The sequence below is a fragment of the Phyllostomus discolor genome, chromosome 2, assembly GCF_004126475.2.
Source record: "Phyllostomus discolor isolate MPI-MPIP mPhyDis1 chromosome 2, mPhyDis1.pri.v3, whole genome shotgun sequence".
Classification (NCBI taxonomy): Eukaryota; Metazoa; Chordata; class Mammalia; order Chiroptera; family Phyllostomidae; genus Phyllostomus; species Phyllostomus discolor.
In genome coordinates, this window is record NC_040904.2 from 727133 (window position 1) to 796836 (window position 69704).

General features: G+C 53.8%; 6 protein-coding genes across 7 annotated transcripts; 1 reads left to right on the forward strand and 5 right to left on the reverse strand.

Annotated features, from left to right (window-relative positions):
• Window positions 1–6512: 6512 nt before the first annotated feature.
• On the reverse strand, window positions 6513–6725 carry LOC114490028 (keratin-associated protein 19-7-like). The gene has a single exon (XM_028503917.2). It carries the CDS (start codon window positions 6723–6725, stop codon window positions 6576–6578), a length of 150 nt encoding a protein of 49 aa, XP_028359718.1. The 3' UTR covers window positions 6513–6575.
• A 4878-nt stretch (window positions 6726–11603) lies between these two features.
• Window positions 11604–11783, reverse strand: LOC114490027 (keratin-associated protein 19-7-like). The gene has a single exon (XM_028503916.1). The coding sequence runs from the start codon at window positions 11781–11783 to the stop codon at window positions 11604–11606; it is 180 nt and encodes a 59-aa protein (XP_028359717.1).
• A 4903-nt stretch (window positions 11784–16686) lies between these two features.
• LOC114490026 (keratin-associated protein 19-7-like) lies at window positions 16687–16866 on the reverse strand. Its single transcript, XM_028503915.1, has one exon. It carries the CDS (start codon window positions 16864–16866, stop codon window positions 16687–16689), a length of 180 nt encoding a protein of 59 aa, XP_028359716.1.
• A 6101-nt stretch (window positions 16867–22967) lies between these two features.
• LOC114490025 (keratin-associated protein 19-7-like) lies at window positions 22968–23238 on the reverse strand. Its single transcript, XM_028503914.2, has one exon. The coding sequence runs from the start codon at window positions 23236–23238 to the stop codon at window positions 23059–23061; it is 180 nt and encodes a 59-aa protein (XP_028359715.1). The 3' UTR covers window positions 22968–23058.
• Window positions 23239–28075: 4837 nt separating this feature from the next.
• On the reverse strand, window positions 28076–28335 carry LOC114490029 (keratin-associated protein 19-7-like). Its single transcript, XM_028503918.2, has one exon. It carries the CDS (start codon window positions 28300–28302, stop codon window positions 28153–28155), a length of 150 nt encoding a protein of 49 aa, XP_028359719.1. The 5' UTR covers window positions 28303–28335; the 3' UTR covers window positions 28076–28152.
• Window positions 28336–65705: 37370 nt separating this feature from the next.
• LOC114490009 (keratin-associated protein 6-2-like) lies at window positions 65706–66196 on the forward strand. 2 transcript variants are annotated; one of them, XM_028503897.2, is made up of 2 exons: window positions 65706–65946; window positions 66004–66196. In XM_028503897.2, the coding sequence occupies exons 1-2, from the start codon at window positions 65847–65849 to the stop codon at window positions 66162–66164; spliced, it is 261 nt and encodes an 86-aa protein (XP_028359698.1). In that variant the 5' UTR covers window positions 65706–65846; the 3' UTR covers window positions 66165–66196. The 2 variants fall into 2 exon arrangements, with proteins under 2 accessions (XP_028359698.1, XP_035873258.1); XM_036017365.1 differs by having other exon boundaries at window positions 65706–66196.
• Window positions 66197–69704: the final 3508 nt, after the last annotated feature.

Here is a 69704-nt window from a genome sequence, read left to right on the forward strand (position 1 = left end):
GTGCAGGATCCTGACGCACCAGGGACACACCGCGGAACAGGCCGTCCTGGGACTGACCAGTCGGCGAGGCCCCCGGGGCGCCCCACCCACTGCGCGGTCCGAGTTCCAGTGGCAGCAGCTCCACGCAGCGACCCGGTGGGAGGCACCTGAATGCAAGTCCCTTTGGGCACATGACGGCTTTTCTGGGTGACCACGGACTCGGAAGGAAGGGGGCCAGGCTCAGGACCCCGACCAGGCCGGCGGCCGAGAGAGGCGTAACCGGTGGGGAGACATCTCGCGTGCTCACGAGGGGGTCACCCCATCTCGAGAGAGGGTGTGGAAGGACAGGGGGCCACCCCACTGCTGTTGTCCCCAGAGCCCCTCCCCCAGGCTCCCTAGCCAGGTGGCCGAGCTCCACCGACCAGCCTGGGGACCTCGCACACCCGACTATAGCGGGGTCGTCCCTGCCCAGGGAGTCAGCAGCGCGTCCTGGCCGCCCCTCCTCCTCTTCAGGACACGGGCTGTGAAGGAGCAAAGACCCCTGGGCAGGCCGGTCCGGCCAGACATTCAGCAGGGACGGGGGTAGGGGTGGGGGTGGGGGCCACACAGCAGGAGCACAGAGGCAGTGCACCACAGAGAAAACATGCTGTGTGTCACATGTGTGTCACAATGGTGGGTGTCCGTCGTCCCCTGCGTGTCCACACCCGCGGGCGCACCACCAAGAAGGAACCCACAGTGAACGAGTCACTCTGGGCTCATCCATCAGTCGGAGCACATGTGCCATCTGGTGGGAGACCTGAGTGATGGGGCAGGTGGCACCTGAGGGAGACAGGTGTGCAGGACACCCCTCACCTGCTCTGCAGGTCACTGGGGCCCTGAAACCGCCCTTCACACAGAGTCGTACAAAGGAGACATTTACTTTGTCACAAAGTGGCACAGAAGGATGTGATACGGTGACAACACACCCTCGGTGACTCCAAGGAACCCTGAGGGACATTTACAGAGGCTGATGCCCTGAGTGAGTGGACACGGCAAGTTATTTTCAATCAATCTTAACGCCACCCCGTGCGCTCTCACACTTGTGTAGCGCGGTGACTAGAAACATCTGCATTACACCGTGCCGAGTGATGAGAACAGACACATCACAATACGCCAGTTTACTCATATTCTACCAATTCATTAGACAAATACAAACACAGGTGCTCTCTGGCACCTGCCAAGGCAGATCAGATCGCTGTCGTGGTGCCGAGAAGCAGAAACCGAAATACGTTCAGACAGAATGGTTATTCGTGTGGAATGTGGAATGGCTTTCTGGGTGGAAGGCTCCAGGTGTCCACAGACCCAGACTGACGACAGGTACAGAGCTCCCAGCGGGAAGGGGGGTGAGCATTTCGGGAATGAAAGCCCAAGGTGGGACCAAACACTTTGGAGGTTCCCCACCTGTGTCTACTCTCAGCAATTTTTTAGTAGATACCAGAGACTCCATATCCCGCATAGAACCATGGACACCAGCAACCATGTCTGTAGCCCCCATAGCCACGGCCAGAGCCATAGCCCAGGCCACTGAGGCCACCATAGCCGTAGCCCAGGCCACCACAGCCACCACAACCGTAGCCCAAGCCACCGAAGCCACCACAACCGTAGCCCAAGCCACCAAAGCCACCATAGCCGTAGCCCAGGCCTCCGTAGTAGCTGCCGTAGTAGCTCATGGTGTCAGGAGAGAGAGTGTGTCTGCTGTTCAAGACAAGGTCCTGAGCGTGTCTGTGGGCGAGTGGGCAGGGGCGCTTATATACCCCTTGCAGAGCACGCCGTGGAACACGTGCCTCGTCGGCTGCGTCTCTGTGCGTCGCCCCGGCTGACGCAACCCCAGCATCTGAGGAAGAGGTCTCTATTCCCATGAAAGCCTTTCGGCTTGCACCGGTGCCTCAAACGTGTGGCATCTCTTTTATGAGAAGATACTGCAGCATCTTCAAAGCCCGGACATACCAGACTGCAGGAACCCTCCCTGGGCAAGCACATTGCGTAATGGGCTTGCACACTTGGTAGTGCTGCGTTTTAAAGCTACGTGTTGCTTCATCTGTGGCTTTCCTCGAGCTATTATGCCTCACTGACGGTGAAATGAAACAGATTGCCCAAACTGAGGCTACAATTAACCCTATGCTTCCAAAGGCACCTGATACTTCTTGCTGAGGCCAGTTTCAAGGCCAAGACACGTCACAGAGGCTGAAGGGATCCACCTGCTCCCTGTGAACCCTCAGATAGAACTTTGAATTGAAATGTGGAAATACAACTGTTTTTTTTCTGTTATTCTGTAACATTGGCCATCACTAACAATATCCTGTTTTTGGTTTTACAGACTAGTTTGGAGAATTAAAGGTACTTGGATCAGTAACATGGGGTGACCTTGTTCAAATATGAAAGGCAGGTTACAGTAATCAGTAATCAAACATTATGTTAAAGCTGCGTGAAAACGTTCAAAACCCTGTTTCCACATCCTGACTCCTGGCTGGCACATGCTCTGCTCACGGTGCCACCAAAAATGCAGGTCACACGGCTCCCTGTCGGGCCAAGGGCCACGTCCTGCCTTCCCCGGACCCGTAGGGAGACCAGCCCTCCCCTTAGTCTGTTTGCACACAGCACCGGGGCCACCTCCGCCCTCACAGGCCCAGGATCCAGCATTCCACAGAGGCCCCGGAAGCACTGATTTCTGACTCCGATGCCACAGTCACTCCGCTACGGAGCAGGAGTGCCGACGCCTCATCCAAGGAGCTGTGACCCTTGCTCTTCTTCCACAAAACCTTTCCTCTGCTCATGGAGACAGGCTGTCCACCATTAAAACACAGAACGGTTTTGGTGGGGATCTGTCAAACTAAAGTATAGAGGGGTGGGCAAAAGGAGGTCAACAGCAATGATAATCAAGAACGCAATAATTCATCAATAACAATACCAAAGTGAATGGTGTTTTCTACACTCGCAACTGAAGACCTAGTCTCGCCCTGGTAGTGGTTGTGCAGCAAAGTCTTATGCTTGTCGGGCCTGGGCAGCACAGAGCTGACCCGCAAGAGAGTGGGGAGGACCCCCAGGTGCAGCCCCTACCTCTCCCCCCCACTGGCTGAGCAAACCTATCCTTAGGTTTAGTGAACAAGTCTGAGTATTTAAAATCCATCCTAATGTTTTATGGCCATTGAACTCCACCGTGTTTACTAGTTTGTTTTTTTTTTTTAGGTCTAGCTAAACTAGAAATTCATAGATTAATGGTTCTAAATGAAAATGAGCACCGCTCTGCAAACGGGGCGATGAACCCGGAGGGCAGGCCAATCCTTGGCGCTCTGCCCTGAGGTCGCCCGGGTGGGGGACAGACGCACAAGCCCACTTTGTGCTGTCTGTCCCGGAGGAATCCGGGGGGACACACAGTGAACGGGGACACAATGTAGTTAAATAGATACACGACTGAAGCCACGGTGCCCCTTTGAAGAAGGGTAATTTGTCACAGAGGGAACAAAGAAGTGTCCCGTGATGACAGTGCAGGGCGAGGGCACCAGGGGACGCGCCAACCAAAGGACCATGAGATGGCAGATGGTCAGGAAATCTGAGAGGCTGAAGGGGTTTGATCCGGGCTGCGCCCCAGTGGCCTCGCCTCCTGCAAATTCTGGGTAATTTGATTGATCTTCTCTGAGCCTCAGCCCCGGGCTCCCAGGATGGGATTTCAGTGGGAGCTGGAGAATCCCCTCTCCACAGCGCTGCCCGGGGGGCTGACACCCACCCTCACACCGAAGGCAGGCGTCTGCCTGGGGGCCCAGCACCCAATCAAAACACGTCTGACTGTCAGCAGCAGCAAGAATGTAAATATTCGTGTTATTTATGAAATGCCAAAAGGGCAAGAAAAAACCCTCAGCCGTGAGTCACCAGAACCAGACTCAGATGGAACAAGGACTTTAGAGCCAACAGGCTGAGATAATCTACGGACAGAGTCTGTTTCGGGCATTTCCTCAACTAATATATTAACTTCTGTTTCTGATTTTATTTACTTACTTTTTTATTGATGTGCAATTACAGTTGTCCCTTTCCCCCCATTACTCTCCCTCCCCTCCCCACCCCCCACACCCCCCCACACTCACTCAATCCCCCGACACCTGTGGTCTTTGTCCCTGGGTCCCTCATACACGTTCCTTCCGGACCCTCCCCTTCTCTGCTCCACTGTCCCTTCCCGCCTCCCTTCTGTCTACTGTTAGATTGTTCTTAATTTCCACGTCTCTCGTTATATTTTACTCACTTGTTTTACTGGTTAGATTCCACTTATACATGAGATCGTGTGGTATTTGTCCCTCACCGCCTGGCCTGTTTCACTCATCACGATGCTCTCCAGCTCCGTCCACACTGTTGGGAAGGGTAGGAGCTCCTTCTTTCTCTCTGCTGCATAGAATTCCACTGTGTGAATGTACCACAGTTTTTGATCCACTCAGTTACTGATGGGCATCCAGGTTGCTTCCAGCACCTGCTATTGTAAATGGGGGTGCTATGAACATCGGGGTGCATAGGCTCTTTTGGATTGGTGTTTCAGGATTGTTAGGGTATAATCTCAGCAGTGGAACTGCTGGGTCAAAAGGCCATTTCATTCTTAGTTTTCTGAGGAAGTTCCATCCTGCTTCCCACAGTGACTACACCAGTCTGCAGTCCCACCCACAGTGCACTGGGGTCCCCTTTCTCCACGTCCTCTCCAACACCTGTTGTTTGTTGCTTTGTTCATGATGGCCACTCTCACCGGTATGAGGTGGTACCTCATTGTGCTTACCATTTGCATCTGTCTGATGGCTAGTGATGCTGAGCATCCTTTCATGTGTCTATGGGCCCTCTGTATGTTTTCCTTGGAGAAGTGTCTGTTCAGGTCCTTTGCCCCTTTTTAAATTGTATTGTTTGTCTTCCTGGGGTGGAGTCATGTGAGTTCTTCATATATTTGGAAACCAAACCCTTGTCTAAGGTATCATTGAAAAATATATTTTGCAGGTGGGGAGGGCTGGGTGGGTGGGCTGGGATCGGAGGAAAAGGTAGAAAATTGTACTTGAACAACAATTAAAATAAAATTTTAAAAAATATATATTTTCCTGTATGATTGGTTCTTTTGTCATTTTGTTGATGCTTCCTTATCCATGCAGAAGCTTTTGAACTTGATGAGATCCCATTTGATTACTCTTTCCTTTATGGCCCTTGCTCTAGAGCACATGTCAGTGAAGGTGTTGCTGCTGGGGATGTCTGAGATTTCCCTGCCTGTGTTCTCCTCTAGGACGGTTTTGGTGTCACGATTTATATATTTGCGTCTTCTATCCATCTTGAGCATTATCTGTGTGTATGGTGTACGTTGGTGTGATTTTCTAGTGGTGAGCTTTTCTTCCGTTCCTCACATGAAACTCACTTCTTCCTGATGTGTTTCCTATTTCATACTTTGCTACGTGCTGTTTGTCCATAAGTTCTGGGGGTTTTACACACGTCTTAATTTTGCATGTGTCTTAATGAGAATTGCTGGCTTGTGGTTCTCCCTGATGATGACATTATTTTTGTTTTGAGACATTGCAAAACAAATATCGGTATTTCTGTTATTCTCTGGAACAGAAAGAATTTACCAGTGAAACTGTCTGACCTTAAATAGGATTTCTGAGGAAATTTTTATCATGGGTCTAATTTCTACATGAGACATACAGCGATGGAGGCTGTTTTTCTTCTCCGGTCATTCTTCACAAATTTAAAATAACAATAAGTATTGGAGGCCAAGAAAAATGGTTTTTCTTTTATTTCAGATTTTTTATTTTATCAGATATTTTGAACATGCCCACAGGAAGGAAGACTTGACTGCACAGCAGATAGCACACACCCATGTCTGAGAGGTTATGGTTGTTAACATTTTCATATAGTTCTTGTATTTTATTTTCTCAAGGGTTCTAAAATAATTCACATGCCAACTACAGTTTCTCCTTATTGTTTTGCTTTGAAATTAACAATATAATTTCCAAGGAATCATGAATAAAAACATTAAACTAAAGTTTGAATATCATCACAGAGCCCTTTGACCTTTAGACACAAAATCCCATGCTAGGGTGGGAAGAAAGGAGAGATTTGGAGGAGGAGGAGGAGGAGGAGGGAGAGATACTGCAGAGGAACAGGAGTAGGAGGAAGGGGTGAGAGGAGGGAGAAGTAAGAAAAAAACGGAGAAGAGCACTCCACGGAAAAGATAAACGCCAACGACACAGGAAGAAACCAGCGCCCAAGGGGATGATGGTGTTGACACAGCCCAGAGATTTGTCATGAGAAACGGGACTAATGCCCCCCGTCAGACAAGTTCACTCCTGAGAGCTGGAGACACGCTGCTTGGCTGGAACGGGACGACCATGCCTCCTGCCAGAAGTGGACCCAAGGACCATGGCTGAGTGGTCACCAGCATCCAGTTCCCCAGCCTCCCTCCCTTGGTTGTCGGAAGCCCGGTGGTCAGATAGCAGTGGGGTGATCTGAGCAGGAGACACAGCCTGCAGGTGGTGGGCGCGGGTCCAGGTGCACCGGCGTCCCAGAAGTCCAGGTGTGCACACTGGAGGTGGTCACAGACTCATTCAGTAGAAGCCAGAAGACCAGTACCTTCCATAGCAGCACGGACGCCAGCAGCCGCACCCATAGCCTCTGTAGCCACAGCCATAACCCAGGCCACCAAAGCCGCCATAGCCGTAGCCCAGGCCTCCATAGTAGCTGCCGTAGTAGCTCATGCTGTCGGTAGAGAGAGTGTGTCTGCTGTTCAAGACAAGGTCCTGAGTGTGTCTGTCAGCGAGTGGGCAGGGACGCTTATATACCCGGTGCAGAGCACGCTGTGGATCACGTGCCTCCTCTGTTGTGTCTCTGTGTGTTACCCCGGGTGACGCAACCCCGGCATCTAAGGATGAGGTCTCTATTCCCATTAAAGCCTTTGGCTTGCAGCGGTGCCTCAAACGTGTGGCATCTTTTATGAGAAGATACTGCAGCATCTTCAAAGCCCCGACATACCAGACAGCAGGAATCCTCCCTGGGCGAGCACATTGCGTAATGGGATTGAACACTTGGTAGTGCTGTGTTTTAAAGCTACATGTTGCTTCATCTGTGGCTTTTCTGGAGCTATTGTGCCTCACCGAGGGTGAAATGAAACAGATTGCCCAAATCAAGGCTACAATTAGTCCTGTGCTTTCAAAGGCACCTGATACCTCTTGGTACAGCTGGTTTCAAGGCCAAGACACGTCACAGAGGCTGAAGGAATCCACCTGCCCCCTGTGAACCCTCAGATAGAACTTTGGGACAAAATGTGGAAATACAACCATCCTTTTTCTGGTATTCTGTAACATTGGCCATCACTAACAATATCCTGTTTTTGGTTTTACAGACTAGTTTGGAAAATAAAAGATATGTGCATCAGTAACATGGGGTGACCATGTTCAAATATGAAAGGCAGGTTACAGTAATCAGTAATCAAACATCTATTTTAAAGCTGCCCAAAATGTTCAAAACCTTGTTTCCACATCCTGACTCCTGGCTGGCACATGCTCTGCTCACCGTGCCACCAAAAATGCAGGTCACACAGCTCCCCATCCTCCCGAGCGCCGCGTCCTGCCTTCCCCGGACTCATAGGGACACCAGCCCTCCCATTAGTCTGTTTGCACACAGCACCAGGGCCCATCCCGCTGTCACAGGCTCAGGACCCAGCATTGGGCAGAGGCCCCAGAAGCACTGATTTCCGACTCCAAGGAGCTGTGACCCTTGTTCTCCTTCTACGAAGCCTTTCCTCCGCTCATGGAGACAGGCGGTGCACCGGTAGAACACAGAATGGTTTGGTGGGGTCTGTCAAACTAAGAAGTATCCAGGGGTGGGCAAAAGCAGGTCAACAACAATGATGATCAAGAACACAATAATTCATAAATAACAATACCAAAGTGAATGGTGTTTTCCACACTCACAACTGAAGACCTAGTCTCGCCCTGGCAGTGCGCCGTCCAGCAGAGTCTTGTGCTTGTGGGGCCTGGGCAGCACGGAGCTGACCCGCAGGAGAGTGGGGAGGACCCCCAGGTGCGGCCCCTACCTCTCCCCCCCACTGGCTGAGCAAATCTATCCTTAGGTTTAGTGAACAAGCCTGAGTCTTTAAAATCCATCCTAATGTTTTAAGGCAGTTGAACTCCACCGTGTTTACTAGTTCGTTTTTTCGAGTCTAGCTAAACTAGAAATTCATAGGTTAACGATTCTAAATGAAAACAAGTGCCAGTCTCCCAAACGGGGCAATGAACGCGGAGGGCGGGCCGATCCTTGGCGCTCTGAGCTGAGGTCACCCGGGTGGGGGACAGACGCACAACCCAACTGCCAGACTGTCAGTCCCGGAGGAATCCGGGGAGACACACAGTGAATGGGGCCACAATGTAGTTAAATAAATACACGACTGAAGCCACGGTGCCCCTTTGAAGAAGGGTAATTTGTCACAGAGGGAACAAAGAAGTGTCCCGTGATGACAGTGCAGGGCGAGGGCACCAGGGGACGCGCCAACCAAAGGACCATGAGATGGCAGATGGTCAGGAAATCTGAGAGGCTGAAGGGGTTTGATCCAGGCTGTGTCCCAGTGGCCTCGCCTCCTGCAAATTCTGGGTAATTTGATTGATCTTCTCTGAGCCTCAGCCCCGGGCTCCCAGGATGGGATTTCAGTGCGAGCTGGAGACTCCCCTCTCCACAGCGCTGCCCGGGGGGCTGACACCCACCCTCACACCGAAGGCAGGGGTCTGCCTGGGGGCCCGGCACCCAATCAAAACACGTCTGACTGTCAGCAGCAACAAGAATGTAAATATTCGTGTTATTTATGAAATGCCAAAAGGCAAGAAAAACTTGCCTTTTGAATCTGGTGATTCAGCCGTGAATCAGCAGAACCAGACTCAGATGGAACAAGGGCATTAGAGCCAACAGGCTGAGATAATCTACGGATAGAGTCTGTTTCGGGCATTTCCTCAACTAATATATTAACTTCTGTTTCTGATTTTATTTACTTACTTTTCTATTGTGCAATTACAGTTGTCCCTTTCCCCCATTACTCTCCCCTCCCCTACCCACCCCCACACCCCCCGCACACACTCAATCCCCCGACACCTGTGGTCTTTGTCCCTGGGACCTTCATACACGTTCCTTCCGGACCCCTCTCCTTCTTTGCTCCACTTTCCCTTCCCGCCTCCCTTCTGTCTATTGTTAGATTGTTCTTAATTTCCACGTCTCTCGTTATATTTTACTCACTTGTTTTACTGGTTAGGCTGCACTTATAACTGAGATCGTGTGGGATTTGCCCCTCACCGCCTGGCCTGTTTCCCTGAGCACAATGCTCTCCAGCTCCATCCACGCTGTTGGGAAGGGTAGGAGCTCCTTCTTTCCTTCTGCTGCACAGAATTCCATCGTGTAAATGTACCACAGTTTTTGATCCACTCAGTTACTGATGGGCATCTGGGTTGCTTCCAGCACCTGCTGTTGTAAATTGTGCTGCTATGAACATCGGGGTGCATGGGTTCTCTTGGGTTGGTGTTTCAGGGTTCTTAGGATAGAGTCCCAGCAGTGGGATTGCTGGGTCAAAAGGCCGTTTCATTTTTTGTTTTTTGAGGAAGTTCCATACTGCTTCCCACAGTTGCTGCACCAGTCTGCATTCCCACCCACAGTGCACTGGGGTCCCCTTTCTCCACATCCTCTCCAACACCTGTTGTTTGTTGATTTGTTTATGATGGGCCATTCTGACCGGTGTGAGGTGGTACCTCATTGTGGTTTTCATTTGCATCTCTCTGATAGCTAGTGATGCTGAGCATCCTTTCATGTGTCTATGGGCCCTCTGTGTGTTTTCCTTGGAGAAGTGTCTGTTCAGGGCCTTTGCCCCTTTTTAAATTGTATTGTTTGTCTTCCTGGGGTGGAGTCATGTGAGTTCTTCATATACTTTGGACATCAAACCCTTGTCTGAGGTATCATTGAGAAATATATTTTCCAGGTGTGGAGGGCTGGGTGGGTGGTCTGGGATGGGGGTAAAAGATATAAAATTGTACTTCAGCAACAATTACAGTGAAATTTTAACAAAATTTCATTTTAACAAAAAAAAAGAAAAGAAATATATTTTCCGGTACAATTTGTTCTTTTTCATTTTGTTAATGCTTCCTTATCCATGCAGAACTTTTGGATTTTAAGAGATGGCATTTGTTTATTCTTTCCTTTATGGCCCTTGCTCTAGGGCACATGGCAGTGAAGGTGTTGCTGCGGGGAATGTCCGAGATTTCCCTGCCTGTGTTCTCCTCTAGGATGTTTTTTAGTGTAGCAATTTATATTTAAGTCTATCCATCTTGAGTTTATCTGGGTGTATGGTATACATTGGTGTGATTTTCTAGTGGTGAGCTTTTCTTCCATTCCTCACATGAACTCACTTGTTCCTGACATATTTCCTACTTCATACATTGCTACATTCAATTTGTTCAAAAGTTCTGAGGAGTTTTACATGTTTTAATTTTGCACATGTCTTAATGAGAAATACTGGCCTGTAGTTTTCTCTGCTGATGACATTATAGTTTTGTTTTTAAATATTGCAAAAAAATATACAGGTGTTTCTATTATTCTCTGGATAGAAAGAGTTCACCAGTGAAATAATCTGACCTTAAACAGGATTTTTGAAGAGATTTTTGTCATGGATTTAATTTGTACATGAGATATACAACTATTCATATTTCTTTCCTTCTCAAGTCACTCTCAGAAATTTAAAATAACAATAAATATTGGAGGCCAAGAAAAATGATTTTTGCTTTTATTTCAAATTTTTATTTTATAAGATATTTTAAACATGCCAAAGATGAGGAAGACTAAATAGCACAGCAGACAGCACACACCCATTTCTGAGAGGTTACAGTTGTTAACATTTTCATATAAATTTTGTATTTTATTTTCTCAACGGTTCTAAAATAATTCACATGCAAACCACAGTTTCTCTTTATTGCTTTGCTGTGAAATTAACAATATAGTTTCCAAGGAATAATAAATAAAAATGTTAAACAGAAGTTTGATTATCATCACAGAGCCCTTTACCTTTAGACATAAAATCCCATGTTTGGGTCTGGAAGAAAGGAGAGAAGAGGAGGAGGATGAGGAGGGAAAGGAAGAAGAAGGGGAGGAGGAGGAAGGGCTGAGAGAAGGGAGGAGTAAAAAGAAAAGGAAGAAGTGCAGAGGACGTAAAATATACTGATAAACTCCGGTGACACAGGGAGAAATCACCCCCCAAGTGGATGACCGAGCTGACCGAGCCCAGAGGTTCCTCATGAGGACCGGGACTGAGGCTCAGAACGGGGTGCCCCCGTCAGACAAGTTCACTGTCAGAGCTCAGAGCTGGAGAGACGCTGCTTGGCTGGACCCTGAGGACCCTCCCTCCTGCTCAGAAGTGGACCCAAGGACCTTGGTTGAGCAGTCCCCAGCAACCAGTTCCCCCTCCGCTGGTTGTCAAAAGCCAGGTGGTCAGATAGCAATGGGGTGATCTGGGCAGAAGACACAGCCTGCAGGTGGGGGGCGTGGGTCCAGGTGCACCAGAGTCCCAGAAGTCCAGGTGCCCACACTGGAGGTGGTCCCAGACTCATTCAGTAGAAGCCAGAAGACCAGTATCTTCCATAGCAGCATGGACGCCAGCAGCCACACCCATAGCCTCTGTAGCCACAGCCATAGCCCAGGCCACCAAAGCCACCATAGCCATAACCCAGGCCACCGAAGCTGCCATAGCCGTAGCCCAGGCCTCCGTAGTAGCTGCCGTAGTAGCTCATGCTGTCGGTAGAGAGAGTGTGTCCACTGTTCAAGACAAGGTCCTGAGTGTGTCTGTCAGCGAGTGGGCTGGAACGCTTATATACCCCTTGCAGAGCACGCTGTGGAACACGTGCCTCGTCGGCTGCGTCTCTGTGCGTTGCCCCGGGTGACGCAACCCCAGCATCTGAGGATGAGGTCTCTATTCCCATGAAAGCCTTTCGGCTTGCACCGGTGCCTCAAACGTGTGGCATCTCTTTTATGAGAAGATATTGCAGCATCTTGAAAGCCCGGACATACCAGACTGCAGGAATCCTCCCTGGGCGAGCACATTGCGTAATGGGCTTGCAACTTGATAGGGCTACATTTTGAAGCTACGTGTTGCTTCATCTGTGGCTTTCCTCGAGCTATTATGCCTCACTGACGGTGAAATGAAACAGATTTCCCACATCGAGGCTACAATTAACCCTGTGCTTTCAAAGACACCTAATACCTCTTGGTGCAGCCGGTTTCAAGGCCAAGACACGTCACAGAGGCTGAAGGCGTCCACCCACCCCCTGAGAACCCTCAGATAGAACTTTGAGATGAAATGTGGAAATACAACTGTTTTTTCTGTTATTCCGTAACATTGGCAATTACTACCAATATCCTGATTTTGGTTTTACAGACTAGTTTGGAAAATAAAACATACTTGGATCAGTAACATGGGGTGACCATGATCAAATGGGAAAGTCAGGTTACAGTAATCAAACACTATGTTAAAGCTGCATAAAAACGTTCAAAACTCTCTTTCCACATCCTGACTCCTGGCTGGCACGTGCTCTGCTCACCGTGCCACCAAAAATGCAGGTCACACAGTTCCCCGTCCTCCCGAGCGCAGCGTCCTGCCTTCCCCAGACCCGTAGGTTGACCGGCCCTCCCCTTAGTCTGTTTGCACACAGCACGGGGCCCCTCCCGCCCTCACAGGCCCAGGACCCGGCATTGGGCAGAGGCCCCCAAAGCACTGATTTCCAACTCCGATGCCACAGTCACTCCGCTGCGGAGCAGGAGTGTCGACGCCTCATCCAAGGAGCTGTGACCCTTGTTCTTCTTCCACAAAACCTTTCCTCCGCTCATGGAGACAGGTGGTGCACCGTTAAAACACAGAACGGTTTTGGTGGGGATCTGTCAAACTAAGAAGTATCCAGGGGTGGGCCAAAGCAGGTCAACAGCAATGATAATCAAGAACACAATAATTCATGAATAACAATACCAAAGTGAACGGTGTTTTGCACACTCACAACTGAAGACCTAATCTCACCCTGGTAGTGAGTTGTCCGGCAGAGTCCAGAGCTTGTCGGGTCTGGGCAGCACAGAGCTGACCCACAGGAGAGTGGGGAGGACCCCCAGGTGCGGCCCCTACCTCTCTCCCCCCCAACACTGGCTGAGCAAACCTATCCTTAGGTTTAGTGAACAAGCCTGAGTCTTTAAAATCCATCCTAATGTTTTATGGCAGTGGAATTCCACCGTGTTTACTACTTCGTATTTTTCAGGTCTAGCTAAACTAGAAATTCATAGGTTAACAATTCTAAATGTAAATGAGCACCGCTCTGCAAAACGGAGCAATGAACCCGGAGGGCGGGCCAATCCTTGGCGCTCTGCCCTGAGGTCGCCCGGGTGGGGGACAGACGCACAAGCCCACTTTGTGCTGTCTGTCCGGGAGGAATCGGGGAGACACACAGTGAATGGGGGCACAATGTAGTTAAATAAATACACGACTGAAGCCACGGTGCCCCTTTGAAGAAGGGTAATTTCTTACAGAGGGAACAGAGAAGTGTCCCGTGATGACGGTACAGAGCGAGGGCACCAGGGCACCCAGCAGCCAAACAGCCGTGAGATGGCAGAAGGTCAGGAAATCTGAGAGGCTGAAGGGGTTTGATCCGGGCTGCGCCCCAGTGGCCTCGCCTCCTGCAAATTCTGGGTAATTTGATTGATCTTCTCTGAGCCTCAGCCCCGGGCTCCCAGGATGGGATTTCAGTGCGAGCTGGAGACTCCCCTCTCCACAGCGCTGCCCGGGGGGCTGACACCCACCCTCACACCGAAGGCAGGGGTCTGCCTGGGGGCCCGGCACCCAATCAAAACACGTCTGACTGTCAGCAGCAGCAAGAATGTAAATATTCTTGTTATTTATGTAATGCCAAAAGGGCAAGAAAAAACCCTCAGCCGTGAATCAGCAGAACCAGACTCAGATGGAACAAGGACATTAGAGCCAACAGGCTGAGATAATCTACGGATAGGTTCTGTTTTGGGCATTTCCTCAACTAATATATTAATTTATCTTGGTGATTTTATGTGCTTATTTTTTATTGTTGTGCAATTACAGTTGTTCCCATTTCCCCCCATTACTCTCCCTCCCCTCCCCACCCCCCACACCCCCACACACACTCAATCCCCCCGACACCTGTGGTCTTTGTCCCTCGGTCTTCATACACGTTCCTTCCAGACCCTCCCCCTTCTCTGCTCCATTAACCCCTCCTGTCTCCCCTGTGGCTACTGTTAGATTGTTCTTAATTTCCATGTCTCTGGTTATATTTTCCTTGCTTGTTTTGTTGGTTAGATTCCACTTACAGGTGAGATCATGTGGTATTTGCCCCTCACTGCCTGGCTAGTTTCACTGAGCACAATGCTCTCCAGCTCCATCCACGCTGTTGGGAAGGGCAGGAGCTCCTCCTTTCTCTCTGCTGCACAGAATCCCACTGTGTAAATGTACCACAGTTTTTGATCCACTCATTTAGTGATGGGCACCTAGGTTGCTTCCAGCACTTGGCTGTTGTGAATTGTGCTGCTATGAACATTGGGGTGCACAGGTTCTTTTGGATTGGTGTTTCAGGTTTAGGGTATAGTCCCAGCAGTGGAACTGCTGGATCAAAAGGCAGATACATTTTTAGTTTTCTGAGGAAGTTCCACACTGCTTCCCACAGCAGCTGCAACAGTCTGCATCCCCACCAGCAGTGCACTGGGGTCCCCTTTCTCCATGTCCTCTCCAACACCTGTTGTTTGTTGCTTTGTTCATGATGGCCATTCTGACCGGTGTGAAGTGGTGTCTCATTGTGGTTTTCATTTGCATCTGTGTGATGGTTGGTGATAATCTTTTCATATGTCCCTGGGCCCTCTGTGTGTCCTCCTTGGAGAAGTGTCTGTTCAGGTCCTTTGCCCCTTTTTAAATTGTATTGTTTGTCTTCCTGGGGTGGAGTCATGTGAGTTCTTCATATACTTTGGACATCAAACCCTTGTCTAAGGTATCATTGAGAAATATATTTTCCAGGTGGGGAGGGCTGGGTGCCTGGGCCGGGATTGGAGTAAAAGATATAAAATTGTACTTCAGCAACAATTAAAATGAAATTTTAACAAAATTTCATTTTAACAAAAAAAGAAAAGAAATATATTTTCTGGTACAATTTGTTCTTTTTTCATTTTGTTACTGCTTCCTTATCCATTCAGAACCTTTTGAATTTGATGAGATCCCATTTGTTAATTCTTTCCTTTATGGCCCTTGCTCTAGGGCACATGGCAGTGAAGGTGTTGCTGCAGGGAATGTCTGAGATTTTCCTGCCTGTGTTCTCCTCTAGGATGTTTTTTAGTGTAGCAATTTATATTTAAGTCTATCCATCTTGAGTCTACTTTTGTGTATAGTGTATGTTGGTGTGATTTGCTAGTGGTGAGCTTTTCTTCCATTCTGCACATGAAACTCACTTGGTCCTTACATATCTTCTATTTCATACATTGCTACTTTAAATTTGTTCATAAGTTCTAAGGAGTTTTACATATGTTTTAATTTGCACATATCTTAATGAGAAATACTGGCCTGCAGTTTTCTCTGCTGATGACATTATATCTTTGTTTTTAAATATTGCAAAAAATATATACAGGTGTTTCTATTATTCTCTGGAATAGAAAGAGTTCACCAGTGAAATAACCTGATCTTAAACAGGATTCTTGAAGAGATTTTTATGATGGATTTAATTTGTACATGAGATATACAAGTATTCATATTTCTTTCCTTCTCAAGTCACTCTCAGAAATTTAAAATAACAATAAATATTGGAGGCCAAGAAAAATGGGTTTTGCTTTTATTTCAAATTTTTATTTTATAAGATATTTTAAACATGCCAAAGATGAGGAAGACTAAATAGTACAGCAATTAGCACACACCCATTTCTGAGAAGTTACAATTGTTACCATTTTCATATAAATCTTGTGTTTTATTTTCTCAAGTGTCTAAAATAATTCACATACAAACCACGGTTTCTCTTTATTGCTTTGCTTTGAAATTAACAATATAATTTCCAAGGAATAATAAATAAAAATGTTAACTGAAGTTTGATTATCATCACAGAGCCCCTTTATCTTTAGACATAAAATCCCATGTTTGGGTCCAGAAGAAAGGAGAGATGCAGAGGATGATGAGGGGAGACAGATACTACAGAGAGAGAGGAGGAGGAACAAGGGGTGAGAGAAGGGAGGAAGTAAGAAGAAAAGAAAGAAGTGCACAGGACATAAAATATACTGATAAACACCGGCAACACAGGAAGAAACCAGCGCCCGAGGGTATGATGGTGTTGACGCAGACCACAGATTTGCCCTGAGAACTGGGACTAATGCCCCTGTCAGACAAGTTCACTGTCAGACCTCAGAGCTGGAGAGACACTGCTTGGCTGGAACGGGACGACCATGCCTCCTGCCAGAAGTGGACCCGAGGACCTTGGCTGAGCGGTCACCAGCATCCAGTTCCCCAGCCTCCGTCCCCTGGTTGTCGGAAGCCAGGTGGTCAGATAGCAGTGGGGTGATCTGGGCAGGAGATGCAGCCTGCAGGTGGTGGGCGTGGGTCCAGGTGCACCAGAGTCCCAGAAGTCCAGGTGCACACTCTGGAGGTAGTCACAGAGTCATTCAGTAGAAGCCAGAAGACCAGTACCTTCCATAGCAGCACGGACGCCAGCAGCCACACCCATAGCCTCTGTAGCCACAGCCATAGCCCAGGCCACCAAAGCCACCATAGCCGTAGCCCAGGCCACCGAAGCCGCGATAGCCGTAGCCCAGGCCTCCGTAGTAGCTGCCGTAGTAGCTCATGCTGTCGGTAGAGAGAGTGTGTCCACTGTTCAAGACAAGGTCCTGAGCGTGTCTGTGGGCGAGTGGGCAGGGGCGCTTATATACCCCTTGCAGAGCACGCCGTGGAACACGTGCCTCGTCGGCTGCGTCTCTGCGCGTCACCCCGGCTGACGCAACCCCACCATCTGAGGATGAGGTCTCTATTCCCATGAAAGCCTTTCGGCTTGCACCGGTGCCTCAAACATGTGGCATCTCTTTTATGAGAAGATACTGCAGCATCTTCAAAGCCCGGACATACCAGACTGCAGGAACCCTCCCTGGGCGAGCACATTGCGTAATGGGCTTGCACACTCAGTAGTGCTGTGTTTTAAAGCTATGTGTTGCTTCATCTGTGGCTTTCCTCGAGCTATTGTGCCTCACCGAGGGTGAAATGAAACAGATTGCCCAAACTGAGGCTACAATTAGTCCTGAGCTTTCAAAGGCACCTGATACCTCTTGGTGAGGCCGGTTTCAAGGCCAAGACACGTCACAGAGACTGAAGGCGTCCACCTGCCCCCTGTGAACCCTCAGATAGAACTTTGAGATGAAATGTGGAAATACAATTGCTTTTTTCCTGTTATTCTGTAACACTGGCCATCACTAACAATATCCTGTTTGTGGTTTTACAGACTAGTTTGGAAAATAGAAGATACTTGGATCAGTAACATGAAGTGACCACGTTCAAATGGGAAAGGCAGGTTACAATAATCAGTAATCAAACATCTATTTTAAAGCTGCCCAAAATGTTCAAAACCCTGTTTCCACATCCTGACTCCTGGCTGGCACGTGCTCTGCTCACCGTGCCACCAAAAATGCAGGTCACACGGCGCCCCGTCATCCCAAGTGCCACATCCTGCCTTCCCCAGACCCGTAGGGAGACCGGCCCTCCCCTTAGTCTGTTTGCACACAGCACGGGGCCCCTCCCGCCCTGCCAGGCCCGGGACCAGGTCGGGGAGGGACACAGCTGCACTTTCTCTCTGGCCCCGAGCGCTTCCCTGTCGCCCTGCCCACACACTGTTACATCCGCCCCCACTGCCACCCATAGAGCCGCCTCTATATTCTCTCTGCCTGCTGTGTGTTCAGTTTTCTCTTTCTAAAAATGGGTAACTGGTCTACTAAAATATTAAATATTCTCTAAGATCTTTGATGTTAAAGTACATGGCATCTCCAAAGACCCTGGTCAATTTAGTAAGAGGCTGTTAACACTGGAAATATTTTCAGAACCTCAAAAACAGGTGTGGAGAATGAAAAAGGCAGGGGGCTGGGGGAAATACTAATTGGGACAAAAATCCCTCCGGCTTACCCCACGAAGCTCGTCACCCACACCCAGGCGGACCCTAACCCTGTGGTAAGCACCTCCAGATGCTCACTTATCTTGAACAAAGCATCTACAATTCCTGTGAACTTTTCATGACCTCAAATATTCTGTTCACCGTTGTGGAGTTTATAAGAAGTTACCGAACGCTGCGTTTCCCGCGAGGACGTGCTGACCGCTGTCCAGTCACTGGCATGCGGCGGCGGCTCGGTGAGAACGCGCCGGACGGAGGAAACGCCTTCCCAGGGCCTCACCGGGGAGGGCCGCGCCTCTCGCAGACATGCGTGGTTCTGCCAGCGCCCGGGGAATGTAAAGCAGGAATCGGCTGAAATCGCTTTATTTCTTTAGGGAAAAAATAAGTACAGCCCATCCTTTCATTTATGTGCTGTTGTCCAAGACGTACCGTAACATATTAGATGCAGGAGTGAGCGATATGGTGCCTATGTTCTCAGGTCACCTTGAACGATCAAACTCCAGTTCCCCCAGTCTCTCTCTTGACCCCACCGCGTAGCGGCACCCCCCAGGAGCTGGCCTCCTCTGGGTGCCGCCTGCACGGGCTCACAGGGTCCCTGCTGGTCCCCGCCGGGCCCCGCAGAGTCTGTGGGACGCATCTCGGCTGCTGCCCGTGGGGTCGGCACTGTCTGCCCTGCTGCGAACCAGGCTGCTCTGGTGAACTTGGGTCTCAACAAGGTTCTTTTCTTGCTTCATTTCCCCTGTCTTTCTTTTTCTGGCTGTCGAATACGGATCACACCGATGCCCTCCTTTTCAGAGATCCCTCTGTGTGTCCCCGGGGAGCCTGTCCCCCACCTGGGCCTGGTGCAGTTGGCCAGCCAGCGCGGGCTCACTTTCGGTACCCGGACCTGCAGGGGCGCGCTCTCCCGAGATAGCAAAGCGCGTTCCCGGGCCTGAGGCTGTGATGCAGGACACACCCGGCATTGGGCAGAGGCCCCGGAAGCACCGATTTCCGACTCCAATGCCACAGTCACTCCGCTACGGAGCAGGAGTGCCGACGCCTCATCCAAGGAGCTGTGACCCTTGCTCTTCTTCCACAAAACCTTTCCTCCGCTCATGGAGAAAGGCTGTCCACCGTTAGAACACAGAATGGTTTGGGTTGGGATCTGTCAAACTAAGAAGTATCCAGGGGTGGGCCAAAGCAGGTCAACAGCAATGCTAATCAAGAACGCAATAATTCATCAATAGCAATACCAAAGTGAATGGTATTTTGCACACTCGCAACTGAAGACCGAGTCTCCCCCTGGTCGTGAGTTGTCTGGCAGAGTGCAGGGCTTGTCGGGCCTGGGCAGTGCAGAGCTGACCCACAGGACAGTGGGGAGGACCCCCATGTTCGGCCCATACCTCTCCCCCCCACTGGCTGAGCAAATCTATCCTTAGGTTTAGTGAACAAGCCTGAGTCTTTAAAATCCATCCTAATGTTTTATGGCAGTTGAACTCCACCGTGTTTACTAGTTTGTTTTTTTTCAGGTCTAGCTAAACTAGAAATTAATAGGTTAACGATTCTAAATGAAAACAAGTGCCAGTCTCCCAAACGGGGTGATGAACCCGGAGGGCGGGCCAATCCTTGTGGCTCTGCCCTGAGGTCGCCCGGGTGGGGGACAGACGCACAACCCAACTGCCAGACTGTCAGTCCCAGAGGAATCCAGGGGGACACACAGTGAACGGGGACACAATGTAGTTAAATAAATACACGACTGAAGCCACGGGTGCCCCTACGATGAAGGGTAATTTGTTGCAGAGGGAACAGAGAAGTGCCCCGTGATGACAGTACAGAGTGAGGGCACCAGGGCACCCAGCAGCCAAACAGCCGTGAGATGGCAGAAGGTCAGGAAATCTGAGAGGCTGAAGGGGTTTGATCCGGGCTGCTCCCCAGTGGCCTCGCCTCCTGCAAATTCTGGGTAATTTGATTGATCTTCTCTGAGCCTCAGCCCCGGGCTCCCAGGATGGGATTTCAGTGCGAGCTGGAGACTCCCCTCTCCACAGCGCTGCCCGGGGGGCTGACACCCACCCTCACACCGAAGGCAGGGGTCTGCCTGGGGGCCCGGCACCCAATCAAAACACGCCTTTCAGCACCAAGAATGTAAATATTCTTGTTATTTATGAAATGCCAAAAGGCAAGAGAAAACACTCAGCCATGAATCACCAGAACCAGACTCAGATGGAATAAGGACATTAGAGGTAACAGGCTGAAATAATCTACGGATAGAGTCTGTTTCGGGCATTTCCTCAACTAATATATTAATCTATGTTTCTGATTTTATTTACTTACTTTTTTATTGATGTGCAATTACAGTTGTCCCTTTCCCCCATTACTCTCCCCTCCCCTACCCACCCCCACACCCCCCGCACACACTCAATCCCCCGACACCTGTGGTCTTTGTCCCTGGGACCTTCATACACGTTCCTTCTGGACCCTCCCCTTCTCTGCTCCACTGTCCCCTTCCCGCCTCCCTTCTGTCTACTGTTAGATTGTTCTTAATTTCCACGTCTCTCGTTATATTTTGCTTGTTTCTTTGTGTTGTTGTTTAGATTCCTGTTAAAGGTGAGATCACGTGGTATTTGTCTTTCACCGCCTGGCTTGTTTCACTCAGCACAATGCTCTCCAGCTCCATCCACGCTGTTGCAAAGGGTAGGGAGCTCTTTCTTTCCTTCTGCTGCATAGAATTCCATTGTGTGAATGTACCATAGTTTTTTGATCCATTCATTTACTGATGGGCATCTTGGTTGCTTCCAGCACTTGGCTATTGTGAATGGTGCTGCTATGAACACTGGGGTGCACAGGTTCTTTTGGATTGGTGTTTCAGGGTTCTTAGGATAGAGTCCCAGCAGTGGAATTGCAGGGTCAAAAGGCAGATCCATTTTTAGTTTTCTGAGGAAGTTCCATACTGTTTTCTGCAGTGGCTGTACCAGTCTGCAGTCCCACCAGCAGTGCACTGGGGTCCCCTTTTCTCCACATCCTCTCCAACACCTGTTTGTTGTTTTGTTCATGATGGCCATTCTGACCGGTGTAAAGTGCGGTCTCATTGTGGTTTTCATCTGCATCTGTGTGATGGTTAGTGATGCTGAGCATCCTTTCATGTGTCTCTGGGCCCTCTGTGTGTTTTCCTTGGAGAAGTGTCTGTTCAGGCCCTTTGCTCATTTTTAATTGGATTATTTGTCTTCCTGGGGTGGGGTTGTGTGAGTTCTTCATATATTTGGACATCAAACCCTTATCTGAGGTATCATTGAGAAATATATTTTCCAGGTGGGGAGGGCTGGGTGGGTGGGCTGGGATGGGAGGAAAAGATAGAAAATTGTACTTGAACAACAATTAAAATAAAATTTAAAAAATATATATTTTCCTGTATGATTGGTTCTTTTGTCATTTTGTTGATGCTTCCTTATCCGTGCAGAAGCTTTTGAACTTGATGAGATCCCATTCGATTACTCTTTCCTTTATGGCCCTTGCTCTAGGGCACATGGCAGTGAAGGTGTTGCTGCTGGGGATGTCTGAGATTTCCCTGCCTGTGTTCTCCTCTAGGACGGTTTTGGTGTCACGATTTATATATTTAAGTCTTCTATCCATCTTGAGTTTATCTGTGTGTATGGTGTACGTTGGTGTGATTTTCTAGTGGTGAGCTTTTCTTGCATTCCTCACGTGAAACTCACTGGGTCCTGACGTGTTTCCCATTTCACACATTGCTACGTGCAGTTTGTTCACAGGTTCTGGGGGTTTCACACACGTCTTAATTTTCCCCATGTCTTCATGAGAAATGCTGGCCTGTGGTTGTCCCTGCTGATGACATTATATTTTTGTTTTGAGACATTGCAAAAAATACAGGTGTTTCTATGCTTCTCTGGAACAGAAAGAATTCACCAGTGAAACTGTCTGACCTTAAACAGGATTTCTGAGGAAATTTTTATCATGGGTCTAATTTCTACATGAGATATACAGCGATGGAGGCTGTTTTTCTTCTCAGGTCTCTTCACAAATTTAACAATAAATATTGGAGGCCAAGAAAAATGGTTTTTGCTTTTATTTCAGATTCTTTATTTTATAAGCTATTTTAAACACACCAAAAATGAGGAAGACTAAATAATACAGCAGATAGCACACACCCATTACCAAGAGGTTATAGTTGTTAACATTTTCATATAATGCTTGTATTTTATTTTCTCATGTTTTCTAAAAAAAGAAAGTGTAGTTTACATGCAAACTACAGCTTCTCCTTATTGCTTTGCTTTGAAATTAACAATATAGTTTCCAAGGAATCATGAATAAAAATATTAAACTGAAGTTTGATTATCATCACAGAGCCCTTTTATCTTTAGACATAAAATCCCATGTTTGGGTCCAGAAGAAAGGAGAGATGCAGAGGATGGTGAGGGGAGACAGATACTGCAGAGAGAGAGGAGGAGGAGCAAGGGGTGAGAGAAGGGAGGAAGTAAGAAGAAAAGGAAGAAGTGCACAGGACATAAAATATACTGATAAACACAGGCAACACAGGAAGAAACCAGCGCCCGAGCGGATGATGGTGTTGACATAGCCCAGAGATTTGTCATGAGAAATGGGACTAACGAACCCATCAGACAAGTTCACTGTCAGACCTCAGAGGTGGAGAGACGCTGCTCGGCTGGAACCAGGTGACCCTTCTCCTGTTGGAAGTGGACCCAAGGAGGTTGGCTGAGTGGTCCCCTGCATCCAGTTCCCCAGCCTCCCTCCCCAGGTTGTCGGAAGCCCGGTGGTCAGATAGCAGTGGGGTGATCTGGGCAGGAGATGCAGCCTGCAGGTGGTGGGCGCGGGTCCAGGTGCACCAGCGTCCCAGAAGTCCAGGTGCGCACACCGGAGGTGGTCACAGACTCATTCAGTAGAAGCCAGAAGACCAGTACCTTCCATAGCAGCACGGACGCCAGCAGCCACACCCATAGCCTCTGTAGCCACAGCCATAGCCCAGGCCACCAAAGCCACCATAGCCGTAGCCCAGGCCACCACAGCCACCACAACCGTAGCCCAGGCCTCCGTAGTAGCTGCCGTAGTAGCTCATGGTGTCAGGAGAGAGAGTGTGTCTGCTGTTCAAGACAAGGTCCTGAGCGTGTCTGTCAGCGAGTGGGCAGGGGCGCTTATATACCCCTTGCAGAGCACGCCGTGGAACACGTGCCTCGTCGGCTGCGTCCCTGTGCGTCGCCCCGGCTGACGCAACCCCAGCATCTGAGGATGAGGTCTCTATTCCCATGAAAGCCTTTTGTCTTGCACCGGTGCCTCAAACGTGTGGCATCTCTTTTATGAGAAGATACTGCAGCATCTTCAAAGCCCGGACATACCAGACTGCAGGAACCCTCCCTGGGCGAGCACATTGCGTAATGGGCTTGCACACTCAGTAGTGCTGTGATTTAAAGCTACGTGTTGCTTCATCTGTGGCTTTTCTGGAGTTATTATGCCTCACTGACGGTGAAATGAAACAGATTTCCCAAACTGAGGCTACAATTAACCCTGTGCTTCCAAAGGCACCTGATACCTCTTGGTGCAGCTGGTTTCAAGGCCAAGACACGTCACAGAGGCTGAAGGGATCCACCTGCCCCCTGAGAACCCTCAGATAGAACTTTGGGACAAAATGTGGAAATACAACAATCCCTTTTCTGTTATTCCATAACATTGGCCATCACTAACAATATCCTGTTTTTGGTTTTACAGACTAGTTTGGAAAATAGAAGAGACTTGGATCAGTAACATGGGGTGACCATGATCAAATGGGAAAGGCAGGTTACAGTAATCAAACTTCTATTTTAAAGCTGCATAAAAACATTCACAACCCTGTTTCCACATCCTGACTCCTGGCTGGCACGTGCTCTGCTCACCGTGCCACCAAAAATGCAGGTCACACGGCTCCCCGTCCCCCTGAGCGCTGCGTCCTGCCTTCCCCGGACCTGTAGGGAGACCAGCCCTCCCATTAGTCTGTTTGCACACAGCACCGGGGCCACCTCCGCCCTCACAGGCTGGGGATCCGGCATTGGGCAGAGGCCCCTGAAGCACTGATTTCCGAGTCCGATGCCACAGTCACTCCGCTGCAGAGCAGGAGTGTCGACGCCTCATCCAAGGAGCTGTGACCCTTGCTCTTCTTCCATAAAGCCTTTCCTCCACTCATGCAGAAAGGCTGTCCACCATTAAAACACAGAAAGGTTTGGTGGGGTCTGTCAAACTAAGAAGTATCCAGGAGTGGGCAAAAGCAGGTCAACAACAATGATAATCAGGAACGCAATAATTCATCAATAACAATACCAAAGTGAATGGTGTTTTCCACACTCACAGCTGAAGACCTGGTCTCGCCCTGGTAGTGAGTTGTCTGGCAGAGTGCAGGGCTTGTCGGGCCTGGGCAGTGCAGAGCTGACCCGCAGGACAGTGGGGAGGACCCCCAGGTTCAGCCCCTACCTCTCCCCCCCCACACTGGCTGAGCAAATCTATCCATAGGTTTAGTGAACAAGCCTGAGTCTTTAAAATCCATCCTAATGTTTTATGGCAGTTGAACTCCACAGTGTTGACTAGTTTGTTTTTTTTCAGGTCTAGCTAAACTAGAAATTCATAGGTTAATGGTTCTAAATGAAAACGAGCGGCGGTCTCCCAAACGGGGTGATGAACCCGGAGGGCGGGCCGATCCTTGTGGCTCTGCCCTGAGGTCGCCCGGGTGGGGGACAAACGAACAGCCCAACTGTGGCGCTGTCTGTCCGGGAGGAATCGGGGAGACACACTGTGAATGGGGACACAATGTAGTTAAATAAATACACGACTGAAGCCACGGGTGCCCCTACGATGAAGGGTAATTTCTTACAGAGGGAACAGAGAAGTGTCCCGTGATGACAGTGCAGAGCGAGGGCACCAGGGGACCCAGCAGCCAAACAGGCATGAGATGGCAGATGGTCAGGAAATCTGAGAGGCTGAAGGGGTTTGATCCGGGCTGCGCCCCAGTGGCCTCGCCTCCTGCAAATTCTGGGTAATTTGATTGATCTTCTCTGAGCCTCAGCCCCGGGCTCCCAGGATGGGATTTCAGTGCGAGCTGGAGACTCCCCTCTCCACAGCGCTGCCCGGGGGGCTGACACCCACCCTCACACCGAAGGCAGGGGTCTGCCTGGGGGCCCGGCACCCAATCAAAACACGTCTGACTGTCAGCAGCACCAAGAATGTAAATATTCGTGTTATTTATGTAATGCCAAAGGGCAAGAAAAAACCCTCAGCCGTGAGTCACCAGAACCAGACTCAGATGGAACAAGGGCATTAGAGCCAACAGGCTGAGATGATCTACAGATAGAGTCTGTTTCGGGCATTTCCTCAACTAATATATTAACTTCTGTTTCTGATTTTATTTACTTACTTTTTTATTGATGTGCAGTTACAGTTGTCCCTTTCCCCCCATTACTCTCCCTCCCCTCCCCACCCCCACACCCCCCCACACACACTCAATCCCCCGACACCTGTGGTCTTTGTCCCTGGGTCCCTCATACACGTTCCTTCCGGACCCCTCTCCTTCTTTCCCCCATCAACCCCTCCTGCCTCCCTTGTGGCTTAATTTCCACGTCCCTGGTTATATTTTATTTGCTTGTTTGTTTTGTTGTTTAGGCTCCTGTTAAGGTGAGATCATGTGGTATTTGTCTCTCACCGCCTGGCTTGTTTCACTGAGCACAATGCTCTCCAGCTCCATCCAAGCTGTTGCAAAGGGTATGAGCTCCTTCTTTCTCTCTGCTGCATAGAATTCCACTGTGTGAATGTACCACAGTTTTTGATCCACTCGTTTACTGATGGGCATCTAGGTTGCTTCCAGCACTTGGCTGTTGTAAATTGTGCTGCTATGAACATCGGGGTGCACAGGTTCTTTTGGATTGGTGTTTCAGGAATCTTAGGGTAGAGTCCCAGCAGTGGGATTGCAGGGTCAAAAGGCAGATCCATTTTTAGTTTTCTGAGGAAGTTCCATACTGCTTTCCATAGTGGTTGTACCAGTCTGCAGTCCCACCAGCAGTGCACTAGGGACCCCCTTTCTCCACATCCTCTCCAACACTTGTTGTTTGTTGCTTTGTTTATGATGGCCATTCTGACCGGTGTATAGTGCGGTCTCATTGTGGTTTTAATTTGCATCTCTCTGATGGCTAGCGATATTGAACATCGTTTCATGTGTCTCTGGGCCCTCTGTGTGTTTTCCTTGGAGAAGTGTCTGTTCAGGTCCTTTGCCCCTTTTTAAATTGTATTGTTTGTCTTCCTGGGGTGGAGTCATGTGAGTTCTTCATAAACTTTGGAGATCAAACCCTCATCTAAGGTGTCATTGAGAAATATATTTTCCAGGTGGGGAGGGTTGGGTGGGTGGGCTGGGATGGGAGGAAAAGATATAAAATTGTACTTGAACAACAATTGAAATGAAATATTTTAAAAAAAGAAAAGAAATATATTTTCCTGTACGATTGGTTCTTTTTTCATTTTGTTGATGCTTCCTTATCCCTGAAGAAGCTTTTGAATTTGATGAGATCCCATTTGTTTATTCTTTCCTTTATGGCCCTTGCTCTAGGAGACATGTCAGTGAAGGTGTTGCTGCAGGGAATGTCCGAGATTTCCCTGCCTGTGTTCTCCTCGAGGACTTTCATGGTATCATGATTTATATATTGACGTCTTCTATCCATCTTGAACATTATCTGTGTGTATGGTGTACATTGGTGTGATTTTCTAGTGGTGAGCTTTTCTTGCATTCCTCACGTGAAACTCACTGGGTCCTGACGTGTTTCCTATGTCACACATTGCTACGTTCAGTTTGTTCACAAGTTCTGGGGGTTTCACACACGTCTTAATTTTGCATGTGTCTTAAAGAGAAGTGCTGGCCTGTAGTTTTCTCTGCTAATGACATTATATTTTTGTTTTGAGATAATGCAAAAAATATACAGGTGTTTCTATCTTCTCTGGAACAGAAAGAATTCACCAGTGAAACCATCGGCCCTTACACAGGATTTTTGAGGAAATTTTTATCATGGATCTAATTTGTACATGAGATATACAACTATTCATATTTCTTTCCTTCTCAGGTCACTCTCACAAATTTAAAATAATAAATATTGGAGGCCAAGAAAAATGGTTTTTGCTTTTATTTCAGATTTTTATTTTATAATTCATTTTAAACACACCCACAGGAAGGAAGACTCAATAGCACAGCAGATAGCACACACCCATGTCTGACAGGTTACGGTTGTTAACATTTTCATATAGTTCTTGTATTTTATTTTCTCAAAGGTTCTAAAATAAGTCACAGGCAAAGTACAGTTTCTCCTTATTGCTTCGTTTTGAAATTAACAATATAGTTTCCAAGGAATAATAAATAAAAATGTTAAACTGAAGTTTGATGATCATCACAGAGTCCTTTGACCTTTAGACACAAAATCCCATGTTTGGGTCGGGAAGAAAGGAGAGATGAGGAGGAGGAGGGTGAGGAGGAAGGAGAGATACTGCAGAGGAAGAGGAAGAGGAGGAGGAGCAAGGTCTGAGAGAAGGGAGGAAGGAAGAAGAAAAGGAAGAAGTGCACAGGACATAAAGGACATTGATAAACTCCGGTGACACAGGAAGAAACCAGCCCCCGAGCCGATGACCGTGCTGACGCAGCCCAGAGGTTCCTCATGGGGACCGGGATGGAGGCTCAGAACCGGCCGCCCCTGTAGGACAAGTTCACTGTCAGAGCTCAGAGCTGGAGAGACGCTGCTCGGCTGGAACGGGACGACCCTCCCTCCTGCTCAGAAGTGAACCTGAGGACCATGGCTGAGCGGTCACCAGCATCCAGTTCCCCAGCCTCCCTTCCCTGGTTGTGGGAAGCCGGGTGGTCAGATAGCAGTGCCGTGATCCGGGCAGGAGACACAGCCTGCAGGTGGTGGGCGCGGGTCCAGGTGCACCGGCGTCCCAGAAGTCCAGGTGCGCTCGCTGGAGGTGGTCACGGAGTCATTCAGTAGAAGCCAGAAGACCAGTACCTTCCATAGCAGCATGGACGCCAGCAGCCGCACCCATAGCCTCTGTAGCCACAGCCATAGCCCAGGCCACCAAAGCCACCATAGCCGTAGCCCAGGCCTCCGTAGTAGCTGCCGTAGTAGCTCATGGTGTCAGGAGAGAGAGTGTGTCTGCTGTTCAAGACAAGGTCCTGAGCGTGTCTGTGGGCAAGTGGGCAGGGACGCTTATGTACCCTGCGCAGGGCATGTGATGCATGAGGGGGCTGTCCTGCATGTTTGCCACTCACCATGTGACCTGTGACGGTGGAACTCGTAAATGGTCTGTGTCCTGTCACAGGTAGAGGCCCGCATGCTCGTGAAAATAGTTTAGCTTCTTCAGGTTCCTCTTTGGCACGTCCCGGAGCGTGCTGCTCTGCTTTGAAGGGCAGAAGCGGCTTCCTCTCCCAGAGTTGTGCGCTCCACGCCCTGCACCACAGCGCTCGTGTGCCGGGCGGGTCCCGCCACTTGCAGGTGGTGGCGTTCCCGCTTCAGTTATCACTCCCTCTGCTCCGGCAGCTCCCAGACCGGTAACTCCTCTCCCCCAACCCACAGATACCTGTTCGGTCTACGGATGCTAAGTTCCTGCTCACCAAGAAGCAAACTTATTTTTCAAGGGAGGACTGAGAAAAGTGCCTCTATTGAGAATATATGAAAACATTTTAAATTATTTTAAAAAGGAAGGCACATTTTTTTAGCATTTGCATCCTAACAATCTGTGTAATATTTTGGTTTTTACACACCAGCTTCAGAGCCTTCGGTCAAAATGGACTTCAGAAGCCGACGGCACAGAGTCCGTCTCCAAAGCAGGCTCATCGAGTAGCAGCTGGATGTTGGTCTCAGGCCCCAGCACCCTCCCCCGTAAGCGGTTTGCTTCGAAGCGCTGAGACGGCAGCGTGCATCCCGACCTAGGTTCGCACACTCGCCCGCCAGCGTCCTCCTCTCTCCACCCTCCCAGTCACCGGTCTGATCTCCATCTCCATTCTCGCTGTCCCTGTTCCCGCCTTTTCCTCCGTCCCTGCACCTCCCTCACACACCAGGTGCCCATGTACGGCAGACAGCAGCCCCCCCTCAGGCCTCCCCTCGCTTCTTCCAATCAACAATCCCTTCCTTCTGCCCCCTCGCCACACCCGCCACGACAGCTCCCCTTCTGCTCCTGGAAGTCCTGGAAGTCTGTTCTGCCCCACCTCTTGTCGGGCAATTCCTACCCCTCCCTGCTGATCTGTTATGCTTCATTAAGGTCTCATTTTTAAAACGTGCAACAACACCTAAAGCCTTCTGAACATTAAAGGAATACCGTGAAACTGGGGACATCTTGAAGTTTTCCAGGTGCGGGCACAACGGTGAAACGGCACCAGGGACCGTCGGTGAGGACGTCTGGCCGTGACGCCACCGAGGCCCTTCCCGAGCGGCGCTGAGTCGGTGACCCGGGTCCGAGGCAGACCCGACCCCCGATGCATCTCCGGGTCGCACCTGACCTTGACTCGGGCCACTAACAACTTCATTTACTCAATTTTGAACATGTCGTTGAGTTTTTGTGAGATTTCCAAACAGTTTTTTTATCAAAGATGAGTCTCCTCAGTGGCTGTTTCAGTCTGAAGCGGCAGCATAAGGCACGAAAGCGGGCTGTTGCACTGAGGCAGAAGTCACAATAAATTCACGGTACCCGTCAGGGGCCACAGCTGTGCGGTCTCTCCGGCTGCCGCTGAGCAAGCCCCCGGTTCGGAGGCCGAAAGCCACGGTTTGCCGCGTCTCTTCATCCTAATCCTGGTTAATTGTGTGTCGTCCTAAACCAGAAAGAGTTGATAGACTCAGTTGATCAGCTGAGTTTTTCGCTGCCAGTGAGCACTTTTGAAGATGCAGAACCACAAATAACTCCGAGAGGCTTCAACACACCGCATTGCTGCCCGTTGAACTCAGTCACCGGCGTGCGAGTGCACGATGGACGCGTGTGTGTGTCTGGGGAGGGAAAGGGTGCGTCTCTCTGGAACAAAACGTGACAGTCTCGCAGAACCAACCTGTGATCATTAGATATACAATATTAACACTAAAATAGCATGCATGCGTGCGACAAATACTCATCTTGTCATGTCCCAAGTGAAAAAAAAATAATCGAAATGGAAGAACCTGCTGGAAAATGAGAGACAGGTATTTCTCTGTGGAAGTGTGAGTTTCCTGCTCAGTCCTTAGACCCAAAGTCGTTGGGACGATGCCTTTTCTGTTTTGTCCTTTTCACTTTTAAGGAGTTCCCTTTGAGACGTTAGGTGACCTAAGGTGACGGGGAGGAAAGAAGACAATGTGTCTCACTCAGGAGAAGTAGGAGCCTTTGCCTCCACAAACTGGAGACTCTCGGGATGCATTACGGAGGTTTTCCCGCGACTCAGACACAGATCAATAAAACGTGGCCATGCAGACCACAAAAACGTATGGAATTATCCCAGGAGTGTCACCGGGTGCTTTTTTCTTCGTCTGATTGTGCTCGTAATTCTTTTTCTTTGCGACTTGGCCCTGCCGTCCCCGGGCTGGGAAGGTGCTGGCCGGTGGGGGGACGGGGCAGTTTCAGGGGCAGTGCGCTCGGCGGTCACGGCCCCTCCGGCGCAGCCAGGGCTCCCTCCTCCTCCCGCGAGAGTTTCGGGAGACGCCGGTGAGCTGGCCAGGTGTGTTTTCTCTATCCTCACGTGGTATAAACAAATCCAAATCTTTCTAACTAAAACCCACGGTCGCAAAGGTCGAGTTTTAACAGCGACTCGTGTTTTGCCTGGAAGTCCAACCACGTCAGAAACGCGAGGCGCCGGGGACTATGGACTCTGAAATAAGGTTGCGGCGATGAAAGTGTTCGAGAAAACACAGCGAGCAAGCGGCAGTCAACCCAGCAGGGGAAACGAGTCCCCATACACGCAGCTGTGAAACCACGGCTGTTCGCGGACACGTGAGAAGACCTTTCCAGGTGGTGCTGAGATTCACGGACAAACAATGCAAGGCCGTGCGCTGGGCGGGGCGCAGCACCGGGGCGGGGGGACCCTTTCTGCTCCTGGATCCGACCCTGTGATGCTCACCGCCCAGAGGCTCCGCCCGCTGTGTGCAGTGCCCCGCGTGGACTCCAGGGGGCAGCACTGCGCAGCCCTCGCCTTAGTGGATTTCGCCGACCAGAACGGAAAACCTCACCCAAACCATCGTCACCTGTGCGTGCCAGCATCCACCTTTCAACAGGCCGTGTGCTGGGTCGAGTCTCTCCGGCATCCTATCACGTGAAGCACCAACAATAAAATGCCTTTGGTGATGGGTTATTCATTGAAATTCCACTTTTTTAAATTTTTTTACTTTATTATTACTTTTTATTGTTGCTCAGTTAAAGTTGTCCCGTTTTTTTACCTGGTGCTCTCCCCTGCCCCGCCTCCCACAGTCGGCCCCACCCCCTGGTCCGTGCCCGGGAGTCCTCTGTGAAATCCCATTCCCAAAACGAAGCTGGAAACTCCTTAGATGAAGGAAGACCGTCACCCAGTGCAGTGGAGTGGGAGTCACCTCTTGGTGCCTAGGGACTCACCCTCCACCTGCAGCTGCCCCAGGATTTACAGCAGCAGGAGGAGGAGGAGGAGGAGGAGGGTACAGAGGAAAAAAAGACGCTTTCACACTTAAGAAAAGACAGAAAGGAGAGAGAGAAGGACACACAGCAACAGGTGTCCCTCGTCCCCTGCGTCGGAGCCTCATCAGGACCGATGCGCCCCGGTTAATCCGTGTGGGTGCCCCTCACAGCCGCCAGACTCAATCAGGAGCCGCGGGTGGGGGTGGGGGGAGGCGCTCTCTGGGCCCCGGGGGCGAGGCCAGGCGGGAGGGAGGGGGACACAGGTCCCCACGGACCTTCCCGTGCAGGAGCTGGCGGGCAGGAGAGAGGGGGCGAAAGTGCAGGCGCCACGAGTCACGGTGGCTTGTCTCAGAGTGTGTCTCTGACCGCGGGAACTTCCTCAGACGTGGACACGCTTGGAACCCGTCACCGCCGAAGGAGGGGACGTGTGGGCGAGTGTCTGTGAGGGGTCGGTGGCCCCTGTGTGGCCATCCGAGCCCAAGAGCTGCTCGCCTCTGTCCTGGCCTTGCAGCCTCCGACTCAGCTACTCGACCGCGATGTCACTGAGGAATGTTTCCCTTTTTAAGTTCTGTTTATTGCATTTATTGGGGTGACGTTGGTTAACAAAATTACACAGGTTTCAGGGGTACAGTTCTGTAACACATCATCCGTACACTGTGCTGAGTGTCCACCCCCCAAGTCTGGCCTGGTTCCCTCACCATGCACCCCCTTACCCTCCTCCTCCCACCCCCTCCCCCTTCCCTCCCTCCGTCAGCCCACTCTCCGTGGGTCCAGGGCTGGCTGCTTTTCTTCTCTTAATGCCTTCACCTCCTGCACCCACCCCCCACCCCTCCCCTCAGTCCGCTAAGAATGCCCTAAAAGTGGAATTCTTTGAGAGCAAGGATTTTGCCGTGTATTCTTGTTTCACACTGGGAATGAAAAGTTATTGGAGACCTAAGGTGCATCTGCTAGGAAGAGCCCATCTCATCATCCCTCGGATCACAAAGAAGTGACATTCTTCCCACCCCAAATTTCTGTTCTCTTTAAAAATAGCTACGGCCACCAGCAGAGTCCACGAATTCCTTGGAATTCAAGGCTCGGGCACAGAGTGAGTCGTGACCCAGAGAGCGATGGTGGGGGGACCCCACTCCACTGAGACAGTTTCACGCCTGGATTGGAAACGCCCTTTACTTCTGACCGGCTGTGGGCAGCGGGGGGAGACAGGAGGACCCGGGAGCCCCGACCCCCAGAAAAGTCTTATCAGCCACGGAGGCAGCGGCGACCTGCGGGAGTGAGTGACAGGTGCGGAGCCGGGCGCAGGCTCTCGCCCGGGCATCCTGGGCCCTGCAGCGGCTGTTGCTGCCCCGTCGCTGCGCCCCCGCGCCCAGCGGGCAGATGGCGGCCTTTCACAGCACCCCGAGCAGCAGGATATGGGAAGCCCTTCGCGGTAAGCACCCACCCGGGGAGCCAGCTCCCTGTTTCTGAGGCCCGGGGGCGTCGCTGGGGTTCAGGAGGGGGCGCACCCGCGTCTGCAGAGCTGAGGCCGGAGCCGGCACGGAGACCCCACAGCGGAGCCCAAGCACAGGCAGGCGGCCAGAGCCGCGGCCAGGCCCGCGGTGCCCGCGCCGGTGCCCGGCTCTCCAAGTCCCCCTGTGCCGGGCGGGCGGCTCCAGCCCTCGGGCCGTCCCCGGAGACACTGACCCCAGCCCAGCCCACCCCTTGGCCACCGCTCCCAGCAGGTCCAGCGAGCGGGTCACTTCTGCCAGCCCCCTCTCCAGCCCTGCCCTCCCCCCCCCCCCCCCCCCCCCCCGCACTGCAGCCGCGATGCCGCCGAGAGAAACTCCGCTCAGCAGCGCATGACCACAGACAGGACCGTTGTTCAGTGACAAATGCATCCTTTAACAACTTTCTGTAGTTCGACTTTTGTGAACTGTCTCGTGCTGCGTCTCGGCACCTGTTCCCTGAACCCTGCGGTGGTCTCCGGTGACCCTGCGGTGTCCTGAGGGTGGGGTTTGGGGCGCGCGGGTCAGCGGGCACCGGGCAAGACGGGGGAGGGTTTGGGGTTCTGTTCAGGCAGGAACAGCGCGGGTCACGCTCTCCCGTCCACTCTCCTTCCGCTGCGTGCATCGAAGTGACAGACAGCCAGAGGGCTTCCACTAAAGCCTTTTTCAATCTTTGCAAGGCCCAAACAATTTTATAATTTTGTAATAAGTGATATTTGATTATTAAAGCAAAAACTGTCTCATTTATGGAGACACCCCTCCCCTTTCTCCTCCCTTCCTTCCTCCCATCCTTGCTCTTAACCTCACTCCGGTGCCGTATATATAAATACTATGTAACACAATACTCTATGTAGTGCATATGTCCTGCCTTTGTAGGAGCTACCTAGCGTTTCTGGACAATGAGAGATAAATAGTACCTAGTTCTTTCTGTTAAAGAATTTGCCGTGAAGGCAAATAAATAGAAAATGAGGTGCATTTTATGTGTGCGATGACCCAATAGTATCTTGGCCGTGGTAGAACCTGAAGTCACGCATTTTGCGGTGCCACATGGAAATATTTCGGTGACGTGAGGGTCCCCAGCGTCCTGCTCTCCTGGGCCGGTGGGCACTCGGGCGGGAGCGCAGCCATCACCGCGAGGGAACCGGGGGCTGGTCGCGCAGGAGTCATTCTTGTCCAGAGGGCGGAGCCGGCCACGCTCCGGGACACACAGCCACAGGTGCGGCGGGTGTTCCCTAAGGAGTGAACACGAGCCTCACCGGCGGGAGGAGAACAGGAAACACGCTCTGCCCCTGCGCGAGCGCTCCGCGGGCGCGGTGGGAGCGCGGCGGCGGCGGCACGAGGTGAGTGCGCAGAGCGGGGGGGTCGAAGGGAGCTGGGTCCGACAGGCGAGGGGCTGGCGCGGGAGGAGGCAGAACGCAGCCTGCCTCTCCGGGGACCGGAGATGCCTGCGCAGGACAAGCTTTTCTCTCAGCACAGCATGGGGCGTGCGTGTGAGGCCCGGGGGGAGCCGCGGGGCTCACGGTTCACGGAGCCAGAGGTCAGGGGGCTCGGGTGAGCCCCCAGGTGAGCTGGGACCCAGCAGCCCAGCCTGGGCAGCAGCCAGTGGCCCGTGCCTGCAACGAGGCCGTGACCGGCGCGTGGATGACGGACAGCACCAGCGGAGGGCTGGATCCGACGAAGAAGGCGCTGATTCGGAGTGAGCGTCTGGGTTTCGGGCGCGTGGGAAGTCAGAACCGCCCGTCTCAGAAGTCGGTCGCCCCCGCTGCAGTGCTGGGAGGACCCGAGTGCCGGGTGCGCGGACTCCTCGGGTTCGCTCTCTCTCTCTCTCTCTCTCTCATGGGGCGGGAGCACCTCTCACAGGCACGCCCCCCCCCCCCCCACGTGTGGGCGACAAACCACAGTCAGAGGAGTCACGCGGCTTCCGCCCCGGGCGCGGCAAGCAGCTCCGTCTCCGCAGCGAACGGCCCGGGGGTCGCGCTCCCTCGCCGGCCGGGGTCCCGCTCGCCTCTCAGGGGCAAGGAGAGCTGGCGGCCCGGAGACTCGCCTCCCATGGACGAGGGGCGCGACTTCCGTGCCTGGAAGAAGTGTCTGAACGCATTTCGCCCTGTGGGGTGCCGTGTAGAAAGAGAGGCATCGATCTAGCGAAATACAAATAAGTAAATAACCCCCCAAGTGGGTTGTACCCTTAAATTAGCTGCGAGAGTCGTTTCTAAGAAACGGGAATAAAAAGTCGAATGTTCCACGGGAGAATACCTTTCAAGGCAAACGTACTAATGAATGCTGGAGACACAGACATCTGTTGCTTTGAACGGTCGAAAGAAGTAAAGGTGAGCATGTAACGTTCACCAGGAAGCGTACTCAAGGGCAAGTCCGGAAAAGCCACAGGAGCGAAGGGAAAAGAACCCGGGCCTGCGGCTCCCAGGAAAGCCGGCTGCGCGGCCCCGCGGCCCCGTGGCACAGGGATCACGCTCCGGGGCTGCAGCGCGGAGGGGCCGCCAACGCGGGTCTGGGAACCAGGGCGGCTGCCGCCCCGCAGCACCTGAGGCTGGGGTCCCCGATCCCGATGTTCCCAAGGCAGCGTTCCCTCCCTCCGCCAGGGCGGGGGCTCTCCTGCCGCCCCACCCTCTGCTGGTCCTGCAGGCGACCCCGGCCGCTGCTGGCCTGCCCCTGCGTGTCCCCGATCCTGCCTCCGTCACCGCGGGGTGCACCCCTCCGAGTCCCCACGCCCCCGCCCCCCTGTGAGTGTCAGTCTCTGTGTCCAAGTCTCCTCCCCTGACGCGCACCCCCGGCCTCCTGCGTGATCCTGTCAGTGAGGCCCACCCTGACGCCCTCCCGGTGACCCCTCTCCAGGTGAGTAAATGTGCTGAGCCCAGTTCCCAAACAGAGTCGCACCCACAGGTGTGTGGGGTCACTCCAGGTCTCTGATACACCTGACGGGTGGGTGGGGACGATGTCGTGTCTAACGGCACTTTATTCAGATTGTGTAATTCATGGAGGATCGACTAGAAACTGGTGACTCAGCGTCAGACCTGATTTCTCCTCGAATTCTCTCCACGATGCTAAGCGTCTCTCCCTGTAACTGGGAGACATTGAGGAGAGGACACGGTGACGTTGATTCGGACGGACGGTGTCTAAACCGGCAGCGAGAGGGTGGTCTGTGGCCGGCCGTCAGAGAGCGGTGGGTTTGCTCTACGTCCCCTCGTGGACGCGGCCAGCCAGCGGCCGCAGCAGCTCACCGCGGGAACCGTGGCCGGGGCACCGCCCCCTCTCGGCCGGGTGCCGCCGTCGGGGGCCTGCGGGGTCTGCGAGGCAGAGGAAATGGAAATCGGGGAAGCCGGTTCGGTGTCGCATGAATAAATAGTCAGGCTTCCTCTTCGAACTGTCCACAGCCGGGGCCCCATCTCCAAGACCCGTCTGACAATAGAAGGATCAACAACACAGGGACCCCGATTATTTAGGGGACGTCAGGCGTGAGCACTGTGGCAACAACACAAAACGGCAGTTTCATCGCTGACGGTCAGCGAGAATCTTATTCACCCTCACACCACAAAGTGCGCCACCTTGTGCCGGGCTCGGCCTGTCAGTGACCAGCATCCTCGCCGGGCTGGCCCCGGTGGGCCTTAGAATCGCAAGATGCCCTTGGCAGTGACCATCGGGACACTTTGAGAAGGTGCAGGTTTATCATTCGCAAGCCCTGGGAATGGCCCAGAACACCTGGGCCCACTCAGCAGAGGGCGCGGGCTGAGTGGTGGTGGCGGGAGAGAGAGAGAGCAGGGGCCCGAGAGTCTGCTTCGGCCAGGGTCAAGGGTTAGGGTCAAGGGTTACCTGGACTCACACTCGTTTGGTGAATTTAAAACGTAAGAGCAGGAAATTAAAACACAGGGAGAGAGGATGCAGGGAACGTCATAACGAACCTCAGGCAGCCCTGTCCGAAAATTCAGAGGTGCCAGCAGTCCGCAGTCCGTGCAAAGTAGCAACGAAAACACCAGAGCATTCAGCTGACAACCCCTCGCACCGCCCCCCCCCCCCGCACACCAACCAACCAACCAACCGAAGAAGCAGGAGGAAACTCTAATAAAGCACTTCACTCTGAATTAAATATTAACCAGTTAAACGTACAAGAAATCCAAAGTGATGATATGAGATGAAAAACTGGTAAAAAAAAAAATTAAGAGAAAAAGGTAAAATCGTGTCAAAGGAAGACCAAGCTCCAAAAGGCCCGCAGAAGCACGGGCTCGGGTGGAAACAGAAGACGACCCTGAGGAGCAGCAGAGAGTCCATGAGGCCGATGGAGAGGTGGCTGCAAGAAATGAGAAGAGGCAGGTGCGGGGGGGGGGGCAGCCTGGGACCCTGTCGGTGAGGCCGGGGGAGAACAGACCCTCTCCCGTGTGGCGGGTGGGCACGCACGCCGGTCACACCCAGGGGGGGCGAGCAGTTGTCGGGAGAATGACGCCCCTACCATGCCCGGGCCCGCGTGCCCACAGCCCGTAAGTCTGTTAACTGTACGTGCCTGTGGCGATGGACTTGAGAGATGGGGGTTGTCCCATCTGCGCAGCTGGGCCCCATCTGGTCACCCGGGTCCCTAACAACAGAGAGCCGTTGCCGCTTCAGAGAACCAGAGAGACGCACACAGGAGACGGGCCTCCTCCAGGGCCGAGGGCTCGGAGAGCGAGGACGGGGCAGGGGCCACGCCACGTGGGCGGCTTCAGGACGCTGGCCGGGCAAGGAAGCAGGCTCTCCCCAGAGCCTGCAGAGGGGAGCTCGGCCCCCCGCCCCCCGGCCTGCACCGGCGGTCTGACTGGAGGACAGTGGGATGATGAGTATGGATCGTGGGAGCCACTGAGATCATAGTGATTTATTACAGCAGCCGTGGAAACTAACACAGGAAATAATCGGCAACAACCTCGAATTACAAACCCGTGAGGCCACAATGCCCCCCCAGGAGCCCACCCTGAAAACGCATCTCTAGGGACGCGCACCGAGGAGCTCACTGTGCCGTCGTTTGTGGTCGCAGACGGTGAGGAGCTGCGGTGCTCGCGCCTGGGAGGGTGTGTCGTCAATTAATAGGTTACGTTCCAGTGATCAATTACTGCTGTGGCCACCACTCCCGTTATTGTTCCTGGGCGGTGGGAGCGTTAGGGGCCGTGGGACAACGGTGCGTGGAAGGGGCGGAAGGAGGGGCGTGCATCTGCTTCCACGCGGGGACGCAGCCGCTGTCACCGTGCACCCTCGAGGGGCGCTCGGGCTGCGGGTTCCTCTCCGGGCGGGTGCCCCCGCCCCAGCGGCTCCCGGCTCCGCTCCAGCACGCACGGCACTCGGACGCCACCACTTCAGTCCTCACAACAAGGAAAGCAAAGGGAAACAATGATGTCATCGAACCCACCGGGCAGCGGGGTTCGGAGCGAATCCGCACCCCACGTCTGCAGAGAGGAGGTCTGGGGTCGCACCTGGACCTGCGTCCCTGGGCCACAGGCCGTGGGCGACATCGGCCAGAAGAGACCCCTGGATGGCGATGCTGACAAATTTCCGGAGGCCGAGGATGTAGGGATGACTGAGACCTGGAGGCCAAGGTCGCGGAGGCCTCCATAGTCATCGATACGTAAGACATCCGGGCCGTGCCCTCAACAAAGGCCTCCTGGCCAGGGACCAGGGCCTCCCGGAGCTTCAGCACACCTGCGAGGAGGGAGCTCCGCCCACTCCAGCCCCTCCAGCCGCCCGTCTCACCGGGAGGGGGAGACACGGAAAGGCCAAGGGTCAGGGTTCTGGTAAACCCCCGGGAGACCTGAGGCTGGACCTCTGAAGGAGCCCTGGAATGTCGGCCGGCCGAGGGCCAAGAGGCCACCGAAGAGGAGACTTGACTGTAAGGTGGCAATCCTCCCACCAGGGGGCGCTGGTGTTGTGGGGGGTCACAGCGCGGGGAGTGGGGGCGGGGGACACAGGCTCTGCCTGGAGGAGAGGACGCAGGATCCACCGAAGGGGAGGGAACCAGCCGGGCCACAGCCACGGCCCCCCCGCCGCCCCCCGGGTGACAAGCCCTCGCACCGCGGGCCTCCGCTCCAGGGCCCAGCGCCCGAGGAGGAGCGTGTCTGACTTCAGCAACCAGAGGACGTAAGTGTTTGTACTTGTGAACTGCCAACGGGCAAGGGAAAGCTCTCAGCGGCAAATCACCAGGACCGGGCTCAGATGCAACACGGGCGTCGGAATCAGCCAACAGGCTGCGAGCTGAAAGTGGCCTATGGGTGCGTTCCAGCTGGGCATTCACTCGGCTAACGTATCGGCTTGTCTTTCTGGTTTTCTAACGGCGAGCTTGTCTTGCATCCCTCACGTGAAACTCACTGGGTCCTGATGTATTTCCTGTTTCACACATTGCTACGCTCAATTTGTTCACAAGTTCTAGGGAGTTTCGCACACGTCTTAATTTTCCCCATGTCTTCATGAGAAATGCTGGCCTGTAGTTCTCCCTGCTGATGACATTATATTTTTGTTTTCAGACATTGCAAAAAATAGACAGGTGTTTCTATTATTCCCTGGAACAGAAAGAATTCACCAGTGAAACTGTCTGACCTTAAACAGAATTTCTGAGGAAATTTTTATCATGGGTCTAATTTGTACATGAGATGTGCAGCGATGGAGGCTGTTTTTCTTCTCAGGTCTCTCTTCACAAATTTAACAATAAATATTGGAGGCCAAGGAAAATGTTTTTTGCTTTTATTTCAGATTCTTTATTTTATCAGATATTTTAAACACGCCAAAAATGAGGAAGACTGGACAGCACAGCAGATAGCACACACCCATGTCCAAGAGGTTACGGTTGTTAACATTTTCATATAACTCTTTTATTTTATTTTCTCAAAGGTTCTAAAATAAGTCACATGCAAAGTACAGTTTCTCCTTATTGCTCTGCTTTGAAATTAACAATATAATTTCCAAGGAATCATAAATAAAAATGTTAAACTGAAGTTTGATGATCATCACAGAGCCCCTTTAGCTTTAGACATAAAATCCCATGTTTGGGTCGGGAAGAAAGGAGAGAAGAGGAGGAGGGGGAGGAGGAGGGAGAGATACTGCAGAGGAAGAGGAAGAGGAGGAGGAAGAAGGGGTGAGAGAAGGGAGGAAGGAAGAAGAAATGGAAGAAGGGCACTTGATGTAAAAGATAAATGCCAGTGACACAGGAAGAAACCAGCCCCCGAGCCGATGACCGTGCTGACGCAGCCCAGAGGTTCCTCATGGGGACCGGGACGGAGGCTCAGAACAGGCCGCCCCTGGAGGACAAGTTCACTGTCAGACCTCAGAGCTGGAGAGATGCTGCTCGGTTGGAACGGGACGACCCTCCCTCCTGCGCAGAAGTGGACCCGAGGACCATGGCTGAGCGGTCACCAGCATCCAGTTCCCAGCCTCCCTCCCCTGGTTGTCGAAAGCCAGGTGGTCAGATAGCAATGGGGTGATCTGAGCAGGAGACACAGCCTGCAGGTGGTGGGCGCGGGTCCAGGTGCACCGGCGTCCCAGAAGTCCAGGTGCGCTCGCTGGAGGTGGTCACGGACTCATTCAGTAGAAGCCAGAAGACCAGCACCTTCCATAGCAGCACGGACGCCAGCAGCCGCACCCATAGCCTCTGTAGCCACAGCCGTAGCCACAGCCATAGCCCAGGCCACCGAAGCCGCCATAGCCGTAGCCCAGGCCTCCATAGTAGCTGCCGTAGTAGCTCGTGGTATCAGGGAGATGACTGAGGCCCGGTGTCATGGGTGTGACAGCACAGAGAGACATTTCAACGCTCGGGTGGGCGTGGGAAGCCCCACCTGTGAGTGTCACCCACGAGGACAAACTCCTTGAGACTTGCGTGGACCACCTGACTTCCTGGCAGTGGCCTGTGCCTTCCCCCAGTCCGTGTGACCAGTTATTGAAGAGGCACCTGACCTGTGTGTGTGCTTTATGTGAATTCCCAGGAAGACGTTTACCGTCCGTGAGATGCTGCCGGGTTTTTATGGTCCGCACACTTGTTGGCGTTTCTGAGTGTCACACCCCATAAACAGTTAATCTCTAGGACTTCGGAGAGTCTTCCAGCTGCACCACGTGGGCTGCGTCTGGCCCTGATTGCGTCCTCCCCGTGACGGCCTGTGGCCGTTCGCTCTCTCCTCAGCCAAGGGCGCTATGGTCCTTCTCCCAGGAACCCACGCACACCAGAGCCCATTCTCCCCCAAAACACCGGTCCCGTGCAAGAGATCGCAGCCGGCTGTGACGCACCTCGTACAGCAACGCGCTCTTCCTCTCGGCCGAGAGCCACACGTGGCCACGTTTAACCTATTAGAGGGTCACAGACTGGAGTGGAAGCAACTCCCCAAACACCGCGTGTCCCGTGGGAGAAGCCTGCTGGGAGACGCCGCTGGAGACCGTACCAGAAGAGTTCCTGCTCATCCGTGTGAACGTTCCCTGCGGTACCGCCAGAGTCCCCCTTAGTTACTGGCTCAAGGTCAGGCAGCTGGCTGGCGGCTGAGATGAGCTGAAAGCCACTCCTTTTGGCTCAAGAACCTGCGCTTTTGAGCTCAGTGCAGGGCGAGCCGTGAACACCGTCCCCGTCAGGGCCTTCGGGGGGAGCCTGGCTCCAGAGGAAAGTCCTTCACACTCACACGAGAAGCACAGACTGTGAAAACACTATTCTTTTTAAAAGGAAATTAAAATCAGTGCTTTAAACATTTATTTTTCGGTCCACGCTGGGGGTCTCGGAATGTCGCCCGTCTGAACGCAGCAGGAACGCCGTCATGGGTGGCGACCAGTGTAATGCTGTCCCCCAGAAGTCCCTAGGGGGCCCACTAGCCTGCACGGCTTCCCAGTGGGTGACCTGTCACACAGACATTCACCTAGCGATTCATGAGCAAAGTAGAATGAAAATTACTGTAATTTAGAAAAAGCTGTTGTAAGTGTTAGAGGGGAGCATGAAGCGCTTGGAAAAGAATACGATATTCTCTACCAAGTAAAGATACCCTTCACTAGTGTTTGACTTAAGGAGAGTTCAATGAAAGCCTTCAGCAATATATTTATGATTAAAACCTATGGCCATTAAACTATTGTCTTTCTTACACGGTCAGTTCTGTAAATTCGATCTTTAGACTGATAATGGTTACAACACCGGGCCCTGATTCTTCAACGTCACCCCCCGCCAATTTCATATCCGCACTCAGAGCAATCCTGCCCGACGGTCACCACTGTCCCCGATGATTGCGATGACCACAGTCAGCCGCCCAGCCCACCCCCACGTCCAGTTTCTGAGTGAGTCTCCCGGGAGCTGTGGGATGGGCGCGTGCTCCCTGGGCCAGCTGCCCCAGCCATTGGCTGCAGGGAGACGCCGCCCAGACCGCTCAGCCTGACGCGCACACTGTGCCCCAACACCATTGAATCCTCCCTTTTTTCTTTGTAATTTTTTTGCAATATATCGACAGACCTCTGTGTGTCCTCCTTGGAGAAGTGTCTGTTCAGATCCTTTGCCCACTTTTTAATTGAAGTGTTTTTCCTCCTGGAGTGGAGTCGTGTGAGTCCTTTGCATATTTTGGAGATCAAACCATTCTCTGAGGTTTTTGGCAAATATGTTTTCCTGTACGGTTGGTTCCCTTTCTGTTTTGCTGGTGTTTTCTTTAGCCGTGCAGGAAGTTTTTAATTTGATGAGATCCTATTTGTTTATTCTTTCCTTATATCCCTTGATTGAGGGGACATATCGGTTAAAGTATTTTCTCATGGGATATCTGAAATTTTTCTGCCTATGTTTTCATCTAGGACTTCTATGGAGGGCCCATAGTCACATGAAAAGATGCTCAGCATCACTAGCCATCAGAGAGATGCAAATGAAAACCACAGTGAGAGACCACTTCACACCGGTCAGAGTGGCCATCATGAACAAATCAACAAACAACAAGTGCTGGAGAGGACGTGGAGACAGGGGACCCTAGCGCACTGTTAGTGGGAATGCAGCCTGGGGCAGCCACTGTGGGAAGCAGTGTGGAGTTTCCTCAAAAAGCTGAAGATGAAATTGCCTTTTGATCCAGCGATCCCACTGCTGGGGTTGTACCCTAAGATTCCTGAATCACCAATCCAAAAGAACCTGTGCACCCCAACGTTCGTAGCAGCACCATTCACAATAGCCAAGTGCTGGAAGCAACCTAAGTGCCCACCAGTCAATGAGTGGATCAAAAACTGTGGTGCATTCACACAATGGGATTCTGTGCAGCAGAAAGAAAGAAGAAGCTCCTGCCCTTTGCAACAGCACGGATGGAGCTGGAGAGCATTGTGCTGAGTGAAACAAGCCAGGCAGTGAGAGACAAATATCATGTGATCTCACCTTTAACAGGAGCCTAAACAACAAAACAAAGAAACAAGCAAAATATAACCAAAGACACTGAAATAGAGGACAGGCTGACAGTGATGGGGGGGCAGAGGAGGGAGATAATGGGGAGGAAGGGGAAGGGTCAAGCAAAGGAAGGTGAATAGAGGACTCACAGGTGTGGTCAATAAGGGGCTTGACTGTGGGAGTGGGGGGAGGGGGAGGGGTGAGCGATGGGTGGGGAGGGGAGGGGGAGGGAAAAGGTGGGACTACTGTAACTGAACAACAGTAAAAAGTACATCCTAATAAAAATGTTTATTGATTTTAGAGAGTGGAAGGGAATGAGGAACATCAGCTGGTTGTCTCCCATATGCAGTCTGACCGGGGATTGAACCTGTAACCTAGGCATGTTCCCTGACCCAGACTCGGACCCCCCACCTTTCGGTGTGTGGGAGGATGCTCCGGCCACCCGAGCCACCAGAGCCACCCGGCCGCGGCGGAAGGCTCTCCGGTCGGACTTCTCTTTAACGCTAAGTTCAGGCCGGGAGCGCTCCCTGGCTACGAGAGGTTCGGTGAGACGCCCTCCTGGGAGGCCACTGCACCCAGCACCTAACCCTCCCTCACGAGTGAACCCAGAGCCTGTAACTGCACTTCCTTCCGTCTGAGCTGCGGGGCCATCTGCATCACAGGGAGCTTTTCGTGTCTCTCTGCCTCCAGTGTTCAGTACACTCCAGGCCCCGCGTGATGACATGTCATTCTCGGGGGCTGACGGAACAAGTCAGTGCTGGTGTCCGTCCCGGGAGGCACTGTCACCAGGGTGACACCACGCACAGTCCTGCTGAGTGAGCTCGGCTCCGGCTGACACAGCGCACACCACAGCTCTTCCCGGGTGCCAAGCCCGAGCTGTCTAGGAATAGGAGTTGCTTTGCAACGTGGACTAGTGGTGCATACTTACTTTGTACATTTACAGAACTTCTGGTCTCGGGCCCTTGAACTTGTACTGCAGGTGACCTGCTCTGTCTCCTGCCCAACCGTTGTCGCTGAAAGCTGCCCCACGGTTCCAGGAGTGGGCCTCGGAAGACACCCCCGGTCTCTGTGTGCGGTGACACAGCAGACCCACGACGACTTTATTTTCATAATGATCTGAGGTTCTGGGAAGAAATTAAATGTGGCGTCTCATGGAGACTTTTTACCCCGTTTTCCTAAATGTTATGTGCTTCTGCCTTTGATCAGTGCGGTTTCTAGAATCCAGAGCTAAGGACGCAACCCTCATAATCGATATGTGAGTGGGTCGGAGGGCCTTGCAGAAGCTGCCGGTCACGCTAAGGCATTTCATGAGAGCTCCTGTCCTGACGACTGAGAAAGAAGTTCCCCAAGGAGGCAACAGAATTCCATTTGGCAGGATGCTGTCGCCAGTGACGCCGGTTCTGTGTGTGCTGTTTTCATGTGAGTACATGGTGACGCAACTGGAGGCGGAAGCGATGGGCGAACAGAGCAGCGGGGCGGACGCGGGTGCTCCGTGAAGCCTGCACACAGAAACATGCTCACGCACGAGCCCCGGGCTGGACTGGGGACCTTTAAGTAGAGTCACACCCGGAGTCACGGGCGTGCAATCAGCCCGATTATCGAGGGGAAGCATGGACCAAGGCAGGGGCGTTCCCAGGAGCCAGCGCCTGCAGTTGGCAAGAGTCTGTGTGGGCTCCCGAGGTACGGACCCACTGAGCCGCACACTGGAATACAGCGCAAAGCCCCAGGCTCCTGTGAACCGGGGCCGGCAACTTGGCCAACCCCTGGTATCCATGGCGAAGGCTGTTTGAGCATCTCAGGTGTGGCTGAGGCCAGAGGAGCGGCCGCAGTAGAAGAGACCCAGTCACAGCACCACTTCCGACAGCACCGGAGCGCGACCTGCCTGGAGCCCGGAGCCCGGAGCCCGGAGCCGGAACGGCGGCGCGACAGCTTGCACAGCGAGCGCTAACAGTGCGGGGCCGTGGACAGAGGTCCCTCTGAGGACCAGAGACAGGACCAGAGCAGGAGCGGCTGGGCGGACACGCTGCCGACAAAGAGCTCGGAGAACTGGACTGCCCCCCTCCCCCCGCAGGCTGACACCGGGTGACAGCCGTGCCACCATCGCCAGGCATGGCCCAACCGCAAGCAGGCAGACACACTGCGGACGGACACACGGAAGCCCGAGCCGCTTGCAGGAACGGGAAGCCCAGCTTCGAGGCAGAGACACAACCCAAGAACACATCGAAAGTGCTGGGGGAGAAATTTTAATGCGATGCGGATGTCCACGTCTCAGTGGACAGTCTGGAATGAGGGTGCTGCCGAAGTATGAATCCACAAGAGCGTCGTTACCCCAAATGCCCCCCACCCCACCCCACTGGAGTTTCAAGTTCCGGTGACTGTCTGTTCGGTGCGGGGTACTGAAATCTCAGGTGGTCCCAGTGGCCTGGGGCTGGCCCATGACTTCAGCATCCGAACCAGGCGCCGACAGAGGGGTGTGTCCGGGGAGGTTCAGTGAGGGGACCCCGGTCATGGGCAAGGTCACTCAGTAGTAGCCGCAGGACCAGAGCCTCCCGTAGCAGCAGGGCCGGTAGCAGCTGTACCCGCACCCGCCGTAGCCCCAGCCCAGGCCCCCGAGACCGCAGCCCCAGCCGCCGTAGCCGCAGCCCAGGCCTCGGTAGCAGCCGTAGCCGCAGCCCAGGCCCCCGTAGTAGTTGCCGTAGTAGCTCATGGTGCCGGGAGGTGAGGGTTTGGAGGAGAAGGCGAGTCAGTGAGCAGAATGGCAGCATGGCCGCGGCGGGGCCTTTTATACACCCCGGGCCGCGGGCGTGACCAACAAGCAACCCTGCTTGTGTTTGACAACTAATTGGCACGAAAACTATGTCATTACCCTTGTGGTCGCCAGACAGGAGGCCCTCACACCCACTCGTTCCCGAGTTCTTTATTGCTGCCTCTGAATTCCGCCCGGTGGACGGAGGCCTTGAGCAATAAAACCACCCTCACGGCCGCCCGCGAGCTCTGCTGCCGAGCTCCTCGCCTTCGCACCCCGGGAGCCACACTCGCCGCTCAGTCTTGCCGAGAAATGAGCCCACGTCCCACGGTGCGTGCAGGGCACGGGCCACCGAGTCCCAGGCCGCCCGGCAGGCGTGCAGGGCCGCTGGTGTTTGCCAGCCACGCGGTCCCCATTTTCGTTTTGGGAGAGGCGCCCGATGCCCAGATAAACACTGCCTTCTGTCTTGCTTCAGTTTCTCGGCAGAGCTGACTGTGGTGTTGGGCGGCCGGCCGTGTTTGCAGACTGATTCTCGGCGCCGCCTTCCTCCTGGTTCGGGCGCCTCACGGGGCGCTGTGGTGCTGTTTCACGCGCGTCCGCGTTTCCTAAGCGGGAGAGATCCAAAAGGTGTTCGCCAGTGGAAAGTAGGCGTGTCTATCATTCGTGTGTATGTGCGTGACACTCGTGTGTGTCTTTAAAGGCTCACGTGCAGCGTAACTGTGTATATCGACAGGTATATTCTGTGCACCAACACCTAAGACACACCGGCCCCTCCTCATGCTCTCCGTAACCGAGTCCCTCGGTATTTCCTAGTGACGCCGGGGTCGGTGAAAGGCACACCAGGAAACATTCACCCAGCCCCGGGAGGACGTGCGAGGCGTCAGTGACACCCGCTGTGCGGAGGGTCGGCGATGTTCTCCGCGCTGGGCGAGCCACCAAGAACACGTGAGAGACGAGGGCCGTGCCACGTTCCCGCCGAGCCCCGCCTGGCGACACGGCCGGGCTCCCCGTCCGGTCTCCGCGTCGCCACCCACAGCGCCCGACCGCAGCTCCGCTCGTGCACGTGAAGCGTGTGCACCGCCAGCCGCTCACGGCTGACGTGGGAAGGAACGGCGGCGGTGTGAGGAGCGGCGTGGAAACGTGGCCAGAGAGTTCCACGTACCCGGGAAAGGGTCCGGGCGTCTCCATGGGATGGAGTTATTGGAGACACAACGCGGTGTTCACGGGCAGGGGTTGTGCTAAGTGTCCGACACAAAATCTCCAGGTCATTTCCTCGGCAGTCCGGGTGGTGACAACACTCCTGCAAGACAAAGACGTGATTTTCTCACGAGGTGACGCTGCGGACACTCGGCCACAGAAGACGGACGGTTCTCGGTTTCCGTGTTTCCCCAAGGGGCTGCTTCCGTCTGAGTTCGCTGTGCCATGCCGTGGTCCGTGTGCAAACCCCGCACAGGCTCTGCAAGGGAACGCTGAGACGGGCGGCTGCGGGCTCCACCGTCAGCACAGCCGCAGGCCGTCGTCCCGCGGGGGGGGGGTGGGCGCGCCTGGGACGGAGTGGGGGGCAGGAGGCGGGGGGCGGGCCCGCGGAGGGCGCATCCCGCGGGAGGGCCCACGGCGCGGTCACTCCTGGCCACACGAGAACATCACATCGGAGACCGGGGGAGGAGCAAAGGCTGCGCTGCGGTGGGTTGTAGTGAAATAAACATTACGCACACCTGAAGACCCCTCCGTACACACTGCCAGAGCCTCTCCGAAGGTATTAGCGGACAACAGCCTATTCCCCACGCGACGCCAGCGTCACGCCGCGATGGAGTGAGCGCGGGGCGCGGGTCCCGGGGCTCGCGCGGTGAGACCCGTGCGGAGGGACACGGAAGACCTGAACGAGTGGAGTTCTGCGTGTCCTTTACTACATGAGAAGATAACGTGCAGAAGTGATGATAATTCCTCCCGGTTTTAATTTGTAAGTGCAGTGGGGCCCTAACTAGCTCCAGAATTATCTCAATATTTATCTGAAAGAATGTGCGCTTTTCCACATTAGAACGTCCCCAGCAGGTACTAAAATATACAAAAGAAAACAGCACGGCACCTTTGTCAGAATTAACCGTTCGTGAGGAGGCACTAAAAAGTCCAATTTATCTTTATGTGCGTTCGTCTCCTGGTGGTTTCTGTAGGAATTTTATGGCTATACAGAAGGGCATTAACTGTTTAGCTGTCTTTTGTGCTATTGTTTTTAAGTTTAAGCACAAACATAATGTTAACTTTACACAATGTATTTCCATCCTGGCCTATCTAATCTTTGTCAACCTAAAACAATACCTCTGAAATATTCGTTGGAAATATTCTGATTTACTTCCATAATTACTGTTCTAATTAAATTGCCCATCTCAAAATATTAAAATACTTATAGAGTTAAAGCACAACTTTTTTAAGCTCTTAAAATATGCAGTGGGGCCCTAACTAGTTCCAAAGCACAACTTTTTAAAGCTCTTAAAATATTTATAGAGTTAAAGCACAACTTTTATTGAGATGTTTGTAGCTTCTTGGCATGCAACCTGAATGTTGTTGACCTACAATGTGGGAGAAAAACTGTTCTGTAATCATTTTATATTTTCTTGCTTATATTTAACTTCTTGTACACACACACAATTTACATCCCAGATCTTTTTTTAATTTCTTCAACCAACAGATCTATTTATCGACTCTACTATCTTTCTATATTCTAATATTTCGCTGTTTGCTTTAATTTTTGTAACTTCCTCTTTGCATGTAATTGCTTTTTTGGCCTCCTCCTAACTTTTGAATTTCATAAATATACCTTTAATTTTACTCCTTGAATTGTTAATGTCAAATAATAAACATGCTTAAAGCACCGACTATGTTTCATTTTATACGTTGAGAAGTTTAAATTTTTATATGCAATAAAACAGATTTTCTGTTATTTTCATACACAATAAAACAGCCTTTCTGTTATTGTCATGTGCAATAAAACAGACTTGGTTTTATTGTTTTATACTGGATGTTTTCTTCTGCTCACGACTTAATTAAAATACATATTTCAGTAAGGTTTTAGTAAACCAGTCTCTGGTATTTTATCATCGTGGGTTGATAAATACCACTTAAAATATTTGTTAGTTATTGAGCTTCTTCTGGGAAATAGATTATGTTTGCTGTTTTTCTTTATATTATTTAAATATATTTTATTGATTAGGCTATTACAGTTGTCCCATTTCCCCCCTCTATCCCCTGCACACCCTCCCACACACATCCCCCACCCTTCATTCACGTCCATGGGTCGTACATGTAAGATCTTCAGCTTCTCCATTTCCCATACTATTCTTAACCTCTCCCTGGCTGTTTTCTACCTACCATTTATGCTTCTTATTCCCTGTACATTCCCTCCCATTCTCCCCCTTCCCCTCCCCACTGATAACCCTCTATGTGATCTCCATTTGTGTGATTCTGTTCCTGTTCTAGTTGTTTGCTTAGTTTGGTTTTTGTTTTTGTTTTATTTTAGGTTTGGCTGTTGATAGTTGTGAGTTGGTTGTCATTTTAGTGTTCATATTTCTTACTGTCTTCTTTTTCTTAGATAAGTTCCTTTAACATTTCATTTAATAAGGGCTTGGTGATGAAGAACTCATTTAATTTGACCTTATCTGGGAAGCACTTTATCTGCCCTTCCATTCTAAATGATAGCTTTGCTGGGTAGAGTGATCTTGGATGTAGGTCTTTGCCTTTCATGACTTGGAATACTTCTTTCCAGCTTCTTCTTGCCTGTAAGGTTTCTTTTGAGAAATCAGCTGATAGTCTTATGAAAACTCCTTTGTAGTTAACTCTCTCCTTTCCCCTTGCTGCTTTTAAGATTCTCTCCTTATCTTTAATCTTGGGTAACTTAATGATGATGTGTCTTGGTGTGTTCACTCCTTGGGTCCAACTTCTTTGGGACTCTCTGAGCTTCCTGGACTTCCTGGAAGTCTATTTCCTTTGCCAGATTGGGGAAGTTCTCCTTCATTATGTTTTCAATAAGTTTTCAATGTTTTGTTCTTCCTCTTCTCCTTCTGGCATGCCTATGATTTGGAGGTTGGAACATTTGAAGTTGTTCCAGAGGTTCCTAAGCCTCTCCTCATTTTTTTTAATTCTTGTTTCTTAATTCTGTTCTGTTGAATATTTATTTCTTCCTTTGTTCCAAACCATTGTTTTGAGTCCCAGTTTCCTTCCTGTCACTGTTGGTTCCCTGTACATTTTCCTTTATTTAACTTTTCATAGCCTTCACTTTTTTTCTCTATTTTGTGAACATACTTAATCATTTCTGTGAGCATCCTGATTACCAGTGTTTTGAATTGTGCATCTGATATGTTGGCTATGTCCTCGTTGCTTAGTCGTATTTTTTCTGGAGTTTTGATCTATTCCTTTATTTGGGCCATACTTCTTTGTCTCAGCACACCCATTATGTTGTAAGGGGCAGAGCCTTGGGCATTCACCAGGGCAGGGCAGCCCACAGGGCTGCGTTGTGGCGCTGTGTGTGGGGGAGGGTCTGAGAGGGAACAGTGCCACTTGCTCGGCTCTCCGCCGGCTTTCAGTCACTGCCCCCGCTACCCACAAGCACATTGGGCCCTTCTGGTGCTGGCTCCCGGGTGGGTGGGTTTGTGTGTTGTAGGACCCAGCGGGTCTCTCCAACAAACTCTCCTTCGAGGCTGGGAGTTTCTCCCACTGCCTCACCCCCCACAGGTGTTTTCAGTCTGTTTTTGAGGGTTTATCTCCCCACGCTGGAGCCCTGGGCTGTGTTGTCTGTCTTGCTGCCTAGTTGTTCCTCCCGGATTATCTGCGCCCAAATGTGAGGCCACGTGGTCCGCCAGCCGCCGCCTTGCCAAGAGTCCTGTCCTCCCGCTGCCCGTCTCCGGCCCTCCCACCGGTCGGGGTGAAAGTTTCTTCCTTAACTCCTTGGTTGTTGGACTTCCATACAGTTCGATTTTCTGTAAGTTCTGGCTGTTTTTTGTTTTTAAATTGTTGTTGTCCTTCTTCTGGTTGTGTGAGGGAGCACAGTGTATCTGCCTACGCCTCCCTCTCAGCCAGAAGTTTCACTTCTGCTTGCTGTTTTTCTGAATATTTTACAAACTACTGAAAAGAACGGTTAAGAACAGCACTGTTTTTCTACAGCACCAACTGTACTTTTATTTCCTCTATGGCTTTCTCTACATTTATGGTCGTGTGAGAGATTATCAGGCATCAGATGTGTTCCCCTCAAATTTGAACATTTCCCTTCCCATCATTTCAGGCGCCAGTGCTTGGCTCGCAGCTGACGAGAATTGTAACCTTATTACCAATTGCATGGTTATTAACGTGTAACATCTTGACTAGATAATGTTTTCAATTTGTACGTTATTTTGAAGACTTTTCGTCTTGTGTTTTTTGTTGTTGTTGTTGTTCTGTTTTTCCTTTTACGTATTTGGCTTTTTTTTAATATATACTGTATTTACCTTTTTCATTTTGAAAGCAAGTGACCGCTACTGACACCTACTGGCAGCACACTCCAGATTCATGAAGTAATTATTTGCTGGACTCACTACTGATGGGACAAATACTACATTTGGAACAGTGGAGCGTGACGTCTTAGTCATTGTCACGAGGTTCCGGAAGTTATGTGCCCGTCACTGTGTCAAATCGCTGGAAATGAGAGACGGCATTCCCACAGAGAAACGCACACAAACACGGCACTTTAGATGGAATCTCGGGCTGTGAAGACAGCCAGCAGTTAAAAGCCCAGGAAGTCAATAAAAGCCGAGTCGGGTGACTCATGGGCAGGGCATCTTGGACCCCAGTAGAGGACACTCAACTTCCCACAGCGTTGAGGCAGTGAAGGGTTTTTTTTTAATTTTATCTTTCAATTACACTTGGCATTCGATGTTATCTCGTATGAGTCTCCGATGTACATGACGCTGGAAAGTCATATAATTGACACAGTGATTCTTTGGATAATTCAAGTGCCCATCCGGCGTCACACGTATGTTGGGGGATGTTTTTAAGTAGCAGAAACACGTCTCCCACCCCCAGTCTTCCTCCGCCCTCCTTACGGGGAAGGAGGGGATGCCGAGTCTTCGCCGTCTCACGGTGAGTCTGACGGCCGGTCCCTGGCCGTGATTGCATCCCCCGCATAACTCGAGAGGACGTGGTGGTAAAATGGGCTGTGAGTGTGTCCATCCCTCCAGGACAGGGACTCGTCTCTGCCAATGGAGAAAACGACCCGATTGCAGTTGGATTTCCGTGTAGGTTCGCTGCAAGGAGAGTCCACCAGCCAGGCAGACTCAGGTGTTTCGGTCCCTGCGACAGTCACTTCCTGCTCACGGGTCGGCTTGTGTTTTGTAGCCGGTCCGCGGGAACTCGCCAGCGCTGGCCCCTGAGAAACGAGCCTGATCCCAGCGCCCCGACTGAGCCCGACCCGTGACCCGCCTCCCAGCTGAGGAGCCGGACTCCGGATCTGAGAGGTTCGTCAGGGCGGTCAAGGCTTTCCCAGGAGGCGTCAGGAGATCTGGCTGCCTGGGAGATTCCGGACCCTTCCCTCCGTCCTCTGGGAGCCAAGGAGCATCAGCTATGCAAGGAATGCTTCTTGTCAGCACATCGCTGGAGCTAAGCCCTGTGCCCATTATGTTCCAGATAAGTGTAACTGCCCAGCCCGCTTCCCACGTGCATCCACTGAGCAGCATCTGTGGTCACCTGTGCAGGCCTCCTGCCAGCCCCCCTCGCCTCCCACCTGTGCTTCTGTGGCAGCCACAGCCCGCCCCGCCCTTGTCACAACTGGTTTCCCCTCCGATGCACCGGTGGGCTAAAGGCTGTGTTTTCTTTGCAACTAGATGTCTTTGATTAATGCGTGAAGTTCGTCATCTCTCTCTGTTATTTTTAATCCCATGAACTAACCATCTGGACTACTTTGCCTTCTGTTTTGTTTGTTTGATTTCCTCCCCAGCACGTCCTGACGTAGAAGCCTCGAACGCTGGAACCAAGGTCCTTACTCCACCCCAGCACCTGGCCGCCCGCCCGCCCCGCAGACACGGATGGTCCTCACGTCAGCGGTGTGAACGAGTCCAAGCAAGTGGCCCCAGCAACATGGGCCGTGGTTCATTCCGAGGTTTCTTTAGCTCTTTGCTGTCAACCACAGAACAGATCGACCTGAAGTCCACAGCACTGGGGTATTCTGAATGCGATCTTCATATTCTTAAAAATAATCTATAACAGCCCTGGCTGGTGCACCTCAGCAGATTGAGTGCAGGCGTGAGAACCAAAGGGTCGCCAGTTCAATACCCTGTCAGGGCACAGGCCTGGGTTGCGGGCCAGGTCCCCAGTAGGGGGCGCTCAAGAGGCAACCACACACTGATGTTTCTCTCTCCCTTCCTCTCTCTAAAAATAAATAAAATCTTAAAAAATAATAATCTATAACAGGCACAGCGATTTTCACAAAATTCTACTGTTGTAGAAGCTAATGCTATAAGGCACGGGGCTTCCCGCCCACCACAACACGGATTCCTCAGCCCCCAGCGCCCCTCCCGAAACATGACCTAGGGCTCCGTGGGACGGCTCGGCCGTCCAGGCTTAGCGAGGGAAGCGAAATTGGCACAGGGTTCCTGGGTGCGACACTCGTGCTGTTTTCACGTGGAGCGCTGTAGCATGGATCCTTGGGCGGGTGCAAAGCGGCGATCACAGTTTCCTCCGGCCACAGCGGGACTGCATTTACCCATGTGTCCCCAGTCGCCACGCCTCCGGCTGCTGTCGAGGACTCTGACAGGAGCGTCTTCTGCCGTGGATCCCTGCAGCGACGGGAGAATCGAGCCTGGCTGCACGGGGTCTGCATTCACCCACTGCAGGCCACGCCCCGTGCCCTCGTCCTGGACCGCACCTCGCCGTGTGTTCTGCGCACGCATGGAAGGCTGTCTCCTTGGCTCCCGGGGCCAGACGGGACCCCGTAGGGGAAGGAGGTGGGACCCCGTCGGGGAAGGAGGCGTCCTTTCATCCTGTGGACACTTGTGGTGCCATTAACATCGGCGACAGCTGCCAGGGAGCACACAGCGAAAGTCAGGAATCGTTCCTGGAGAAACAAAAAGACTTCAGAATGCACAATACGTGTAATAATTATGCCTTTCCCTGAGGATCGGACACCAAATGACGATGACAGTGCCGCCCAGAGGCGGTTACCTCGGTGGTTCCTACCATAAGAAAAACAAGAATGAAGCACAACCTACGTGGACGGCAGAGCAACAGTCAAACAAAGTGCTCGGATAACTTCAGACCCCTCGCCACAATGAAACACGGAGCTCATCCTCAGGCCTTGTGTTGCCGCGGGAAACCCCCGGTGGCCTGAGGCCGCGCAGACAAATTACTACGTGATTTCAGTGATCTAAGTCACATAAAGTGTCACGGGTAAATGATGGGGACGGGGCTTAGTCACAGCGCCCACCCGACAGGGCCGTCACCCGGGCACAAAGGACAGGACAGTGAAGGGGTCGGCAGGGTCGGCCCTGCAGCTCCGACGCCCACCAAGCGCTGAACGGGTGCGGGTGCTCCCCAGAAAGACGCGCAGGACCCCGGGCATCAGCAAGGTGGCGCCTCGTGGAGGCCTCGGGCCATGGAAGACGAGCCCTGAGTGCGAGGTGAAGGGCGTCTTCCGCAGCCCAGGCTGCCCACGCGCCCAGCACACGCCCCTGAGCAGCAGGCGGGTGCGCGGAGAGGGAACCTGGGCTGGAGGCCATGCCCGCAGGCGGCTGAGCCGCTGAGTCACGGCGGCCCTCGGGTCTGGGCTGCCCGCACGGGACCCGCGAGCGGACCGGTGAGCTGTTGCAGACGGTCGGAGAAGGGACACCTCCGACCAGCCCCGACGTCCGCCCTGCACCCCGAGGGAGGAGGACGCGAGGGAACCACCAAAGCTTTGCGTTCGGTCATTCTCACGCCCACTCCCTCCACAAATGTCTGTTATGCGTGGCGTCCAAGGCTGGTCTTCAGTTTTGGAGGAACTTGGCCTGTCTTACACAAACCGATGCAGAGCGGGGGTGAGGGGGCAAAGCCCGCCCTGCCCCTGACCTAAAGGGGCCCCCCTGGGCGCCCTGCAGACCCCTGGGCTCCCCCGCCGTGAGGCGAGCCAGGCCTCAGCCGCCGGCTTGCTCGTGCCCGCCGCCTGCACCGGCTGTCCTCTCGCCTCACTCCCCCTCCCCCCAAGGCCAGGGGAGGGGCTTGTCCTGCCCCGGGCGCCACTCCGCGGGAGGCCGTCCTCGGACCGGGCGGAGGCAAGCCCGAGGGGGAAACCGAGGTGCGGCGCAGATGCCCGCCGGGTCCGTCCGCGATGCGGCCGCGGCGACTCCAGCGCGGAGCACTGAAGGGCACTGGGGGTGCTCGGGGCAGAAGGGACACACGGAAGGGGTCCCGATGGGCGGGGCTGGCCACAGCAGGGGCGTGGGATTCCACCGAGGAGCTCGCGTGGGACAGCAAACTGGGAAATGAGACGCCAGCACCGCGGTCCCATCAGCGCCACCGGTCTGTCCCTGGGGCGTCAGTAGGGCGTGGTCGTCTATCGGTTTACTGCTGGAGCATTTGGGCGTTGCGTGTCCAGGTGTTGGGTCACCCGGGTGACGTTTGGGTTTGGGGAGGGTCCAGAGGATGGGGGACGCGAAGACGAGGAGGACGTAACACCCCTCGAGACCCGGGGAGGCGGAGCCCTAACAAGGCTCACAGGGGCAGAAACGCAGAGGTGGGAGGGTCCGGGTGGGGTGGGTGGGGTTAAGGGGCGGGCCGCTGGACAAGCCTCCGCGGGATCCTGTTTCCCCGGCTCAGGCAGCTGCCCCCGAGACAGTGTTCCCGGTAAGCGTGGGGTAGGCTGGTAGCAGAGTTCATTGAACCTGACCATACCAAAAGGCCTCTTGCAGGGCAGGGCCACGCACCTCGAGGCGCGTCTGGGGGTGGACAGTGTCATCTACTCCGTCGTGACGAGCAGCCGCAGTCCTTGTTTGCAAAATGAAGACATTCACATCCTAGAGAATACGCTGGACACATTAAATTTCATGTCCACGGTGACTCGAGATGTAACATATGGTGTTTTCGACATTGAGCCTCTCTCTTTGTCTCGGGATCATTTAGTTTTCCGCATGGAATGCTCTCCGGTTGTTGTGACTCATGATGCGACTATTCCTCTCCCATCGCTTCCTCCTAGCTCGCTGGCTCCCCCCCCTTCTGTACGACACGCACACACACACACAGAGACACACGCACACACACAGAGACACACGCACACACACAGAGACACACACACACCCACAGAGGGACACCCACACGCAGACGGAGACTCACAAACACACATGGAGACACCCATCTTCCCCGTCCAGCGTCTTCCACTCCCCTCCTCAACCTGCAAACGCGACTTCTCCCAGGAAGCCTTCGGCCTTCCCACAATGTGTGGCCTCGGGGTATTTTACGCTGGCCCGGGAATAAAACAGAACACTGTTGTCTGGTTGTCTGACGTGCTGACAGCGCCTTCCCAGGTGCGCTCTGCCCCTGAGAGACCGCAGACCACGTCTGCCTCACGCGTGTCTTCGTGTCCGTGGCGACGGTCTGACGCGGCCTCAGCAGGAAGCCGTCCCGCAAACACTCGGGGCGTGGGGCCGGGTGGGGCGACTGGGAGGCACTAATATCAATAAATATATAAAAAAATAAAAAATTTCTTACAAATTTACAATGTTACAAATAACTAACACAAAAATAGATGCCCAGGATGAAGATAAGTATAATTATTACATATTTGTTCGATAATGTTATTCTAGTCTATTTTCTATTAATTTCTTTTTCAAGTATATTTTATTGATTATGCTATTACAGTTGTCCCATTCTTTTTTCTTCACTTTATTCCCCTCCGCCCTGCACCCCCCTCCCCCCATCAGTATTCCCCCACCTAGTGCACGTCCACAGGTCGTGCATGTAAGTTCTCTGGCTTCCCCATTTCCCATAGTGTTCTCACCCTCCCCCGTCTATCTTGTACCGACCACGTTATGTTTCTTGTTCCCTGGACCTTTCCCCCCATTCTCCCCCTCCCCTCCCCACGGATAACCCTCCGAGTGATCTCCATTCCTGTGATTCTGTTCCTGTTCCAGTTGTTTGCTTAGTTTGTTTTTGTTGCTTTAGGTTCATTGGTTGATAGTTGTGAGTTTGTTGTCATTTTGCCGTTCATAGTGTTGGTCTCCTTTTCTTAGATGAGTCCCTTTAGCATGTCACGTGTAGTCATGTAGTTCCTTCTTGCAAACAGCTTCCCCTCCGGAGGCTGCCGCACCCGCAGGCTCGGCTGGAATTCGGCCCCGGGAGCCTGTCAGCCTGCCGTGACCTCCAGTGCCCTCGGCCACAGGAAGCTCATTCTGGCACAAAAATGTGATGTTTTCATCTGAGAAGCCGGACGTGTGTGGCATCAGGCACTTATGCACATTATTTGTTTACTAACATAACGTAAAACCTATAACATAGCTTTTTACGCACATCACCAAATGCTGTGCCTGTGCCAGCTCGTCCCTCTGTTGGCACAGCCGTGACGGCTGAGCTCGGGCACGTCAGACACACGGAGTATCACTGATCTGCTGGCCTCGGAGTTGTTAACCCCTCCCTCCACTCTCTGAGAGCCCAGGCCTGTCTGGGGACGAACCTTTATCAGGCACTCTGCTGTGTCTTATCTCACTGCGATGTCACCGAACCCTGAGAGAGAGACGTGCCCCCACTCAGCATGCCCAACAGTGGGGGCACACAGAGGTAGAGCAGTTGGTCCCACCACCACGGATGGCCCTTCCTCCTCCCCGAAAACAAGAAGAAGTGACACAGCTGGGACCCCCAGCAGACTTCCTCGGACCGGCTGGGATCACAGCGTGTCTGGGAACTCCACCAACCACTTGGGAAGAGTCAGGCTGGGGCGGCTGCCAGATATTCTTAGTTCGCCCCACAACCCCCTTCCAACGAGGGCACATCCCTCTGGGCATGAGCAAACACCAGGCTGAGCAGCTTCGCAGCCGCGAGACACCGGGGTTTTGCAGCCTTCTGCCGACGAGTGGGAGCACGGCTCCCAGAGGACACAGGAAGAAGAGACGGAGTGTGGCCGTGGAGCAGCTCAGCGTCACGGACGCAGGAGAGCGGGCCCCACGGGTGGGACCCGGTGGCCCGGAGCCTGGCGGGACGGGGAGGATGGAGCTGCCGGTTTGGACGGTGGCCTTGGCCTTGCCGCGGCTGAACGAGATCGGAAGTGTATCACGACTGGAGCGGATCAACGCCAACTACCACGGTGCCCACCGCACGGGATCCGGTGGGAAACACCAACGTGGAAATCCACGCCTGCCCACGTGTCGGCGTTTTAGCTGCTGCACCATCATCATCGTCATCGTCGTGGGGGCAGGGTGGGGCAGAGGTGGGTTCACGGTGGTGCGTACTCAAAGCAGCTCATGCTGGTGTGAGTATGTATTAATCGTTGTACTATTTCCCACACGGACAACTGTAAACCTCCTTTTGTCGCCCCCGTATACAGCTTCTCTCTGTATAATTTTATTGTATAGTACACACCATAGATATGTGATTTTATTAGCTAAGTAATTTATTCATTTAGAAGCCAGACCTCTGTTACAGAAATTTCACTGCCAAGAGCACAGAAATAAACAAGGCAAGACATGACATTTAAGGAATTCAAACTGTATATATTTATACATATAGTTCAAACATATATATATATACACACACATATCTATGTATCCAGAAAGCCCCCGTGGCCTCGCACCTCCGTGCCTGTTCACGCGCCATTCTCTCCCCCAGAGCGGCCCCCTTGCTCTCACCTGGCTCCCTCGTCGTGGCCCTGACAACCAAGTCACCCCCTCTCCCGGGATGAGCCGCCCTGCTACGTGCCCGTGAGGCCTGGGGGTCACAGTCTCAGAGCGCTTCCCTGCAGCGCGGCTCACCTGCCTCGGACTCGCGAGGCTGGGAGCCCTTTGGGGACAGACAGGGGTTATGCCTGACTTCTCTCTGGGGGACGGGCCCGGTTCATACAATGTGTGTGAATTGATGAATTAATAAACCCTGTGGGGGTCGGCCTGCCTGGGATAAACAGCTGGAAAACCTACAGAAGCTGAGGGCGACGTCCTCAGGGGACAACTGAGAGGCCGCTGGGCCTGCTGACAGCGGGGTGGACAGGGCGGCGGGCAGACAGGAAGGCCCTGCTGCGGGGCCATGGGGGCCAGGCCAGAACCAGCCGGTGACTGTCCCGGGCGGCAGGCGGGGGCAGGGGCACCAGCACGGGCATGGGAGCGGCCCACGGACGGGGACACCCGAGAAGCCGCGTCACTGTCAGCAGACACTGGGCAGGAAGACAGGATGAAACGGCTGTTGGCAGAGAAAGGGGACTTGGAAACGGCACCAGACGCTGCTGCCGGGCTGTGTCGGGAAGGAATCCCCGTGCCGCCGATGAGACTGGGTCCCGTGCGTGGAGATGGGCCAGCGAGCCCAGCGCCCCGGCCTCCCGGGGAAGACGGCCTTCCGGAGGGTGTGAGGAGCCCCAAGTGGCGGGATCGCGCCATCGGGACAGGCGAGCCGCAGAAGCCGAGGACGGCTGCGGTCGCAAGTGCCGAACGCCACACCGCAAAGAGGACAAACAGGGGACGGTCAAGGGGACAGGTGGCCGAGCGTGGCGGTGACTCGCGTGAGAACACCCTTGGGTGACAGCGAGAGCAGGAGACAGGTCGGAATGGACTGGAGAGTGAGCGGGAGGCACCAGACAAAACTATTTAAGCCTCAGGTGTGGAAGAAACGGAGAAGAAGCCAGCTGAAAGTGGCTGGGCGTTGAGACAGCCTTTCTCGTGTCAGAAGACTCGAGCGTATTTACAGATAAAAGGGAAAGCGTTTCTGGGAAGAAGAAGCTGAAAAGGCAGGAGGCAGAGGGGCCATCGATCAGGCAAGGTGCTACGGAGACAGGGCCGCCGCCGAGGGGCAGGCGGGCTGCGGCTGCCCTGGGGGGGACGAGATGCAGGGCCACGGGCAGGTGCAAATGCCGATAAGAGTGTGGGAAGGGAGTCAGTGGGGCCCCCCGATGGGTTCTCCCCTCTCCGTGAAAGAAGGAGCCAGAGCTGCGGACAGAAAAGGGCAGAGGCAGCAGGAGGCCGCGGACAAGAGGCCTGGGGACGACGGTCAAGGGGAGAGAGAAAGAGGCTGGAGCACAGTGGAGGGGCCCCGCTGCACGGCACGGGCAACCTGGCCTGCGCCATGGGGGTTCCTGCGGCCGTGGGGAGGGGGAAAGACCTCATGGAAGACGCGTGGCTGCCAGAACCCACGGGAGACCCGATACTCCCTCTCCACACGGGTGCTTGAGTCTGAAAGGTGACACGATCAATAAGGACAGGGCAACGCCTACCAACCTCGGCCCGCACGGGACGTGAGGGCAAAACCTAACAGGTGGACAGAGCTGGCGACGGAAGGCTCTGGACCGGTTGTGTAGAGGATGCAGCTGGGCGTCACGGAGGTGGGGAGGACGGACGGACGAGTAAGGGCGTGGGACGCTGGTCCGTTTTCAGAAAAGGAGCAGCTTCTGGCACGGCGGCGGGCGTCTGGGAGCCGCGGGCTTCTGCAGAGCAGGCAGCTCCGAGGGACACTCGGAGGAGCGCTGTGACGGGGGACGTGCACGTTGTCCGAGTGATAACTCCAGGCACCTGTGCGAGAGCAGCATGAACTTAGCGCCCGGTGCCGTGATTTTCAAACCAGTCCGTGCCGTGGAGTAGAGTCACGTCTGGGCCCCAGGAAACCCCTCGGGGAGCAGACACGGGCCCCCACCTCGCCGAGCCACGGCCTTCTGCGCCCATGCAGCAGGCAAGTGAGGGTCTGGGACGACTCACTGCCATCCACCGCAGGCCGCTCCCCAGCGTGTCCGACCCCCGGCAGGGAGAGAACTTCGGACAAAGGGACAGTGGGACCCCTGCTCGTGGGCTTGTTCTGCTGCTGGAGAATGTGAGGGTGCTCCCTGGACTAGCGAAGGGCGCGCGAGAGTGCTGGAACGGAACTGACCATCCATGGGAACACACGACATCTCTCCGGGACAGGGACGGGAGGAAGGACTGCCCGGCGCCCCTCTCCGGGCCGCACCCTCACCCCGAGGCGTGCTGGCCGCCCTGCCAGAGCACGGACTCCGGCTCTGCTCCACACCCCGGGAAAACCAGAGCCCCAGGTGTGCAGAGAGACAGAACGGGCCGAATATTTACAGGCAATTACGTATTAAAGTAACTATTTTTTAATTCCCTCCTCTCGCTCTAAGAATTACATTCCATTACCATTGAAGACATCGATTATGTCATAATAATGTCTCAATAAATGCCAAATATTACATAATTTTAATAAAAATGTGAGCATTGCATATGTTGTTATTCAACTTGCTTTCTTTTACTTACGATGCAATGCGACTTTTTATTAAAAATAATGGAAAGCTATCTCATCCTTTCCAAACGCGCAGGGCAGACACACTCTCGCTGGAGTTCTGTCGGAGGAGCGGGTGCCGGACCCGCCCTCCCGGCCGGTGGAACTGGACGGAACAGACGGAAACCCGCTGCGGGCGGGGCCACAGCAGGGGCTTCCGGAGGAGGAAGCCGCCCGCGGGCCCGTGGGCGCCCCCCTACCTACCACGCTAGCTTCTGCCCGTGACGCTCTCGGGCCCGAGGACGGGCAGCACCGCGTCAGCACTGTGCTGAACGAACGAAGGCCGAATTCCAGAGAGTGGCTGTGGTTCCTGCGTCAGGAGGAAGAGAAACAAGCTGATGCAGGAAAGAGCTCTGATGCCCGCCGAGCGGCCCTCTGGTGCCCGCGTCACCGGAACTGAGACACTCGCGCGCAGCCAAGTGCACGGGGAGTGACACCTGCTCCCTGTGAGCGATGCGATCCCGGGAGGCAGCGTGGGGCCGGGCGACGCCGGACACCGGAGCTCTACCTGCCGGGGTGAGGAGGTCCGCGGGGGGTCAGACCCCAGAGGGCGAACGCTTCCGTGGTCGGGCAAACCACGGTGCGAATGGCTCCATGAGACCCACGAAGTTGGAGAAAGACACAAGCAACTTGGCCACACACCAAAAGCAACTTTCACGGGATTGAAAGAAAGACGACGAAGGCCACTTTCCAGCCAGCAGGTCCTTAGCGCTGTCGGGCAGGCGCTAAAAGCCGCCAGACCGGCAAACACACAGGAGGGCAGAGCCGTCACTCGGAGACCGTCGGTGACAAGAAGCTGAGAACCGCGGACACCAGGCTGGACACAGTCAGCCTGAGAGGAGTCCGGATAACATCTCCGAAAACACCAGTCTCGTCTCCGAGGGAGGTTCCATTCATCCATTTCACTCACGGCTCATCCTCCAGGTCGGTGTCCCTTGACCCTGGTCTCCCCACCTCTTCCTGCCCAGTCTGACCCCACCCTCACCCTCCCGCACCCCGCACCCCTGCACCCACACGTGGAGTCAAAAGCCTGAGAAGGCTGCCGGGAGGACATGTTAACAGTGGACATGTGGGTGGGTGGGGGCGGGGGCTCCGAGGGAGGTGTTGGAGTGACCTGGGGACTGGCCGGGGAGTCTGGGGTGGGTGATGCCACCGACAGTGAGTGAGAGGGGACAGAGCACCCCGGGGTTCCGCACAGGGAGGACCCTCCAGACCTGAGATGCCCGCAGGGGGGAGGAGGGGGTGGGGGAGGAGGGGGAGGAGGGGGAGCGCCCCAAGAAGTGCTTTCGGACGGGTCTGCACCTCTTCTCAGCACCGGGAACTCGGGGCACGTGGGGTGGGTGCCCAGGGGAGACCTGCAGGGCCGGGGGTCGGCGTCGGGGAGACTAGTGCGGCGGGTGAGCGGTGTCTCTCTGGATGCGCTGCACAGACACGGGGGGAGGGGACGGTCCTGACACAGCGCCCCACCCAGGTGCCCTCCTGAGGGCTGACACCCCCCTCCGAGACCAGGACGACCCCCTCATGAGGCACGTTCCCGCCGGCTGTGCCCAGACCCAGGCAGGGCCCCTGTTCCCGGGTGGTTTTCGGGGGTCACTGAAAATCATTCGGAAATGCAATCAATGCACGTGAGCTCTGCCGCCCAATGGTGGCGGGTTGGGGGGGGGGGTGCGGGGCCCAGGGGAGCGCAGACCCGGATCACATCATCTGGGTGGCGGGGGGGCGGGGGGGGGGGGGGGCAGCCGCTGGGGGTGTTTGGTTTCAGGAACCTGGTCTTCGTGCGGGGGGTGGGGGGCGTGAAAAGGCTCCAAACTCTGGAGTCAAGGTTTAACCACCCAGGTTAAGCAAATGTCGTGTCCCCAGGATCCCGGGAATCTTGGAGGAAACCGCCGTCTGGAGCGGAGAAAGGGCAGAGGAGCACGGGCAGACCGATTGCTGTTCTCGCAGACAGGGGAGCAATTGCTATGGATGAGCTAAGTGGGCGGTCCCATGCACGAACTTTCAGCCCGCTCCTGACCGGGGACGTTTCACCGTGTGCCGTGGACAGGGGCCTCGGAGTTTCGTCTGCTCCTGATGTGTGCGGGGAGGGCGAGGCCACACTGGCCGCAAAGATGGGACGGCCCCTGCGCCATCGTTGCACACGGGGTGCAGGGGAGAGGCGGAGGCCAGGCTGGGGCTGCAGGGAAGTAGAGAGAAGGGCCTGGAACCTCCCTGGGAAAGAGACAAACTTCTCGCTTCAGGAGGCAGGATGGGCGAGAGCTGGTCCATCACACCAGAAGGGAATCGCTGTCTTCCCGGGGGACGGGGTGGCCGGGGGGGGGGGGGTGCATTTCAGGAAGTGCCTCTGGCGGAAACCTGTCGCCATGGCAGCTCGTCTGGGAGGAACTGCCGGTACCAGTTCCGCGTGAGGAGCAAAAGCACAGGTGTGGGCAGGCCACGGTGACCCCTGAGGACACAGGGCCAAGTACAGGCCCCGCCCCTTCAGCCGGGGACAGGCCTACAACTCGCCTCCAGCTTCGAGGAAAAGATGGCTTTTGTGGCTGTGCTTGGGGCTGGCGTCTGACACTCGAATGAGCAAGTGTGAACTCCAGTTAAAAAACCAATTCCATGTTTGGTACAGATGTGCCTGCTGCGGTGTCAGGGGCCGACCTGCTGACCCGGCGGCCCCGGTTGAAGTTCACACCGAAGCAGTTCTCTCACATCCCGCGGATGCCGTGGGTGTGATGTCGGGAGGTTCGGGGCGGGGGCCCCGGTCAGGCTGGGCTGAGACTCCGGGTCCCCTGGGGCTGTGGGGTGGTGACAGGCCGCTGCCCTGAGCTGCTCCTGCTGTGGCCACCTACACCAGCTGCCTCCTGTCCTCGGCGGCCTCTGGTGAGAGGTGTCCTCCTGGAGGACCTGGGAGTCCCCCGTGCCCATCGGCAGGGAGGAGGGGACTGGTCCCGGGGGTGGCCCCAAAGGCAGAGGGCCCTGGGTGACAGGGAAAGGGTGACAGGTGCCATCAGCCCTTCCTGATGGACGTGGCTGGTCAGCAACACACTGAAGTAGGTTTCATCCCGGACCCACAATGACGCCAGGAATGACGGAGACTCCGCCGCACACGGGGACTTCGACCCGGTAATTTCCCGGTGAATGGGGTCCCCATAGGGAACAGCAAGCTCCCAGCCATGGCAAGTGCTCAGCCCCCAGGGGTCAGAAGGGGGGACTCCAGGCCGCATCGCACAGGGGCCAACGCCGGACCTGGGCCGTGTGTCTGCTGGGAGACTTTTGGGGAGTTCCCTAACCTTTTAGTTCATCGGTTCTTATAAGCCAGCTGACTTTTGCATTTTCATTCACGTCAGACAGATGAAACAACTGGGGAAATCTGAGACTGACAACAGGGTTATTGTGGAACGTTCTGTCTGTGTCGGTTCTCCAGGCTGCGCTGAGCGACCACCCAGCGTTGATAACCACTCACCCAGGAGTGGCGCTGGGGGCGAGACATTCTGCGACGACAGCACCCCACTCCTGAGCACTGGGACTCGCAGGGGCTCCGTAACCTAAAACACGGAGGCGTTCCCGTGCGGGGCAGCCCTGCGCGCCGATGACGCCGGCCACAGACTCGTCGGCGATGAGCGAGCCAGGAGGAGGGGTCGGCCAAGCCCGTTTTCGCAGCCGTGTTCTGGCAGGGGCTCCCTGCCCTCCCCGGAGCCCGACGCCCAGATCTGAGCTTCAGAGCCCCGCTCAGATGTGTGGGTGGTTCGGGAACTCTTCCTCTAGTTTTGCAACTGGCTCAAGACAACGCCCAGGTGACAAAAGACAGACACGGTCCCCAGCGAAACCAGAGGCGATGATGGTGGGTCCATCCAGAGCAGATGCTGCCGCTCCTGGACGGACGCCAGGCCCTCTCACCGTCAGCCGACAGGCGCGACCGGCACGCACCGGGCCGTGGACAAGCATCTGTGACATGAGTCACCGGATAAACAACACTTCCTGGCCCTCTGGTCCGTATATAAAGCTTCCAGGGCCACGGGGGACAGTCGACTTCAGAAGCACCTTCTGTAGCCACACCAAACCTCACCCCTGCCGACATGTGTTGCAACTATTACGGGAACTCCTGCGGCTGCGGCTGCGGCTACGGCTGTGGCTACGGAGGCCTGGGCTGTGGCTGTGGCTGTGGCTACGGCTGCGGCTACGGAGGCCTGGGCTGTGGCTGTGGCTACGGAGGCCTGGGCTGCGGCTGTGGAGGCCTGGGCTGTGGCTATGGCTGCGGCTACGGCTGTGGCTACGGAGGCCTGGGCTGCGGCTATGGCTGTGGCTATGGCTCTGGCTATGGCTTGGGCTACGGCTATGGCTGCTGTACCTTCCGACCCTTTTGCTACCGAAGATGCTGCTCCTTTTGCTGGTAGGACGTCATCCCACAGCACCTGTGGCTCTGACAGAGCAGAGTGCACCTCCGTGGACCCCGATGCCCCCGAACCCACCTCGGAGCCTTCCGTGCAGCCACTGCCCCTCCCCCGCCCGTCCCCCCCCCCCCCCGCCCCCGCCGTGCACCTAACGAGCGTGTCCCACCCGGCGGCAGCCCCGGCTCGGATTCAGCGGTTGGTTGGGCGTCTCCAGCTTCTCACTGACAGTTTGGTGTCGGTTTGCCCGAAAGTGACTGGCGTTGTGTAGACTTCCGCTTCCCCCTCGGCTGCCCGGGGGGTGACGCTCGCTGTGGGGGGGGCGGGGGCTGTCCGAGCAGAAGGTGACCTCACCGGAAAGCCAAGTTGGGCACCGTGCGGTTCGTGAGAACAGAAACTCCGTAACTTCCCCAACGTCCAGTTCACACCTTCCTCAAAATAAAGAGTGTCGTGCACCCTCTGCTTCCAGTCCTGCCTTTTAAAGAGCTGTCACTGTGTGTTTCCGTCGCCGGTTAGTCCCCTCGTACCCCGCCCCCACAGTCACCCACCGTGTCCGCGCTCGCGAGTCCCTCCTCCGCTGGCTCAGTCCCCCCGCCCGCTCACCCCCCGCCCCAGCCGCCCTCTGCCCCCCATCTGTACACCGGTCTCCGCTTCACGTGTCAGTGCAGCTCGTTCAGCGACTGCACACGGGAGTGACACCCACGGTGTCTGTGTCTCTGGCGGGCTGACTCCACTGAGCGGGACGCCCTCCGGGTCCGTCCAAGCTGTCGCAAAGGGCAGCATCTTTTTCTTTTTACAGCCGAGTGGTATTCCACTGTGTACATGCCCCACGGTTGTGTGTCCACTCGTCCACTGATGGGCACTTGGGCTGCTTCTATGCCTTGGAGATTGTAAAGAACGCTGCGATGATCACAGGGGTGCATGGGTTCTTCCAAATTAGTGTTTTGGGTCCCTTCAGATACATTCCCAGGAGGGGAATCGCTGGGTCACAAGGCAGCTTTAGTTTTAGTCTTTGGAGGAGACTCCACACTGCTTCCCACAGGGGCTGCACCAGCCTGCATCCCCACCCACAGTGTGCACGAGGGTCCCCTTTCCCCACACCCTTGCCAGCACTTGCTGTTTGTTGATTGATTGATGACGGCTGTTCTGATGGGTGTGAGGTGGTGTCTCATTGTGGTTTTAGTGTGCATCTCTCTGATGATTAGTGATGTTGAACACCTTTCGAAAGAGCCCCCAAGAATACTTTTGCAAGCTCCCCCTCCCTGAAGGACTAGTGGGTTAAACCTCTCTGGCCGGCATGGTGGGCCGTGATACCCGGATAAAAGCAGCATTTCTGGGGCAAAGTTCTGGGGTCCCACCGTGCAGCACCCAGGGTGTTGGTCGGGTCTGAGGTCTCATCTGAGATTCAGTGGGGGACGGACCCGCCACCAAGCTCACGTTCATGGTGGGGCTCGGGGCGTCACCGAGGGGCTCGGCCCTGATGGTGCAGGAGGCCCCCCGCGGCCCCAGAGGCCGTCCGTCTGCAGTAGCGTCTTGCCCTGTGGGTGCCGAGATGTGGCCGCTGGCTCCGCAGAGCCAGAGGGGAGGAGGGGGCCCCAGGGAGACGGCGCTGCGGCCCCCCCACACAGGGGCAGCAGTGTGATCACACACACACACAGTCGTGCATGGGGGGGGGGCACCCCCGAATCGGAATGTATTCATAAAAACTGAGTATTTGTAAATGCTCACGTTTGGACTCCGGGCCCCTTCCCAGTCCTCGCCATGCGATGCAACACGCCCGGCGAGACGCCTTCCCCACGGCTCAGAACAGGCTCTGAGCTCGTCGGTGTTGACGCCTCGTAGCGTTCTGCTGTTTCTTTGTCTCATCTCCTCCATGTCGGCAAAATGCTTCCTTTTGGAGGACTTCTATCATCCGGGAAAACACATAGGAAGTCCCTCGGGGTGAGATCGGGTGAACGGGGGAGCAGGGCACGGGGCTCCTGCTGTTTTAGTCAGAAATCAGCAGGTCACCCAGTGTGGTGTGGCCGGCATGCTCATAAACCCCCCACCACCAAATGGGCAAGCACAGCGAAAGAGTCTTCAGAAACAATTCACTGAGGTCGAATGCAGCCTCTCACAACAACACCAGCTGGTGCGCGGATACAGGTGGGTTCCTAGCACCTTCACCCAGTGGGAGAAGCCTGCCCTCCAAGGGTCCCACCCTCCAGAAGATGATTCTAGTTTTTATGGGATCCCCCGTGTATGTGCATGCAGCATTACCTTTGCCACCTTCTGCTTGTCAAAGTCACTCGCATGCCTCGGCCCCACCAGGGGGGCAGCACACCGGCCACAGACAACAGAGGCAGAAAGCGCGGTGCCCGGCACTGTCCCGGCAGGGATCGGGAGGCTGGTTCTCGCTGGCGGCGCTCTGGGACGAGGGACGGGACATTCGGATCGTCCTGCCCGAAGGTTCGGCGGCTTTTCCCTGGGAAGGAAAGGGTTCCTGTGGGAGCATCTGTGTGTGGCGTGCCCGAGCCACACGGCACCGGGGTCTCTGTCTGGGTCTCGTCAACACGGAAGGCAGGGATGTCGGCACAGACACGGAGACAGTGACAGGGCTCGGGTCCACACATAAAATGCAAGTTTACTTCTTATTCACTATGTTTTAGAGAGGAGAAAAGTACTGGGATTCAAGTCCCTAAGCTACTGCCGTTTTCTGAAGTTGCCCAGAAGAATGCTGTATAGAACTGACCCGGAAGACATTCGGCCTAGAAGTTTCTGGAAAGGCACGTTGAATGGTAACTGTATCTTCTTTATTAGGTCAGTGCTGTTCGGATTCACTTGAGTCGGGTTAGGAAATGTGCGTGTGTAAAAGAAATTTTGTGTTTCACCTATGTTGTGGAAAATATTGGCATAAATTCTTCATAGTATCCACTTCTGCTTTTGGTGCTTGTAAGATGTTAAAAAGACATTGACTCTTTTATTCCTCATATTGATCATCTGTATTCTCTGTCTTATATTCTTGATTGATCTGATTAAAATGTATCAATTTGATTGATCTGATCAAAGTACCAAATTTGTGTATTATTGATGTTCTTCATAGTTTGTCCACTTTCTATTGAACTGATACCACGATTGTCTTTATTTTTCTACATTCTTCTTTATATTTAAATTATCTTCCTTTCCAACCTTGTAAAGAAGCTTGGAGTGATTTCACTTTTGTCTAACACCAGCACAGTAGAGCTGTAAGTCCCTCTCTAATCGCTGCTCGGGGGTAAGCCGTACTTTGCGAGTGTTGTATTTTTGTGTTACTGACAGAGGGTCACCCCTCAGCCCGGGAAGACCCTGTCCCCCGAACCTGGGACGTCTCAGCAGTGAGGTGGCAGTGGGGCCCTTCCTGCCCATGGCCGTGCAAGGGACACAGAGCAGATGGGCAGGCGCACGCCCTCTGAGCTTCCGGCAGCAGCGGCAGCGCCGGGGGACAGGCGGGGACACACGGCTCGCCAAGCCGACTGGAAGGAACAGAGCAGCGACTCCACGAGTCACGACCCACAGCCCACAGGCCCC

Excerpts from the sequence above, each read along its gene's own strand:
- LOC114490028 (XM_028503917.2), bottom strand. The coding sequence starts at position 6,725 with ATGAGCTACTACGGCAGCTACTATGGAGGCCTGGGCTACGGCTATGGC.
- LOC114490027 (XM_028503916.1), bottom strand. The coding sequence starts at position 11,783 with ATGAGCTACTACGGCAGCTACTACGGAGGCCTGGGCTACGGCTATGGC.
- LOC114490026 (XM_028503915.1), bottom strand. The coding sequence starts at position 16,866 with ATGAGCTACTACGGCAGCTACTACGGAGGCCTGGGCTACGGCTATCGC.
- LOC114490025 (XM_028503914.2), bottom strand. The coding sequence starts at position 23,238 with ATGAGCTACTACGGCAGCTACTACGGAGGCCTGGGCTACGGTTGTGGT.
- LOC114490029 (XM_028503918.2), bottom strand. The coding sequence starts at position 28,302 with ATGAGCTACTACGGCAGCTACTACGGAGGCCTGGGCTACGGCTATGGT.
- LOC114490009 (XM_036017365.1), top strand. The coding sequence starts at position 65,847 with ATGTGTTGCAACTATTACGGGAACTCCTGCGGCTGCGGCTGCGGCTAC.